The sequence below is a fragment of the Ornithodoros turicata genome, unplaced genomic scaffold, assembly GCF_037126465.1.
Source record: "Ornithodoros turicata isolate Travis unplaced genomic scaffold, ASM3712646v1 Chromosome117, whole genome shotgun sequence".
In the NCBI taxonomy this organism is placed as follows: domain Eukaryota; kingdom Metazoa; phylum Arthropoda; class Arachnida; order Ixodida; family Argasidae; genus Ornithodoros; species Ornithodoros turicata.
The window spans coordinates 37,466-94,665 of NW_026999299.1; the positions used below are offsets into that span (position 1 = coordinate 37,466).

Genomic DNA, 57,200 nt, shown 5'->3' on the forward strand with positions numbered 1-57,200 from the left:
TACTGCAGGTGGAGTAAATTTCGTACTCGTTGGGAGCTGGCTGTGGCGCAGCTGGACAGGATAATCACTACAGTTTGTCTCTTTTGCGTTACAGGGGATAAAGTTTAGAGAAATCACGTGAAAAGGTGTCTCTCAACTCACAAGGCAGCAATAAGGGAGTATTCGGAGACGAGCACTCTACGCGAGTCCGCTGAGGGAAACACGTCTGTCTAACCTTAAAGGAGCTCAGAAAGCACTTCGATCACTACCACTTTTTTTAAACCAGGCGGTTATCCTGCCTATTAAAATGCACCACGCGCAATAATTCAATCAACAGACGCACAAATATCGCAAAATTCGATTTTAAAAATCGCGACCGTGCGCAACGGTGGCAATGACCGGAACGAGCAGACTAGCCGCTTACGTCATTTTGACGTAAGAAAGGTGCAGCCGCTGGTTGGGTTAGAGAAACGTCGTCTGCTATTTTTTCTCTGAACCACGCCGTAAGAAGCAGCGTCTGCAGAAGTGTTCCTTTTCGCTTTTTCTTTGATTTATCAGGTACAGTAAACGAACAAGGGTATTGTTGTTCTTTTGTGTGGCGACAATTAGTACAAAATTGCGCAACACTTCAGCGTACGCTTCAAGAGGAACGCCGCATCACCATAATCACTAACTCGCCCGCTTCGATAAGCAACGTTGTTATAGTTACTCAGTCATTCACCTGGTGGGGTATTCGTAGAGGCACGTTGTCTGACACGATCTACAGTAATCCTGCAACTTACGAATTGTTATCTGTTCACGGCAATCAGTCGCGATGCCGCAGGCGTGCGGTGTTCGCGGGTGCGTAAACAGTGTATGGAATGGTTCGAAATATCGTCGGCACACGGGTACCGCGGAAAGAACCCGCACGAAGTACATGGCTACGCCTGATACAACGTGATGACGTCCCATCGAACGCTGCAATCGTCGTCTGTTTTCTACACTTTCGACCGGACGACTACGAACTCAACGTGTCACTTGTTGAAGGCTCCGGAGTTGGAAAATTCAAACACAGACTGAGACCCGAGGTGACGCCGTCGTTGAACCTACCTAATGCTGCTGCCGCGCGAGAGAACGTGGTACGTATGTCGCCTGCGATGTGCCTGCAACGGTACATACTAGAAATATATGTGTCGTGCACCTGCTTAGCACATTTTATATATTTCAATCATTTTCCTCAGATACAGGCAGAACTATGTGTACCAGAAGGTGACAGCCTAAACGGAGACAGTGCATGTGCCAGCTTAGTCAGTCACGTAAGGATTCTCACTTGGCAGGCATGTACAAGATACTCAAAAATGTATTTAGGAATAAGATAATAAACACTAACGTTAGAATGTAACTAAGATAGAGTATATAAATACTTGAAAATTAATGTAATTACGATAGAGTACAAAATACTTCAAAAAGTATTTGAAATACAATTAAGATGCTATTGATCCTTGAACGCAAAAAAGTCACCGTTCACTGGTCAATGCGGCAAGTCGCCGCTACGTGACATGAATCACCTTAACTCCGCGCACTACGCTAACCTCCGCGGTGTATTAGGAGTCATCTGAACACAAGTCCCCAAAAGATGACAAAGAGATACCACATAACTCCACCAAGTATATGTGACCTGAGATGAGCATATGTGATTGAGAACTAATAGCGAATTCGGATGGTCATTTCGTAGCAACACGGCCGAGCGCTCGGAAATTGCTAGGTCGGACCTACATTCATCCGTAGGGCAGATAACTGTGCACGATGACCCCCTTTTCTATTTGTGTGCGTTGGGTCACGTTGACCAGTCCAGTCATTTGGAAATATCTCGAGCAACTGTCCGGTTCTAGAGGGGAAAACTCCAACCCGAGGGCCTGCTGCTTACGGCCCGTTGGCGGATGAAGACATTCCCGAAGCTGAGCTGCGATCCCTGATGCAGAGGCTCACTGCGACTACCGTACATGATGCTGCGGTTTCTGACTAGGTTGACGTTGATAAGGATGATGACGCGTGTGCAGCTATGACTGATGACGGTGTTATTGCTGCTGTTGCCTTCGATGATGTGCAGCAAGACAGTGCCGATGACGCCAGTGAGAAACAAGGCTCCGACATTGACACTTTGCGTCCGCACTGACATTCTTCGAGCAGCGCAACAGCGTGGCTCAACTCTATGCAATTAGCAAAAGTTTGCAGGAATAGAGTGCCTACACTACTATGTAACAGCTGTCATTGACGAGATTTCTGTGTTTTAATTAAACCTTGCTCTAGGACGTTTCTATTCGGTTGTTTCATTTATCCGGATGCCCCGGTATCCGGACGATTTCACCGGAAACGGCACCGTCCGGATAAACGGGGGTCGACTGTACTTGGATCACGCTAGGGGCGTCGCGGTCGCCCGTCTTCGAGTTCTGTCGTCTGCTAAACCACGTGATTTCAACATGCTGGCCAATGAGGGCACTCGCCACCGTTGCAGTGCGGATGTGACGACACCGGATACAGGTGAGCAATCTGCGGCTCAACCGTTTAGAGACCGGGCAAAAAAAGTGCTAGCGGGCAAATTCTGAGCGCTCGGAAAGCGCCACGCGAACATGCGAGATTTGCTTCATTTTGACCAAGCGAACATGGCTGCTCGAGACCTGGCAAAAAAAGTTGCTACGAAATGACCACCCGAAATCGCCATAAAAGACAGGTCAGGGCCCGCATGCATGAAACCTTCCTAGAACAAGTGTTGCCCTAATGCATTAATGCACTAGGTTTAGGCTTGCAGTTAAGTGGCTTGCACGAACACTTCGACGTACGTCCTAAGTCAAGTGTTCTAAAGTGAATCGTGGCTAATAGCAGTAGCAGTTTTCGGAGGGCTCTCATTGGTAGAAAGAGAACTTCCGGAGGTCATCCCAGGAAGTCGTGCGTTACTACTGGTCACTACATATGTTTGGATTGTGGGACGTCGTCTGCTTCTGCCGTCGCACGTAAACAGTTCCACTTTTTGGCCTACCAGTACTTTTTGGCCTACCTTACTTCATCGTAAGCGCCGTTTTTGTGTACCAATCACTCTCAAAACGCTTGATAACTTCGACCTCGCTTCGGTCAAGAGCATGAGGTGCACGCTTCTGCGATGCCGTTGGAAACGGCATTTACTACTGTTAACTTACTAATCCTAATCATGACCCTACTGGAAGCGGAGTGCTCAAGCTGCCATGCGCGTAGCGATGATGCTTTGAAGTGTTCAGTATCCATCTTCTTGGCTAACGGTAGGGCGTGATGCGCCAGTTTAGGTGTAGCCATGACGAACGAATCCAGGCTTGAAACTGAAACCACTGGAACCACATCCCGTCAATGGGGGATGTCATGTCACCACGTGCAAGGCGGAAACCAGAAACCAAAACCAGAAACTGATGATGCGCGTGGCGATCGCGCTAGGAAAGTTGGAGGGTGCACAGAAAGCTGTCCCGTTGGTTCCGTTTTCGCGGAGGTTCAGAAAATTTTGTTCCGATTAATGCAAGAAAAATTATTATGGAAAGATACAAAACAAACCAAATCAGAGGCCCTGTTCTATTTAAACGGGAATTCCGTTTAAGCGATTTCCGCTTAGCAAGATTCTCCTGCACTTTCAACGACTCTCCACCAGACTTGTACGAATTTGGAGTATTGTATTTAAAATACTGTATTTTAAATACAATTTGTAGTGTTTTGGTACTCTACTCAATACGTTTTGTTTTGTGTATTTGTACTCTATTTAAAATACATTTTATGGTATTTTCTACTCAATACTCTAATTACATATTTTGGATCTCCCTCTCAAACTTTATGTGTCTTGTCTTTCCATTATCTTGCTTGTTCAGTGTAAATTCCCTGAGTCCCTCGGACTTGACCCGGACATTGGCCCTTCTTGGAAGTCTCCATTTAGATATCTTGCCCCGTGTGTACTAATCCTTGGCGAGTGAGGGTTCTAATATATGTGCCCTGACGCGGTGACGCCGAATTCTGACCTCGCCGAGCAGGCACCTGCTAGAAGTTTGCTTTGTTCTGGGTCACATATACTTAGTGGAGTTATGTGGTATCTCTTTGTCATCTTTTGGGGACTTATGTTTAGATGACCCCTATCACACAGCGGTGGCTTGCGTGCGCGGGGTTTAGGTTAATTCATGTCACATAGCGGCGACTAGCCGCATTGACCAGTGACCGGTGACTTTTTGCGTTCAAGGATAAATAGTATCTTAATTGCATTTCAAATACTTTTTGAAGTATTTTGTACTCTACCTTAATTACTTTAATTTTCACGTATTTATACTCTATCTTAATTACATTCTAACGTTAGTATTTATTATCTTATCTTAAATATATTTTTGAGTATCTTGTACATGTCTGCTCTCCACACACGAGGTCCTCGTGCACGTGACGTCATCTGTGAACGCCTCTAGTGAAGCAAAAACCTACAAAGTCAGCATGCACCGGTACTGAATGCCTTGCCCATGTGCCCTGTTCAAGAGAAACAGTTGTGAATAGAAAATTTTGACTCGATGAGAAACTGTAACTATATTTGTGTTTCCTGTCGCGGGTGTAATAAAATATTGGAGATAAATTACGCCTTGTGTTTCACGGTGCCTGACTCATCCTTCTCAATTCCCAAGGGCAGTTACGGAGCCTAGTCAGGTCATGTCAGGTAATTTTTATTTTACTCAAATCAATCATAACCAATTGCAAGAACAGGACTGCGAGGGCAAGCCCTGTAATGCAGTCTCAAAAAACTTAAACTTAAAAAGCCACTACGAGACATGTAAACGAATATAAGTCTTTTAGTTTTTTCCAGGCTTGATGTAGGCGAATCACTGTGCCCACATCACGTTTTCTTCCGGTTCAATGTTGCGAATTTTGGTAAACTTGCCGTATTCTGCTAAGTATTTCATAGCCGTCCCTTTCACTTAGGTTTTTTTTTTTTTTTTCACGTGTTTGCAATACAGCGATCTACCAGCTCACCTCGTTTCATCTTCCTACCTCGAAAAAAAAAGGTCGAAAAAAAAAAAGGTCGAGAAAGATAGGAAAAAAGGTCGAGGTAGGCAGCAAAAAAAGGAATATGTTTTCCGGTTTCGGTATGGGCGAAGCGCGGCGCTGGAAGCAGGGTGTCGGAGCGAACCGAAAACCAGAACCGAAAACCAAAAAAAAAAACGCTATTTTGGTGCGAACCGGAATGGAATCGAAACCGTATTCGTTTTTTTCGCTCAGGAGGGAAACCGAAAAATTTATCTAACTATCTATCCGTAAGGGCAGATACCTATGTGGACAGGATACGAAGAAAAGAAAACGGAGCCGTCAAGCGCGTATGTGAATGAAAGTGTTTCTCGATTTGCGTCGTACTCGTGTGGTGGTGCTTACTGGCTAGGAAGCAGCAACAGACATTTGCATAGGACGCGATCGCACCAACCCAACAAGAAAGTACTTTACGTATCACATCACAACAAGCAAGTCCGTCAGTATCACGCGCTTCAAGAAAAGAGAACGCCCATTTGAACAGGCAGTCACTTACAGGAACGAGGAGCTACCAATTTCACAGCTGCCTAATATTATTAAATACCATCTATGCGGAATAAACGGCTTTACATTTTGCAAGATCGATTTCTTGTCTGGGAACGAATATGCCCACCAGAAGCGGAACCGGTTAAAACCGGTATGAACCGTTATTTTTTTGCTCCTGAGCAGAACCGGTACCGGACCGTTTATGATAGAACCGGAACGAAGACCGGAACGAAAAACGTTTCAGTTCGACACCCTGGCTGGAAGTGAGTGCGCGGCGCGGAAAGAGTGAAAGCGCATCGCAAGCAGCACAATGTACTGAAAGTCGAGTGCAATGGGATTGTACTCGTTACGAGACCTCGAACATAAGCGTAACCCTGAAACCGATTATCTCCCCGTAATGAACACGACAGTCTCCCGCAGGCAGAGGTGGGCGTTTGTCCTCACGAGCCTCGCCCTCACCTCAATTCTTTTTCGAAATTTTCCTCACCTCACCTCAAAAAAATTTTTCAAAATTTTCCTCTCACCTCACCTCAAAGTTTTTTTGAAGATTTTCTTCACTTCACCTCACCTCAAAAATGTTTTTGAAAATTTTCCTCACCTCACCTCAAACATCACAGAAAAATTGGCCCTCACCTCACCCCAAATATCGTGAGGTGAGGGTGAGGAAAGCCTCACCCTCGCACGAACTAGAGGGTGCCCACCTCTGACCGCAGGTGGGTCCATAGCGATATTTTCCACTCAAAGATGGCGTCACGCGCAATGTGTCACGTGCCCATCTTCATCGTCGTTACGGTCGTTATGAGCTAACGAGTGGCGGGAAATTCAAAAAGGCGAGCGGGAAATTCAAAAAGATGCGTTGCACACTCCCGGACACCCAGCGTGCGCATTAGTGCCGTACTCTCTGGGATGTACCACCAGTTGGTTCGTTGAGAGCCCTAGGTTTCGACCTAGGTCCTAAGTCCTGCCTCATCAATACAGTACCTGTGTTGATGTTGCAAACGTTTACGACTCCAGCTTTTGGACGCTGAAATCCAGTTATGCGCCGCCAGCGATTTTTATACAGCTATCAGGGAGCTTGAGTCCGGTCACTCAGTCCGCCGGTGCCGACGAAGCAGACTTGTACGTATTTGGAGTATTGTATTTAAAATACTGTATTTTAAATACAATTTGCGGTATTTTGGTACTATACTCAATACTTTTTGTTTTGTGTATTTGTACTCTATTTAAAATACATTTTATGGTATTTTCTGCTCAATACTCTAATTACCATATTTTGGATCTCCCTCTCAAACTTTCTGTGTGTCGTCTTTTCATTATCTTGCTTGGTCAGTGGAAATTTCCTGAATTCTTCGGACTTGACCCGGACATTGCCCTTTCTTGGAAGTCTCCATTTATAGATTTTAGCCCGTGGGTACTAATCCTTTGCGAGTCAGGGTTCTATTATGTGTGCCCTGACGCGGTAACGCCGAATTCTCACCTCGCCGAGCAGGGACCTGCTAGAAGTTTGCTTTGTTCTGGGTCACATATACTTAGTGGAGTTATGTGGTGTCCCTTTGTCATCTTTTTGGGACTTTGTGTTTAGATGACTCCTATCACACAGGGACGGCTTGCGTAGTACGCGGGGATTTAGGTGATCCATGTCACATAGCGGCGACATGCCGCATTGACCAGTGACTGGTGACATTTTGCGTTCAAGGATAAATAGTATCTTAATTGTATTTCAAATACTTTTTTAAGTATTTCGTACTCTATCTTAATTACTTTAATTTTCGTGTATTTATACTGTATCTTAATTGCATTCGAACCTCAGTATTTATTATCTTATCTTAAATACATTTTTGAGTATCTTGTACATGTCTGCGACGAAGCTGTCTTGGCGTCGGATCTCTGCGGGCAGGCTAGATGCCCGCCGCGCCATTCTTCAGTGGAAGTTGGCCCACGATGTTTTTCCTCTTCGTGAGCGTTTGGGCCGTTTTCACATTTTTCGTTCCGGCGGCTGCCCGCCTTGCGGGATGTGTGAAACGTCCGAGCACTGTTTTAGGCGTTCCTCTTTTGCTGTGGCATAGGTTAACGCAAGTATTTCAGCTCTCGACTGTCTTCTGCACTCTAAGAAAAAAAGGAGTAAAACGGGGAGTAATCGCAGCTTCTACTCCCCTAGTCTGCAATTACTCCCCATTTTAGTCCCCTAACCCGACATTTAGTCCCGATATTTACTCCCCAGCAGGACTGCGAATTGTCACTGAACTTCGCGAATAGTCTCCTGAATGCAACACTCTAAGTAAATATGTGCCCTTGGTCAATTTGAACGGCATAAGGCTGTATAACTCAACCAACGTAGCAATTTTCCAGCCACACAGAGTAAGAAACAGTTATCGCATCTTTCTTCGCAAATTGTGCCCTATGTATGGCGCAAGATTTTATATCACTCGATATATCACGATTGACGGTTTGCTTCAAAGTATTTTCACGCATGCACACGAATTATGTACTTGGGACTCTTACAACAGCGCGTGAAATGCCGTCTCCAATCTGTAACTTTAATTTGCTCCCGTGCATTTACTCCCGAAAGGGACTATTTTTTGTGGCAATGCATTTAGTCCCCAAAAGGAGTAAAAGTACTCGTTTTTTTCTTAGAGTGTGGGCCGCTATGCTATTCCTAGAACCGTTGCCGGTTCCGCGCGTTCAGCGCAAACAATTGGCTTCGTTAATTACGGAGGTAAATTTTCAGATTTGGATCCGTCGTTGTCGTCTGGCTTTCGCTGGCCCAGACTTCGGCAGCGCAGCTATATTCCAGGCTGTCACACTCTAAGAAAAAAAAGGAGTACTTTTACTCCTCTTGGGGAGTAATTGCATTGCCACAAAAAATAGTCCCTTTCGGGAGTAAATGCACGGGAGTAAATGAATGTCACAGAGTGAAGACCGCATTTCACGCGCTGTTGTAAGAGTCCCAGGTACATAATTGGTGCGCATGCATGAAAATACTTTGAAGCAAACCGTCAACCGTGATATACCGAGTGATATAAAATCTTGCGCCATACTAGGGCACAATTTGCGAAGAAAGGTGCGCTAACTGTTTCTTACTCTGTGTGGCTGGAAAATTGCTACTTGGTCTGAATTATACAGCCTTATGTCGTTCAAATTGACCAAGGGCACACATTTACGGAGACTTCTGCATTCAGTAGACCATTCGCGAAGTTTAGTGACAATTTGCAGTCCTGGGGAGTAAATGTCGGGACTAAATGTTGGGTTAGGGGACTAAAATGGGGAGTAATTGCACACTAGGGGAGTAGAAGCTGCAATTACTCCCCGTTTTACTCCTTTTTTTCTTAGGGTGCAGGATAGGTCTTCGTAGCCAAATCGCCCGTGATAAGGCTCTGTACGGCTTCCGGAGTGCTCTCGCCGTTGCCTGACGTCTACTCGAATTTTCTGTCACGTTCAGGGTGAGTGGCAAGTCATGTTGTAGCCAGCTTCCTAGGACTCTACTGTCCTTCGCAGCGACTCTCCCGTGTTTGATAGTTCTCCCGCTTGATGACAATACACTTGCCATCCTGGAGATTGATGCGCCCAATCTTGATGTCAATATATTAATTGCGCACTGTTGGCCATACAATACATTACCTGCCGGGCTCGTCGGCAGTATCGCGTGTAGTGCAGTCTTCTCTTTAGTGGAAATTTTCTCTTAAAAATTCTCTGGAAATTTTCTCTTAAAAATGTGGCTTTGCAGCGCTGTTTCCGGGAAGGTACTTTCCCAAAAATCTCCGAAATTTGTATTGGCAGCAAGCCTCAGGCATCAAATAGGCGCGTCATTATACCAAATCATTCTTATGGGTAATTTATGTTATTGGTGCGTTATCTTTCCAGCAGTTTCAACTGAACATCTTTCAGGCAAAAGGAAGCCTGTCATGCTCGAAAGAATGTTTCACAGAATTGCGCCAGCAACACAACCAGTTAACTCGGGCTTCGTCGTCGTCATTGCGTTCCGCTAGGGGAGCAGCAGTGACGAACATTTTTATTCTAAACGCATCCGCCACACCAGCAAAGTTGGATGACTGGCTCTGACGATAAGTAGCAGTCGCCAGAGCCGACTTTCGCGTTTGCGGTGATCGCCGCGGTAACAGTTAAAGTCGAGTAAGCCTTCAGAACTTGCAATGGCAGAATGGGCAAGCTAACGCTTGTACCATCCTACAGTCGAGGATACAACTTGAAAGAGCTCGTACTCCCCATTTCCTGCAGAGCGCGCCTTGCTGCGTCTTGGTTTCTGAGTAAATATTGGTATTTAGCCAATACAGTGAACCCTCGTTATTATGACCATGGTCGTTCCCAAAAAGTTTGGTCATAATGCGGAATTGTCATATTAACGGAGCGGGTTTGCAGAGGTTTCACTGCATTGTTCCCCAGGAGTATGGTCGTAAAGCGCGTATGTCAGATTATCGGGGGTCATATTAACGAGGGTTCACTGTATCTCCACCCCTCCGCGGACTACCCTTCAGGCCGCTACACGTGCGGCGTTTCAGTTTATCTGGGGCGGTTCTGTAGAATGGGTATCAAGAGGTCGTATGTATAGGCCTCGTGTGGATGGCGGCCTTTTGGTGCCCAATTTCAAAGTGAAGTGCCTTGCCTTAGGTCTGCGCGCGATCTTTCAGGGTCTCCTATAGATCAGCGGCATCCTGCTCAGGGTCTACTAACTTTTCTCTTAGGACCCGACATTCGTTTTTTTTTGTTTTTTTTTTCTGAGCTGACACATACTCGCCCGCGCTCAGAGTGCGTGGCTCCCCACCTGAAGGCATACGTTGTGGCAATGCGCAGCCTGCGAGCTTCTTTCCCTGATGATGACATAACATCATGGCCCGTGCGGCGCCTTTACATGGTACTTCTTGCGCTTAATCGGCAACCCTCGAACACGACGCGTATTCAGCGCCACATAGCGTGGCGTACGACCACTGTGCTGGCTGGCTGGACGCCCGTCGGGCCAGTCTTCAGTGGCGCTTAGCGCATGACGTCTTGCCGCTGCGTGAGCGTTTTTCCCGTTTTGGTATAACGTCACCCGGCTGTCCCTTCTGCGAGTACAGGGAGTCAGCAGAACATGCTTTCAGTTTATGTTTGTTGCCGGGTGCCCTGTGGCATCGTGTGGCAGGCCTCTATAGCCTGACGGATGTTGAGTGGAGCACAGTTCGTGGTCTGTACCCCCTTCCTGTCTCGCAGCGGGATAGGCGGCTACTAAGTGTGGATTTCACGCTGTCGACGAGTGCACGCGCAGCAGAGCCGCAGTGTGCAGGAGGTGATTCGGCTAGTTAACGCCGGGATTCGCAAAGTTCTTTGCAGGGAGCGTGCGGTGCTTGGAGCAGTTGAGTTTCACCGTCGCTGGATGACCTCTGACATCCTCTTCAGGGTGGACAATGGCAAGTTCCATGTTAACCTATGAGGTGACCACATCCTCGTGTTGTTCTCCCACTTGCAGCTTTCCAGTGTCATGGACTGTTGCATGGCGAAACGGACACGTATAGCAATCTCTGAACAGCCTTAGTCGCTGGACGAGAGTTGGTATTCAGAATGTTGTTCGAGTCAGATGCTACAGGAAGCCTGCCCCTGTGGCCGGCCTTCCATTTGATGCCAATACACTCTGCGGTGTTGTTTCAGGGAAGATTTTTCCTAAAAATCGCAACACACAATCGCCATGTCTTCGTACCACCTGTAACTACGCCACCCAGTAAATAAATTTTTCCCAACAGTGGGCTTGTCCCATCGCTTGTCCAATCGCTTGTCCAATCCTGCAGTTCGCAATACGAAACCCAAAGCACTCTATGACAAAAAAACAGGTAATCATCAGACCGCGGATTTGCATGTTTCTTTTCCGAGCATGCAGAGCTTCGAACCCAATATATTTGCATGTTTTGAGGCCATATGAATGCATTAGTGAAGGTTTTAAAATGCATGAAAATGCATGTTTCGGACGTTAGTGCATGTTTGTAAGAATACTGCATGTTTGTGCATAAATATGTTTTTCACATAAACTTAGAAGTTACCGCTCAAAAAGAATTCGTTACACCGTGTACAAAATGTAACTAAGTTAATAACGAAGTTCTTCAGCCTGAAATGTAACTCGCAGTTACTAAGTTACTTAAAAAAAGAACGAGTTACTTCCACACAGTTGCACAGTTACTTCGGACACAAACTAGCATTACGGAGGTGCAGCGCGCGTGAGCAGTTGAGTTAGACCTTGAGTTGCCTTCGGAAGACTGCAACACGCTTCGATCATTTTCGTTTATGTCCAACAATACACCTATCCCTGTTCGTAAACAAATGACATCACAGTGTTCGACAGCGCCAAAAATTTGGTAGAATTGAACTACGCTCGAAGCTAGAGGTGAACAAGGTCGCGCCCGAAAGCCACGGTCTTGAGGGGATTACGATACGGTCCCTTAAAGGGACGCGACCCTCGGTCCCGCTTTTCTTTCAATGGGAGGCAGCGAACAAGTGTCCGTTCGTGGAACCCAACCCTCTCCTTCCGATTTGTTTCGGTTTCAGTCTGTCTACCAAGGTCATGATGACGTTTCTCTGGTAGAAGTCTATTCGAACGCTTTGCATCTTACTCCCTGTGGGCGCACAATGGTTCAGCTTCATTTCAATGGCAGCGGTTCTTACTTCCTGAATAAAATACTGTCATTGATATAATATCACGTTTATGGCAAAAGATGCCACGAAGGAACCGGAGAGAAAGCAAGAAAATATGTGGACGTGAGTGAAAAGCGAGCTAAAAGTAACTTGGAAATTAACTTAAATTACTTTGGCAAAGTTACCTGAAAAAGGAACGAGTTCCTCTGAAAGTTACCACGGCACGAAAGTACCGAGTTAAGTTACAAGTTACCAAAAAAAAAGAAACTTAGTTACAGTAACGAGTTACTTGTAACGAGTTACCTCGAACTCTGGTTTTTCAACGGCGTGCGTCGGGCAGGCGTGAGCTTCTCGGAGGCCGGGCACTGCGAAGACGCGCGGAAGGCTGCGTTCGCTACAGGCGCATGCGAAACCAGCATTGGAGTCGACTCAGACTTGAACGTATCTTGACTACGTACACAAACTACAGTATTTTAAATACTGCTTCCGATATTATGGTACTCTACTCAATACTTTCGCGACAAGTATTTTTAAAGTATTTAAAATACTTTTTTTTGTATTTGCTACTTAGTACTCAAAATACTTTTCTTTCTCGTCAAGCCGTATCCAGCACACTTCCCCGTCGTGTCCAGATTTTCAGCTCAGTGGAACTTAACCACCTTCTTTCTTTCTTTTTTTTTTGAGGGGGGGGGGGGAATACGCGCATCTGGTCGTCTGGCACAATAGGCTGGTCCCACGCTTGGCCTTGCTTGTCAATAGCCCGACCCCATCGTCAGAAAACGATTCCTACTCATATTGCAAGGTGAATCCCCAGGGGACTGGGTATACAAGAGAATCCTAGCATTTGTCGCCTTGGTCACCAAAGCAATATTGTTGAGAGGAGCTTTTCAGCATACGAGCCTGTGCTAACAGAGAGATGTCAAAGTTTCAGCCCCGAAAACTTGGAGTTGTATAGAATAGAAAGAATAAAATGGAAACGCAGGTCGCGTTGGTGCGACCAGATGTTGAGCAGTATATCGTGGTCTACTGTCACCAGAACTACAAGTAGTCATTCGACATTCTAGTCATTGTTGATGTTGTAAATGTAGAGTGTACCCTGATGTTCTGTACAACACACACGAAAATAAACCGTGCGCATAATGCATATTTCTACACTTTTTCCCGCATTTGCTGCTTGTTTAATGCTTGCTTTGCCACTTTAGCTGCATGTTTTATGCGTGTTTCGTCGTTTGTTGCTGCATGTATAGTTACATGCTTTCCCATTTTTTTTACAGCATGATTGCATGCATATCTAGTGGGGTTTTAGTGCATATAATTCCGCGGTCTGGATCATCTACGTCGACGACGATGAAGCTGAGCTGCGGTGAGTGATTCCGTCCTTGTTCTGATTTTCTGTAAATATCTATATATCTGTGTGTGTTTTCCTTTGTGTAATTCTGTTGATGATGAGCTAGTGTTATTCTTTTGGCGTGTGTGCCATGGCCAGCCGTGGAATTCCTTCTCGCTCTGGTGAAGAAGTCTCCTGGTGGTTGTATTCGATCTTTTCAGCACCAGGATGAGTCAGATTTTTGAGCTCAAAGCTATGTCTCTCCAAGGGGCTGCAACCCTGAAAGGTTTGGCCTCCGTAGATGTAAATGGTATTGCCATTCCTTCGGTTTTTTCGGAAACCGACCTCACCGTAGTTAGTAGGTGTCGAAGGCACAGGCTTGTATGGATGACGCGCACATTGTTTCAGTGCTGGGCTAGCATGGCACAGTAAAGGACATTGTCCGCGGGACATACTACCATCTGGACCATCCGGCTGAGGGCATATGGGTTCGCCGTTGCTCGGGTTAGATATGTGGAAACGTCGTATAGAGGCGCTAGAAGCGTTGTCTCTGTCGCTGGCGGCCTCTCGCCGCCCTTTGATGAAACTTGTGGGTTTCGTCAAGGATGTCATCTTTCTCCTGCCTTGTACTCCATCGCCGTCAACACTCTACTCGAGAGACTGTGCTCAATTGCTGTTACATTGGCACTGTCCAATGGATGCTCTGCACCTCTTTTTTGCATATGATGGAATGAGGCACTGTTATTTTGTTTTTTTCATGTTAATACTAAGGTTGACGGGAGCTGTTCGCGACTCCAGCGAACTATAGGTGGCGCACGCCGAACCTGAACTCGAGGGTTGCCACTTCCACCGCTAGGTGGCTACGGCTTCGCTGGAGTCGCGAGTACTTCAAGTCGTTGCAGTCTTCGGTCAACCCTTTCGGCAAAAAAAAAAAAAAAATGTTCTCGAGACTGATGTCACAGCCTTTAATCTCTCATACCATACGCAATTGTCTCTTCGTGATTTCTCCTGAGATGTCATTCAGAAATTGTTACAAATTGTAACGCATTCCACAACAGATGCTCGTAACACAGAAGGTTCACAAAGGGATTCATCTCACAAGTCGTGACGTCTTGTAGAAATATTCTTTTATTTCTTTGGGTTGATTTATTCGTTTATGTCATCAGGCGAGGGGATGCAGGGCGTAATAGAATCATTCATCATAAACAGAGTAAAGGAATAAAGAATGGAACACAGAGGCGAAATGCAAACAATGCAATGCATGTTGTTCATGCAAGTAAACCTTGGTTAACAGTTCAGAGCCACTGTACGGGTGTCCCTTCATTGTTTGTTTGTTTACTTTTCACATGTGTCACCACCCAACCCAGCTCTGTTTACCCTCTACCTGTTCATGCGTGCGAGTTTCAAAAATGTCAGACACTGGTAAAATACGGCGGAATACAGATCGCATCCGTACAGCCTTCCCCTATCTGTGCATTAACATGTGCTTCTTCAGGTGTCTGCATCAAGGACATGCGACAGCCCAGGAGTGGTGCACCTTAACGTGTACGCGGCCTCTAAGCACTTGCATGGTTGCCATCACAAGTGTGTCTTTGCTGCATGTTAAACCACAGGCTTCGTGCTCTGGCTGAACTAGCTGTAGCAGCTTCTTCTTCTCTAACTCTGTGTGTTCGTGCTGTACATGAACTCTGCAGTAGAGAGGTTGCATTTGAATGACTTCACACCCACTGAGGTCTTCTTGTTACGCTGCAGGTTTGTACGCTGCCTCAGGTCTGGAGAACAGAAAATGCTCTTTTATGGCTTCTCACCTCAGGGTGCCTGCTTGTGATATGCTGCACGACAGAGACCGCACTTGTATCACATTGCAAGTTTGGGTCTTGGATGAACACTGCAGGACAGACGTTGCAGTTTTATGGATGCTCACCCGTGTGTGTCCGCTTGTGACGTGACAAGGTTCTGCGCTGTCTGAACTCTGCCTGGCAGATCGCACTTGTATGACGTCTCGCCCGTGTGTGTCCGCTTGTGATGCCATAACTGTCCGCTCAGTCTGAACTTCGTGGGACAGACATTGCCCTTGTATGGCTTCTCACCCGTGTGTGTCCGCTTGTGCTGCTGTAGGGTCCCACTCAGGCTGAACTCTGCACGGCAGACTTCGCACTTGTATGGCTTCTCACCAGTGTGTGTCCGCTTGTGCTGCTGTAGTAGCTCACTTCGGCTAAACTCCGCAGGGCAGACATCGCACTTGTATGGCTTCTCACCTGTGTGTGTCCGCTTGTGCTGCTGTAGGGTCCCACTCAGGCTGAACTCTGCACGGCAGACTTCGCACTTGTATGGCTTCTCACCAGTGTGTGTCCGCTTGTGCTGCTGTAGTAGCTCACTTCGGCTAAACTCCGCAGGGCAGACATTGCCCTTGTATGGCTTCTCACCCGTGTGTGTCCGCTTGTGCTGCTGTAGGGTCCCACTCAGGCTGAACTCTGCACGGCAGACTTCGCACTTGTATGGCTTCTCACCAGTGTGTGTCCGCTTGTGCTGCTGTAGTAGCTCACTTCGGCTAAACTCCGCAGGGCAGACATCGCACTTGTATGGCTTCTCACCTGTGTGTGTCCGCTTGTGACGCTGTAGGGTCCCGCTGTCACTGAAAATCGCGGGGCAGACGTCGCACTTCTATGGCTTCTCGCCCGTGTGTGTTCGCTTGTGCTGCCGTAGGTGCTGAACTTTGCATGGCAGACATCGCACTGAACTGAACTTTGCATGGCAGACATCGCACTTGTATGGCTTCTCACCTGTGTGTGTTCGCTTGTGCTGCTGCAGGTGAGCACTCCGGCTGAACTTCGCAGGGCAGACATGGCACTTGTATAGTTTCTTGCATGAATCTGTCCGCTTGTGCTGCTGTGTGCTCCCGCACAGACATCGCTCTTGTATGCCCTGTTGTCAGTATGCGTCACCACTTGGTCCTCCCTGCTTCTAGACCACGAGAATCCAGAGGGGTAGATGTTACATCCAGAACCCTTCTCTCCCATCTGAACATCTGTTTGAAGAGCAGTGGAACACTTTTCAGACTCATTGTGACAGTGTGCAAACATGTTGCATTCGAGGTTGGCTTTCGACATGCACGCAAGTGCACATGGCCTGCTCTGGTCCCGATGTCGCTCAGCGGGGTGGTCGTTTATAGGCACAGAGAATACTGCAATCCATGCGGCTCTGACGTTCCAAACCGTCACTGGCATAAGGCAGCGGACGTGAAGTCACGTGCTTACGGCTGCCAATGGGAATGGACGCAACTCTGCAATGAGCTTTGTGGAGCCCACACTTTGCTCGCGAGTGCGTTCAGGGGCTTGTATCTTGCTATGTACGACACGTAGAGGAGTAACCTAATCTTCAGTATTCCACCATACGGTACAAGGCTCCCATGACATAACCCGTGAACCAAATCCACGAAGGTGTCCCCACCCCTTTAATTATTCAAATATTGGTTAAATGAATAAATTGTTGCTGGATGGAACATTCTGAAACATCAACAACGCCAAATAAGCACACCCTATTAATGTGCCTATTTCGCTGTTGCATAATGTAAAACCCCCGAGACTAGGGAACACGAAGAGGCATACACAACTCGAAGTCTCAAACGCAGCTGAAAATTTTACTTCACATACAAGAAATATATATATACACAAACAGGAGGAAGAGAAACGACCGGTTGAGGACAAAATAAGAGGACGGTTCTGGAGAACGAGCGGTCTGCTCAAGGCCGGACCGAGGGTTACGGATGTGTTGCTGACACAGTTCTCACAAGAGGTTATGCAAAGGGTCTCTCTCAAAAGCCTTCTGTGATGGTCCACTTCGGAAGCCTCTACAATTACTTCGGAATGCCTTGAGCAGACTGCTCGTTCTCCCGAACTGACCTCCTATTTTGTCCTCAACTGGTTGTTTCTCTTCCTTCTCTTTGTATATATATTTCTCATATGTGAAGTAAAATTCTCAGCTGCGTTTGAGACTTCGTGTTGTGTCTGTCCCTTGGTGTTCCTTAGTCTCGGGGGTTTTACATTATGCATCATCTTCACCAGCAAGCTTGCTTCCTAGACATTTGTTTTTTCATTGTTATTTCACTGTGTCCATTTTATCTGTCGCTTTCCCAGTCATGTATCTGTACAACCGACATGCTGCATGCTTTTTAGATATTAGCCTGTTTTTTAGATTTTTATTGCCCATTTTGGTGTTTTTCAGGGCCTAAATAATAATAATAACGCATTTATTTCCACCAATTATTTGTGGCGGGAACTGTAAAAAAAAAAGGTTTCTGTGGTGACTTGACATGGCCACAGCCTCAAAGACAATTAGCATTGGCAATGAATATAAAGTACGAAACGGAAAGCTATGTACACACATAGCTACATACATAAATCCTTAATGGGTTTTCGTGACACTTGCAGTGGATTAAAAGAACAGTGATTCAGAATACATGGAAGAATGTAACTGATACTTTATTTTGATATAGGTTGTTCGACAACGGTTTGTTTTCCAATGTTGCTGCTTACGACAGTTATTGTAACAAGAATGTTCTCTCAAGTCAAAGACAAAGGACATGCAAAGGATTTCCTATGGGCTCTGTGATAACAACAAAGTAGTTTATGCCGGTATAAATTATGTATTTTTCAAAAGACCATGTTTCTCAAAAAGCCCTACGGTGGCTTTATTATAAGGAAGACAATCAAGAATACGACTAACTTTTTTTTGCAAACAATAATAAACAACTTGTCAAAATTTGAGCGAGCGATAGTGCCCCACACCAAAAAGCAGTAACTGAAATGTCAATCAATCAATGCATAATAAAGGAACATAATAACGGACTTATAGTCACATATGTGTCCTGTATCTGTACAGATAACTAAAAATCCGAGCTGGTGAACATAATGACATACATTGTTCCCAAGTCATGTTTGGGGAAAGGATTACACCATATATCTAACACGGTCAACTAATATGATAACTGTGTGCACACCTGGTCACCTGAATCTGGGAAAAACCACGGGTTGACCCAGAAACGGGTTATTGTTGCTGCCTGGACGATTCCACGGAGAAGAATTCCTCCGAGACAGAGACTCCACCCCGGACAGCGAAATGATCGTCTTGTGCGGAGACACCGACTTGGAAGCGCTTTTGTCGACCGAGTAAGTGTTTTGGGACGGAAACTTTAAGCATAACTCACCAGAATTCATGAATCCCGTTGTACACCCTTCATGTGTCAAACTAGCAAACTATCAACTAGCACCCTTCATTAGAAAACTAGCATACTTATCACTAGTACGTTCAAAACTGGAGTATGCCTCAGCTTTGTGGGACCCTCCTCAACAATACTTGTCCTCCGCTCTTGAAGCCATTCAGAATAGAGCAGCCCGTTTCATCGTTGGTGATTACTCACGTCATTCTTCAGTCTCGGTAATTAAACAACAACTTCAACTCCCTAACCTAGAAAGAGGTCGATACATTGCAAGGTTGTCTCTGTTTCACAAGTTCATTCATACCATTCCGCCTAGCATTTCCCCTATCACTCGTTCTTCCACAATCTTTCCCCGCTTCGACCATTTGTACAAGGTAACTCGTTTCGCCTGCCACACTGATATCTTTGCTAAATCATTTTTTGGAAGACTACTATTAACTGGAATGATCTTCCTTGAATATTGCGGAGCTCACTGATCACACCACGTTTCATAGGAAGATATCATCTACCATTTAACCATTCACTAATAATCAATTGATTCCTTTCTTTTCGCACCGTTATTTGTCAAGTGCATTTATTGTTATACCCAATACCTGTACAACCCCACTCCCCCATGCAATGCTCGCAAGAGCCTTTGGGGTATTGTAAATAAATAATAAATAAATAAATGTGTCGATACGAGGAGAGTGTCGCCCCGTGGTGTTTGCTCTCACCAGGCGACGTGACACAGCCGCCCATGAATAAACCCTTGGTGTAATTCGTGGCACACTCCTACACCGTTTCAGCCACTTGGGAACACTACAAAGCTCAAGTCACTAGATGTTGCACTTCGAAGTTTCAGCTATAAATGCAGCAGTGACAGTGTTCAGCGCTGTACGTGTGAATAAGCCGATGGCTGCACCTTTCAAAATGCGAAGGCGATAAATGAAAAGCGGGACGAGCTTGCTTTTAGAACCGTCTGCAGGACAATGAAGAAGTACGAGAGTGGTTCAGGGTGGTAAGGCACCTGCCCTTCCTCCCCGAACATTTCCGTCTCCCATTCAGCGAGGATTTCATTTCCAATCCACCTCAGCAAGTATCACCTCTTCCGAGCACTCTGCTGCAGCCCTTCACATCCTACTTCCGCAATTTTGGCAACCATAACTTCTCGTCCGTGTGACCACTCTGGCAACTCCGGAGCACGCACCACGAATGTGGTTGAGGGTTGGCACAATGAACTCCATGACCAACTCCCGAACCAACACCCACGTCTCGCGGAACTGCATGCTAGCATTTTTCCAGAAGGTGCAGCACGCCGCAAAGTACCAGCTGCGGCCTCTGCTGTGCGACCCTGCAGCGCTGCCGAAGCCACAAACGCCACGAATCCGTGAGAGGAACGCGCGATATGCCGAAGAGATGGAACTATTACGCAGCTATTTTGTGTGCCCCCGTTCAACATGAAGACGTCGCAACGTACCTGAAGCGCGTGATAGACGTTGGGATTTTGCTATGTACATAATGTTATAGTCCGTGAATGAAGAGCTGTTTGTAACTGATGTACCTACGAAAATGTAGTATGCCGCGTTGCTCGAGAAACCGTGATCTTTTGCTGTTAAAGGTACTGTAAAGCAGTAGACAAGCATGATGTGCCGGTGACGTGACTAGAGACTTTGTTGCTTCTAAATACCATATGCGGTACCATACGGCCGACAACGCGCTATAAATATTTTTATATTTGCCATGAAAGATGCGGTGTAGTTGAGCGGTGCGACGCCTGGTGTCAAACAACCCCCTGTACAGCACACAACAGCAGCAACACTGAAAATTGGTATTACACACAATTACATCGGAACTTGGTTATTTTAGTAACCATATTAGTTTTCCTGTTTACCTATGCATTCTGAAACCCCTGTTAACAGTTTAACCTGTTAACCCCTGTGTTTGCGAAGTAACCCAGCGCTGACCGCTGTTCGATGGAGGCTCTCCCTACTTCTCTGCTGCGCCTGCGCACTCCTTCTGTTCGCGGCCTCTTTCGAACGAACAAACTCCCTCTGTGAACCTCTGTGAACAAACAAGTCGCGACGCTGCCTTGCTTCTTGAACGTCTGACGCATTTTCTTCAACGGCTCAGCATTTAATTTCAGTTCGCTTATCCGTTTATCCTCAGATGTGGATCGTTGTGTGGATTGCAGGGCCGGATTTTATGGTGGATTGTTATGTCTGGCCCAGTGTTATACGCATGCAATGTGGTTGCCGCCGTATGTGTCAGGAGTACGGATTCATTTGGAATATCTAGTACAGTGTTGCCCGTAATCTTTAATTGTAATTTTCTAATTAATTGCACCGTCGATTGGAATGAAACTTGCGCAGCTTTTGCCCTGGTGGCTTCTCTTCTCTCGTGCCCCTTCTCTCCCATCTGAACATCAGTTGGAGGAGCAGTGGGGCACTTTTCAGACTCATTGTGACAGTGTGCAAACATGTGGAATTCCAGGCTGGCTTTCGACACGCGTGCAAGTGCACATGGCTTGCTCTGGTCTCGATGTCGCTCAGCGGGTTGGTCATCCATAGTGACTAGTGCAGTGCTGTCGGGCTGCAGTTCAACTGTTGTTGTGCTGATCTTGAACTGTGCCCTTGAAGAAGTGCAACCCAAATATTCTTGATCACAGGTGCCTCTGGGCTGGTCCTTAATATGGAGCGTACCAGTGCTTTCTCTTGCGTCTGAAATTTCATAAATACGACATTCTGAGGGCATACCAGTCAGGGCGCATCACTGATCCCGGATTTTTGAAAAAAAACAATATGGCACCACGTTCGCAATACCTTGTCACACTGTTCGCGTTCCAACTCCACAAATAATTCCCACTGTGCACGATTGAGGGCACAAGCTTCAAGCCGTTCACACAACCCTCTAGTATTTGCTGAGAGCTAAAGTGTAGGACTTTAAGACGGAAGGCTCTTAGCCCGATTCGGGACAGTCACAGTCAGTTTTTGTTTCTTTTCGTTTCCTGCATGAGTGCGTTCGTTATTTTCTTTGGTTATGTAAATAGGCAATGCTTATTTTTTCTTGACTCCACTGCACTTGGTGTTGCGTAATTTGTGTAAATTTTCAGTAAATCTTCATATTGTTTGAATACCTCGGATACTCGAATACTCTCGGGGAAATTGCCAGTACATAAAGAGATGCTGCTTTCTTCCATCGTTTTTGGTGCCTGAATTTCTCAGCCCTAGATATCACTCTCAAACGGAGAACAATCCAGTAACGTCAAGTTTGTAGAGTAGCAGTTGTTTCCAGTTGTACCGTTCCCGTCAACCTTAAGAATAACTCTGAAAAAAGGCTTATCTCCGAACGTGATAACTGCCACCCTGGGGGCCTCTGGGTAATGCTAAGTGAACAAAATCCTCGCCTTGAACTAACAGAATAATTTTGTTCAATTAATATTTCCTCATGGCCCCAAAGGTTGCCGTGATCACTAGAGACCGGATTGTCATGCAAATGCACATTCTTAGACGTGAGTGCGGGTAAGCAAGTTTGGACCCATACATAGTACCCGCATGTGTGTGACCCGCACCCACACCCACTAGAATTTTATCTGGTCGACCCGCACCTGCAGTGCTGTCTGTTTACCCGCATAGCTGCACTGTGACCCGCACGGGAAGTGTTCCTCGTCCACTTTACCGCTGTTTCTATTTCAAAACAATGAAAATTCTGAATGTTGGCTACGTGTCTCGGACAGCTTCAATCGTATGCCAATAAAACTGCAATTCAACAGAGAGCCTTAATAATAATTCAAAGAGCATTAATAACCGAACTCTCCCGCCAGCACTTGCCTGTTGCAGTCTGGCACATGGATTTATACGGCCAACGACATGGGGCACAGCTGAGCTCACGTGTGACAGAGAGGGATGACTTAGTTGGCCACAGAGTGAGAGTATAATGCAAGTATACCCGCATTGCCCGCGGTCGCATTGCGGGTACACCCGCATTTTACCCGCAGCAGTCGCGAATTCCTAGCCGCAATTCGTGACTATATGCGGATAACCGCCGGTATACCCGCACCCGCGCTCAGCTCTACATATTCTTTCCTGAACATGGTTTACGCTGGTGGTGACATGAAAGCACATTTGAGCCTTGTCCCAAACGATTTGCGGTAAGTTTTAAGTACATGTAAATGCATATTTCATACGTTGCTGCATAATTCCCTGCCCGTCACATACGACGCATCAATCTGAACCATATTTCGCATTGCACTCCGCCGATTAGACACTCGGCATCGGGCCGTCTGCTTGCGATTCCTTGTCTGCGGGTGTCCGCGCCACTCTGGTTGCGCTGCAGGCCGGGATGGGCAGTAATACTCATATTTTGTATTATAATACTACTACATGGTACTTTCTAGAAATCGGTATTATAATACAGATACAAGTACGTTTCAGAAATGAGTATTATAATACATAATACTAATACTTCTGTGTATTACACGAGTAATACTTGTAATACATTGATACTTAACCTGTGGAGAAAGAAAGGAAGAGAACAGAAGAATTACTTAAATATATGCGCATTCCTTATCGAGACGATCATATTCCAATGACGTTGTGTTCACGCTTACATTTTTAGATTAATTAGATTAATTACATTAATTAGAAAATAAATTAGAATTAAAGATTACGGGCAACACTGTACTAGGTATTCCAAATGAATCCGTACTCCTGACACATACGGCGGCAACCAGATTGCATGCGTATAACACTGGGCCAGACATAACAATCCACCATAAAATCCGGCCCTGCAATCCACACAACGAACCACATCTGAGGATAAACGGATAAGCGAACTGAAATTAAATGCAGGGCCGTTGAAGAAAATGTGTTAGACGTTCAAGAAGCCAGGCAGCGTCGGGACTTGTTTGTTCACAGAGGTTAACAGAGGGAGTTTGTTCATTTGAAAGAAGCCGTGAACAGAAGGAGTGCGCATGCGCAGCAGAGAAGTAGGGAGAGCCTCCATCGAACAGCGGTCAGCGCAGGGTTACTTCGCAAACACAGGGGTTAACAGGTTAAACTGTTAACAGGGGTTTCAGAATGCATAGGTAAACAGGAAAACTAATATGGTTACTAAAATAACCAAGTTCCGATGTAATAGTGTGTAATACCAATTTTCAGTGTTGCCCGCTGTACAGGGGGTTGTTTGACACCATGCGTCGCACCGCTCCACTACGCCGCATCTTTCATGGCAAATTAAAAATATTTATAGCGCGTTGTCGGTCGTATGGTACCGCATATGGTATTTAGAAGCAACGAAGTCTCTAGTCACGTCACCGGCATATCATGCTTGTCTACTGCTTTACAGTACCTTTAACAGTTCCAATCATTGAAATGCGCCTCATATTATGAAAGATGAAAGTCACTGAAAAGGTTAGCCAGCTGTAGGGATCGAACCCACATCCTCTGGATTGGTAGAGCCCTGGACCGGAAATCAAGAAGATGTGGGTTCGATCCCTACAGCTGGCTAACCTTTTCAGTGACTTTCATCTTTCATTGTTGATTTCTTAGGCAATTTGAGGCTTTGTTTGTATCTGTCCCTTCTGTGTTGTTCCAGCCTCAGAACATCAGTTTCTCTCTTGCCTCATATTAGTTTTTTCAAATATCCGCTTTGGTTACCTTTCGCTGCAACCCCAACATATCCGGTTAAATAAAAATTTACATCTTCGTATACAGCTCGAGTCTTTACGGCATATATGACACATTTTTACTGCATGTTTTGACTAGGTTAAGTGCAAAGATGCGTGCATGTTTCATTCCTTTCAAGCGCATATGACGGAACGAGACCATTTCTTCATCTCTTCTTAGTAGTTGCAGTCTCCAGTCAACCCTCTCGGTTGAAAAGAGAAAAAGAAAAAACGTTCTCGAGACTGAGGTCACAGCCTTTAATATCTCATATCATGCACGATTGTCTTTCCGGGATTCCTCCTGAGATGTCACTCACAAATTGTTACAAATTGTAACGCATTCCACAACACATGCTTGTAACACAAAATGTAACCGTGGGGATTCTTCTTACAACGCGTTACGTCTTGTAGAAATATTTCTTTTATTTCACTGGGTGGATTTATTCGTTTATGTTTTCAGATGAGAAGATGCAAGTAAATGAAGCATTCATCGTCATAATAAACAGGAATAAATAGAAGGGAATAAAAGGCAAAGAAATAAAGAAAGGAACACAGAGGCAGAAGGGAAACAATACAATGCATGCTGTTCATGGAAGTAAACCTTGGTTGGCAGTTCGGAGCCACTGTATGAGTGTCCCTTCAATGTTTTTTTTTTGTTTGTTTATTTGTTTCATATGTGTCACCACCCAACCCAGCTTTTTTTACCCTCGACCTGTTCAGGAGTAAGAGTTTCAAAATGTCCAACACAAGTAAAATACGGTGGGATACAAATCGCATCGGCACAGCATTCCCCTATCTGTGCATTAGCATGTGCTTCTTCAAGTGTCTGCGTCAAGGACATGCGACAGCCAAGGACCAGGGTTGCCAGATTGGGCTACTTGTAGCCAAATTGGGCTACTTTCGGTTTCGTCTGGCGTCTTAAAAACGGAGTTGGCTACTTGGCTATTTTTTGGCTACTTTTCTGGCTTTCTTTTGGCTAAATCCATTTCTCACAGTCCTCAACATACTGCGTCTCTTTCTATTCCACCAAAAATACCGGCGCCCGCACACCACACCACACCCAGCTGAGTCCCAGTACCTCGTGATGCCATGCCGGCGAAAAAGTCACCGCACGCGTGATGTCTGTTAAGCCACAGGTTTCTTGCTCTGGTTGAACTAGCTCTAGCAGCTTCACCTCTAACTGTGTATGTTCCTGCTCTACACAAACTCTGCAGCACAGAGGCTGCATTTGTATGACTTCACACCGATGTAGGTCTTCTTGTTACACTGCAGCTTTGTGCTGTGCCTCGGGTCAGCAGAAAATAGAATGCTCATTTATGGCTTCTCACCTCATGGTGTCTGCTTGCGATATTCTGCAGAACAGAGACCACACTTGTATCACACTGCAAGATTGGGTTGTGAATCAACATTGCAGGACAGCGGATGCAATTTTATGGCAGCTCACCTGTATGTTTTCGCTTGTGATGTGACAAGGTTGCGCGCTGTTTGAACACTGCAGGACAGAGACAGCACTTGTATGGCTTCTCGTCCGTGTGTGTCCACTTGTGCTGCTCTAGGTTCCCGCCCCTGCTAAACTCCGCAGGGCAGACATCGCATTTGTATGGCTTCTCGCCCGTGTGTGTCCGCCTGTGAACCTGTAGGTGCCCGCTCTGACTGAACTTCGCAGGGCAAACATCGCACTTGAATGGTTCCTCGCCTGTGTGTGTCCGCTTGTGCTGCTGTAGGTACCAATTGCGGCTGAACTTCGCAGGGCAGATATCGCACTTGTATGGCTTCTCGCCTGTGTGCGTCCGCGTGTGCTGCTGTAGGTGCCAACTGCGGCTGAACTTCGCAGGGCAGACATCGCACTTGTATGTCTTCTTGATTGTGTGTGTCCGCTTGTGCTGCTGTAGGTGCCAACTGCGGGTGAACTTCTCAGGGCAGATATCGCACTTGTATGGATTCTTCCATGAATCTATCTGCTCGTGCTGCTGTGTGTTCCCGCTCAGGCTGAACTCTGCAGGGCAGACATTGCCCTTGTATGCCCTGTTGTCAGCATGCGTCGCCACTTGGTCCTCCCCACTTCTAGACCACGAGAATGCAGAGGGGTAGATGTTGCATTCAGAACCCTTCTCTCCCATGTGAAGCATGTGAACATCTGTTGGAAGAGCAGTGGAACACTTTTCAGACTCATTGTGACAGTATGCAAAAATGTGGCATTCGAGGCTGGCTTTCAACATGCATGCAAGTGCAGATTGCTTGCTCTGGTCTCTATGTTGCCCAGCATGTCGATCGTTCATAGTCATTAGTGCAGTGCTGTCGAGCTGCAGTTCAACTGTTGCTGTGCCGATCTTAAACTGTGCACTTGAAGAAGCGCAACCAGAGTATTCTTGATAACAAGTGCCTCTAGGCTGGTCCTTAATATTGATCGTATCAGTGCTGTCTCTTTGGCCTGTAATACCACAAATTGGACATTACGAGGGCATACCAGACAAGGAGTATCTCCGATTCTGGATTTTTGGAAAACTAGGTGGCACCACATTCACAAGGCCTTGTCGTGCAGTTTGCCTTCCAACTGCACAAATAATCGCCGTTATGCACGACTGAGGCCACAAGCTCGAAGCAGCTCGCAACACGCTACGGTATTTGCCAAGAAGTGAAGTGTAGGACTCTCGGATAGAACAGCCTGAGCTCAGTTCGAGACAGTCACAGCATTTTGTTTCTTTTCTTTTTTTTGTATGAGTATTTTTGTTAATTTTTGCTTCAGTGTCATATAAGTAGGTTATGCTTACTTAGGCACGGTTATATCTCCGCCATCATGTGACTGTGAACAGGAAGGGCTTCCGATCCATTATGCTAATTTGGCACAGCTGAGCCATTACAGCCAAAACTAGCCAACGATGTACGAGCTCTGCCCTTTCGAGTCTGGAAAAAAATCGTTCATATTTCTTTACTGGCGTGTATGCGGAACATCAGCTTTCGTTTTTTTCCACCCTCGCCGTAGCTTCGGCTCATACACATATCAAAGTTTGGGTATAGGATATTTTCACGCACGTGCGTGCTTCAGGATCTGTTAGACGCAAAGTATGGCTTGCAGCTAAGATAGTCCTCTCAACCTGCCCTGTGCCTTGTGCCCAAAGTCCCTATTAAAATTTAACCCCTCGAACATTTTGAAAAATACCTAATTTTGTTCACGAAATTGGTATTTTTTTCTTCTTCGCAGTACGTGGCATTCCATAGAGGCTGGCGCAAAAATTCCTGCTCTACGTAAAAAGATGGCGGAGATATTACATTCTGCAGAAAGGTGACAGAGAGAATACACAAATGTAGGAAGCTCAAAGTATTCGGTAAATTCATCAACACCCGAAATATCAAAATGCTTCCCGAATGCCCCGAGAATGAATGGGGACCGACGAGGAGAAGACGGCTGGTCATTTTTTGTTGTCAGAACACCAGTGATGGCTGTTTGCTGAACCAGCCACACTGTCATTGTCCTCTTTCCCAAAGAGCTCACACGCTCCAAATCACCACTTTCGTCTCTCCTTCCCGGGCATATATCGCTGGTGTGAACGCCAGAGTCCTCACAAATTTCGTGGTAACTTTGTTTTTGTGTCATATGCGATGCACGAGAGGTTTAAAAACTGTTTAAAATCCTGCGCTGTCAGCTCACGTTTATAGCTTCAAACGGCGACACGAAGCTCACTCCGAGACATACAGTGCTGCCCCCTACACCCTTGCAGAACCAGAACGTCGTGTGGACGAGTCACAATTTTCCAAAGCAATCAAAAGAAAGCTGTTTTTCTGAAGACAAGCGACGCTCGCCCAAAGCGGTTAGGGGGGTCCAACTTCGAGAACGAGCCAGGGATGTTCGATCATCACCAGTCAGGGACTCGTGTAGAGAGACACCACCTCCTCTACAGACACGAATACACGGTAATCTCGGGCTCCTTCGAGAACCAGGGTGTCTACCAAACTGCAGCCTTCAAATTCCCTGACTTTTCCAGGTTTTCACTGACTATTTCGAGCGAATTCCCTGACAAAAACAAAAGGGAACTTGGTGCCTGCTCATACGTTTTGATAGCAGATCCAACATAAAACGGACAATTTATTAAGTATTAGTGAGGCTACCCTACTTTTCTGTGTCAGAGCTTGTCATACTGGTGAACTGCTACTCGCAGTAACGTGACTGCTGCATCGCCTCTCAACCACCGGTCGGCACTCGCGATTCGCCGCCCACCATCACAGCACTGCGATTTTCCCTGACTTCAGCTGCTTTTTAACCAAATTCCCTGACAATTCCCTGACTTTTCCAGTCACATCAAAATTCCCTGACTATTCCCTGTTTTCCAGGTTTTCCAGGTTGGTAGACACCCTGAGAACGCTAACCGGCCAAAAATGTTCCGAAAACCAACAAAAAAAAAAGTTGGTCCAAAATGTGCTCTGTCCCTAAGCTCTTACCACACCACCCGAGTTGTTCTCATTCGTTGTGTCCTTCAAGAAGAGAGATGGACCCTTGTACTTTGACACTTCCAACACCAGGCAAAGATTCATGCCATGCACGGAAAATGCAGCAATGCCATCCACACGTCACAAGGACGCGCAGAACGAGCAACACTTTTTCACGTTTGAGCCTTAACTGGGTCTTATATTGAAAGATGAAAGTCACTGAAAAGGTTAGCCAGGCTGTAGGAGTCGAACCCACATCTTCTGGATTACCGGTCCAGGGCTCTACCAATTGAGCTAAGCTAACACGCCTTCTAAGCGACTTCCAGGGTGCGTCATCTGAAGGGACAAACCAGTCTCTCTCTCACTCAACCTCCTTTCACTCTTACATTTCTCAGAACATCAGTTCTCTCATGTTCAACGTTTGCCGCTTGCGTCTATCCCTGTCGCATGAATGTGTGTATGAGTGTGCAAAAATGTAAGAGTGAAAGGAGGTTGAGTGAGAGAGAGTGACTGGTTTGTCCCTTCAGATGACGCACCCTTGGAAGTCGCTTATGAAGCGTGTTAGCTTAGCTCAATTGGTAGAGCCCTGGACCGGTAATTCAGAAGATGTGGGTTCGAGTCCTACAGCTGGCTAACCTTTTCAGTGACTTTCATCTTTCATCGTTAATTTCTTAGGCACTTGAGGCGTTATATGTGATTGTCCCTTCTATGTTGTTCCAGCCTCAGAACATCAGTTCTCTCATGGGGCTTATGTCCCACATACACAGCACTAAATTTTATTTTTATTGGTGAGATACTCTACGAACCCTAAAAGGGTCAAAGTAGGAGGGGCACAGAAATTCCAAAATAATCTACAACGAGGCACGTATATCGCATCATGTAACCGCGTTTAGGCCTTTCACTAATGGCGTGAGACAGCGATCTGAGACCTCAGCGGTGTGAGACAGAGAATTCCATTCTTCGATGGTTGGTGGAAATGAACGAGTATTTAAAGCAGTCAGTCCTCCGCTGGAATGCTTTGGGCGCGATGAGCTGACAGCTTAGCCGTGTTGATATGGGTACGTGCGGAGTGACGTCGTCCCGATGATGGATTCGAAATTGACCATTGAGCAACTGAAAAAGGAACTGGAGCCTTTGGGACTTTCTGTGCTCTTTCAGCGGTATTAAAGGGATATTTCGGAACGATCGGTGCAAAAATTGCTACACAATACCTGCCATCAACTTTGTTTGTTTCTCGTGTGACGAATTATGCCTCAAATAACCGAGCTATCAAAAAGGAGTCTAAATAACTTTCCCTTCCGAAGGCCAACACTTTATGTCACCCTGCATGTAGCTTCTGCGTTACATTTCCCGAAAGAAAGAAAAAAATGGACAAAGATTTGGGGATCAGATCGCTCAGACACAGGTGGAAAGAAACAGCGGTCATCTGCTTCCCCGAGAGCGAAGAAACAGAGCAGGGCTGGTACGACTAATGCACGGTGACGTCGGCGGAGCCAAGAAAGGAAGAAGTACTACTAGTTAAACTACTATTTCGAGTAGTTAACTAAAGTAGTTAGGTAACTGCAGGCGCCTACTACTTCTTCCGATTTTGCCGCAAGCTTTACGGCACGATTGTGCTTCCAACTTCTATCTTGAAGTACTTGTTTGATGAGAACGGAGGTGCGGAGAAATTGTGCCGTGCATGTATACTAAATCTCCGCTTTTATCGCTGCTTGTGACTCATATTTAGGTGTCCAAGAGCACTACAGAATGGGAATATTTCATAGTTTGAAACACTCCGGCTTTCAACAAACGGTACAAAATACAGTTAACGTTTCGGGTCCCATTCGAGTCCCATCATCAGAATGACGCTGTCCTGGTCGTCACCAGGTGTTTACGTAGAAGAGGAGCGTAGCATTCTGGGAGGGGGCCTGGTTGTTTGTTGAAAGCCGGTGCGTTTCAAACTATTAAAGGTGTCTACTCCTGGCAATTGGACTATATTCAGAATGGGATTAGTGATGGACAACGTTACGTAGTTATAGATGTAGCCAAAATACATTGCGGTAGTTGAACTACTAGTTAAACTACTCCATCGCGAGGTAGATGTAGTTAAACTACTTTAGAAGCCGTTAGTGGCCATCACTACCGACTCTACGTCTCTGCCCAACGCGCTCGGTGCACTCTGCCCCTCATACTCTGGTGCTTCTACTAAACGGTCTTTGAGAGACTTGATGAGCAATGAGCCCAATGAGCAATATATGCCACGTGGGAAAGGGCGAGTTGAAACTTTTTTTGTGGTAACCATCCTACTTCGGAACGTACGCAATTCCAATGTCCCAGCCCTTGTAAACGTTGCACTGAACCCACTCCTGCTTCGCTTCATACTTCTCATGTCGCACCAGGCAGTAATGGGCCTGTTCGGCTCGGCCAGAAGGTGTTCCTGTTTACCGCTGTTTACCACTTGTGGTGATGGCGCAAAGTTTTCATAACTAGCGCGTTCTAATCACGCACGTGGTATGTGCTAGCTGTGCCATTGCGATCAAGCTCTGTCGCGTTAAATGCCAATTTATTTTTCCCTTATCGTACCTTTGAGGAATGGAAACCGACTCTGTTTGGATAGGCTCGTGGATTGGATAGGCATCTGGATTGGATTCTTGGATAGGCTCTTGACACGAGTAAGACGTCTCGCAGGAGCGGTAGATTTGTTAGCTATGTGTAGAGCCTGAAGTTTTCGGGAAATATTTTTAAAAATAAATTCGGGTTGTGAAAATCAGGTAAATGAACGTGTGCACTAAATTCATGCGAATTCGGGTGAAAAAAACTTCCATTTCGCTAAAATCGGGGGGAAATCAGGCTTGGTTCTTCAAACTAACTGTAGCGGTTTGGTAAAGGACTAACGAAATCCTCCATTTTAACATATTATTTCCATTGCACGTACAGTTCCACATAAAGGACAATGTATACCTGCACTCAGTTTAATGAACTCCTTTCGTTTGACACGTTCTATTTCGTAGGCAGCTGACACCTCTTTACGACATCCCATGTGCCATTCCCATGTGCGGGTAAGAGGGAGCAATCCCGCTTCCCAGGGGACGGAGGGAGAAGTCAGTTTGCCGTAACATTAACGTTGTTATCGGTTATTGGTGTTGCCACATGAAATGATGTAATTGGCTGGAATGGGCATGCATAACCACTGCTGTGAGAGCTACTACGCAGTTGCTCCTTAATTACATTCGTTCTCGATTTTGTTTTCCTGTGGCATTTTGTGATTACTGTAGTCCAAAAAAATCTAGCTTTTTTGAGCCGGTGAGGAATATGCGATAATCGCTGCCGCGTCCGAAAAGAAAAATGAGATTTCCATCCGTAACTTACGAATATACAGTGCTCGCCACTTCTGAATGTACAGTTCACACAAAACTTAACTTTTTTTCTTTTTCCGTGCTCCTCAATGGCAAGTACGGCAATGACGTTTGTACTCGATGAAGATTTCCCGACATTCGAGAGTGAGCATGATGTGAAATGTAACCAAGAATCTCCACATCTATTTTGTCCACCTTGAGAACCTTCCATAGAACAGGGCATGCTCTGGAGAGCTGATACATGTCTGTCTGTCAGAAAACTAGTGCACTGCTGTTGCATCCCACTTTTTGTCCATATCATGCTATTGAGTTTGGTGTTCACTAAATGTTGTCGACCATTTTGTATTTACCTTCTGATGTTGAGTCACAGCTATGTCCCATCTGGTCCTGTTCTGTCAAGAGTGGAACATTGTAAGGCTCTGTTATGACTTCTACGATAGGATGTCCATTTGAAGATTCCTCTCGAGGTTCTTCTTTAACATGACACGTCCCAGCTGTCACTCCTGAATGTAAAACAAAAAGGGGGAGAAGTAAGCCATATTTGCGAGGCTTCGAGTCACATGACAACCACCTCCGTACAGTGTGGGGGATTTGAGGAGACAAAACGGATTTAAATCAAATGCGAATCAGGTCCGGATTTAAATTTATTCGAGTAAATCAAATCACTTTAAATCCAGGTTTATTTTCAGCACCCCAAGTGAAATCCCTTTTTAAATGCGGGATTTTTCAAACACATCACAAAATTCGGAAGAGGAACTAACGCAGCTGAACACCTCTGGAATGGCTTCAGAATCGACCGTAGTCTTCGAAGCTCGGATTTTTACACACAATACTTAATTACTAACAGGAATTCCTACCAATTGCATAACTGGGAAAGAGAGGCGAAACACATGGAAGACGTGTATTACAGTGGAGCCGCATTCGCAGAAAAAATGCAGCTTGGTCATTCTCTATTTGCCTATATTGAGATGCAACGGTGACGTGAAATTTGATAAAGAGTCTCCACGTCTATTTTCCGTAACTTTCAGAACCTTCCATTGAACAGAACATGTGCATCAGTCAGAAATGTGAGAATCATGTCAGAAAACTAAAGTGCATTTCTGTTGCATCCCTCTTTTTGTCACGCTATTGAGATTGGTGTTCACCAAATGTCCCTGACCATTTTGTATTTACCTTCTGATGTTGAATCACACTTGCGTCCCATTTGGTCCTGTCCAGTCAAGATTGCAGCGTCATAAGGCTCCGTTTTGACTTCCGTGATTGCATGTTCCTTCAAAGATTCCTCTCGAGGTTCATCTTTAATCTCACACGTCCCAGCTGTCACTCCTGAAGTAAAACAAAAAAGGAGAGAAGTAAGCCACAGTGTAAATATTCGGGCCACATGACGACCACTTCCGTACTTTTTCTGAACCTAGTTTAATTATACAATGCACCAAGAGGTGTGCGCTGTCACAGTAACGAAAAGTCGGGGGTTCACCACAGCCAATGGTGCACGAATGGAAGCGTGGGAAAGGGTTTCGGAAGGGTGAAGGGAGCATACGCCCCGTACAGCGCCTATAGAGGGCGTCGCAAGTGAATCCCCTAGTGGGAGGAGTGGGCACTTTTCGTGGGCACTTTTCAGTGGGCTCGTAGCACACTCTGCAGTGTTGCCTATATGCAGCCTGCTGCATCATGTCTACCGTAAGCACATCAATCTTCAGAACACAAAAGCAGTAGGCTATGGGCTGTACGTGGAGCAGTGTGCCATCTTCCAGTTTGAAAACGGCTACGGCTGTAGAGCGCAGAGAGGTAGCACGTGTGTAATATTAGAGCACGAGTCATGGCTGTTTTACATGTCCGATGGTGTTATCGTGAAAGACAATGATGTATGACGTCTGCATGTACAGCTGGAGGGTCCATGTTCCCGTGCAAAAATGGACACAGTGGAGCGCAATAGAACGACCTTTTATAGACGGAACATACAAAGTACATTCTTGGACCAGTTGACTTAGCGCCATCAGCAAAATAGTGATTACATATATAACAGTGCCAATTGTCGGACATCCACGGCGATCTATCTTTACTAAAAGGAACGATGAATGAAGTTCGCATAGCTTCCTGACAGTGGTTAACGTCACTGCAAGCGAAAACGTTTCACTGCAATGTTTTACTGCGCGTTCAACTGCGCTTCAGTCTTCTCTCCTTTTCACGAGGCTGCCAAGGAAACAAAGAAAATTTCATTCCAGGCGGAGCACTTCATAGGTAGGGCCTGACTTTTTCGGGTTTTATTTTTGGCCAAATTCGGGGGGTAAATATCGGGTGATATTTTTCATTGAAAAATTCGGGTGTATTCGGGTTAAATCTCGTTACAGCATATTCTGTCGTCAGGAATTCGGGTGTATTCGGGTGATTTTTTTTTGTTTAATAAAAATTTGCCTTAACATGGAACTAATGTTTAGCAATGTTATCAAACTTTATTTTAATGCACGCTTATCAGTATGCCACGCGATCCGGATGTTTTCGGGTAGATTCGGGTTAAACCCGAATTTTACAGATTTCGTTCGGGGGGTAAATATCGGGCGGATACGGGTTTAACCCTAAAAAGTCAGGCCCTATTCATAGGTGAACGCACATTTCACCACGCAACAATTGTTCCCCCATCTTGTTGTGCACCATACAATGTGCAGCAAACCGGTGATTTCTCCAGAAATTCACTGCTGAGGGGGTGCTGAGTTTTCCGGGGGGGGGGGGGGGGGGGGGTGTATGCCTGGTGAAGGTTCTACTTAAGGAATTTTTCTTAGATACGGAAAGGCTTGTTGCACAATGGTGACATATCTGCGCAGCTTTCCTGTTTTATTTGTAATGTTATTACGTTCGAACACAGTACATTAGAATACAGATTTTTTATGAACGGCATTTCAACATTAAAACGCATAATCGCAAGACTGACAAAGAAAAAAGACTAGTCCCTTGTCTCACGAAGCTCAATGGATACCTAGCAACCAACGGTGAAAACCTTAGACGAGAAAAGCAGAATACCTCGCTCGATTTAGGTGGACGCAAATGGTTCTTGATGATCCACATTGAATTTGCGTGCCCGCACGCATTTTTGCTCGTATATGCGCGCAATATATGCACCGAACAGTCACTTTCAAATGATTTTGAGCAAATGCATGGTACGATGATCTGCACGACTGTGGTCCCGCAGCCCAAGTTTGACAGTACGGGATATAATTCCCTGTGCCGTACTCACTACCATACCGTGTTGGTGGCCGAGCCGGTTTTAACGAAAGGGCCAACAATGTCTCCGGAACAGCTACACCCTGCCGGGGCAGGAACAATATGAAACAGGGGCGGGTCCACATTTGAGTCCACTGACCTTCCTGGTGCATTCCCCCTAGCAGTTTTAACGAAATTGGTAACACTGATTCGTGTCTTCTGCAAGGCTGCTGACCCGTCGATCCATGGAAAACACGCAACAAGGGCACAATCCGATCTTGCTAGAACCATGGGTGGAACTAGGATTTTTTCGAGGGGGGGGGTCCGCTTTGGACAAGTGCCAGGTCATTGAACCCTATGTCTAAGTCTGGAATTGAGGGGGGTCTGAACCCCTGGACCCCCCCTCCTAGATCCACGCCTGGCTTGAACACTAGAACTCCTTTGTTGTACGCCATGCCGATCCCGGAGTATGAACCACGGGGTTTATGGCCTTCCCTACGGTCGCACAAATCAGTTGCCTCATATTTCCCGTGGCTTATCTGCGAGTGCGGCTTATCTGCTGGTAAAATTTTCAAAATGTTCCTAAAAATGGGCCCTGCGGCTTATCTGAAGTGCGGCTTACACGCGTAAAATTACGGTACATCTATAGAATATTACTGTGTCATGTTCCCCAAGAGCATTCTGTAAACAGGGTCTTACTTTTTCAAGTTAAACCCGATTAGCCCACAATTATCCCCTGTTGAACCAGATTTCTCCCTGACCCGAATTCCAATCACGCGTCAGATTGGCGAAAAACAATGTGCGTTGCGAAGTGGCCTGGCAGCGTTGTCCGAAGGACAGGACGATAATTGTTGTTAGAAGAAAATTTATGAGAACTGTAGTGGGCTACAGTTGAGTGAATCGCTATTGAAAAATGCAATGTCATGTCGTGCGCATTCAGAACACTACGATCGGACCCTTTCCAAAAGCGCACAGTCACGATAGGGATGAGTGCTCGTCTCCTGCTGTCTCATTGGATGTCGCCCTTTGCGTCCTTTCTGGGGATCCCACTCGTTGCTGACAGAGGGCTCTGTTTTCAGTGTGGTTTTCTTCTAAGTGGTAGCGTTGTGCAAATTAATTCGGTTTGAATTCTTAGGCTAGGTTCCTATTGCAAAGACTGCTAATACCCGTGGTTTTCTAACTACCGTAATTTCACGCGTATAAGCCGCAGGATGCGTCTTTAGCAACGTTTTGAAAATGTTCTGGCAGATAAGCCACGGGTGTTACGACATGGTAATGCTCTATAGATGTACCGTAATTTCACGCGTATAAGCCATGCTTCAGATAAGCCACAGGGCCCATTTTTAGGAACATTTTGAAAATTTTACCAGCAGATAAGCCGCACTCGCAGAGAAGCCACGGGCGTTAAGAGACGACTGAATTGTGCGATGAAGGAGACCAGAGAGAAGGCCATAAACCCTGTGGTCCATACTCTGGGGTCAGCATAGTGTACAACAAAGGAGGTCAGCTCTAGAGTTCTACCAAGATCGGATTGTGCAATTGTTTGGCGTTTTTCATGGCTTGATGGGTCAGTGGTCTTCCAGGAGACGTGAATCACTGTCACCACTTTAGTTAAAGCTGCTTTGGGGAATGCACTAGGAAGATCAATCTGTTCGAATGTGGGCCCGTCCCTGTTACGCACTGTTCGTGCATCAGCCAGGCAGTGCTGTTCCAGAGACACTGTTGGCCCTTTCATTAAAATCTGCGTATGGGGAAGGTACCAGAAAAAAAAAAGTCATCAGGTAAGCCGCAGAGGGCTCGTGGGGAAAAAAAATCGTGAAATTACGGTATAGTTCAAAACCATAGATAGTTCAGGATAAGTGGAATTTGTACTACCAGCCCGATGAGAATAAGAAGGAAAAAAAAGCAAAATCGAGGGATCTCAAGGACTGTGGAAAACTCCACAGTTTTCCAAACTTCGAAAGTTGCATTTTCAAATTCTAGGGTATTCGAGTGTTTCAAAGACTAGTGGGAACCATGATAGCGGACGATTTTTTTCCCTCCCTAATTCGCTTCAAGTATTTAACTAGAAAATGTCACACCCTATCTATAAAACACTCACCACCTCAGTGTAAATTTTACATGGACTTTACAATAAGCATCACCTCCAGACAGATACTCACCGGAGCGCTGTTGATGTACCTGGCCCTGTTGTGGCAGGCATGCAACATCAGGTGGTTCCGATTTCACTCTCACGGGCTGATCGCGGAACTCCAGAGATAACTGCATTTTCTTGGTGTTGTGATTCCAAAGGGCCTGGCACGTGATGACTCGAAGTCACAAGAATCTCTTGCCTCTTCTTTAATGCAGAGTGCTGTCTTCGTCCCACATAAATTAGAAAGTGAAAATTGGGTCCCGATCTCAAACAAATACAGCGACGGTTTTCGTACGCTCACAGAACATGAAATCCCTGAACAGTGTATTCGTGAAAACGCCGACTCACCGTTTGTCAGAGGGTCAGCTACGTTCAGACAGAAGAGGTGCCGGAGAGAAGTTCCTGACGAAAACTTGCGTAGACTTCTTTTTCTTTCTGAAGAAACATGATACATGTATTTAACTACTTTCCAGATTCGAGATGTAACATTTGGAAGGCGGAAAGTGTGATGAACGAGGTTAATAGTTTTCCCCTTTCCAACACTTACACACCAGGAAACCACGGGCAGTTTTGTGCAGTATACAACATCTGCTTAGCCGGCAGGCAATTTTATAACAATGATTATCTAAATAAAATTCTCAATGTGTGTGCATGAAGACTCGCTTAATTAATTTATATATTTACAGTATATGACAAAGTACAACTAAGTAGGAAGACCACATACAGGGTGTACCAGAAAATGTCTCACTGAATTACAATTTTAAAAAACTACGCCACCTAGAAATCACACGGTCAACGGAATTTGTTCTTACTAGCGTTTTGCCGCCTGCTGATGTGATTGTCACCTAAATCAGGTTTTATTATGCAAATTATTACGAACGGAAATAAAAAATTTGCCACGTAAAGGTCTGTCTTTTACCCCACCAACGTGCAACACTTGAAAAATTTACTCAAGTTCCTGATAAATGACGGGGACGTATAGCATCTGCCGGATGGACCCAATTGTTTATGCAGTGAAGTCCGTCGGACTGTCCATGATATGAGGAACGCGGTAGGGCACCTCAAGCCGGCACCGTCCAGAAGGTAACTTGGACTTATCCAACTACAGACCCAGTTACCTAAACTAACTGGACCTAACCCAGAGCTGTACCAATTTACCAACGATGGGAGTCACTGAAAAGGTTAGCCAGCTGTAGGGCTCGAACCCGCAACTTCAGGATTACCGTGGATTCGAGTCCTACAGCAGGCTAACCTTTCCAGTGACTTATCCATCTTTCATCAATAATTTCTTAAGCGCTTGAGGCTTGGTATGTATTTGACCTTTCTATGTTGTTCCTGCCTCAGGACATCAATTGTCTCATGTTGCAAACGAAGCTAACTTGCACTACGCTGACTAGAATAAGCTAAACACTAACGGAACCTAAACCAGCTTAATCTAACAACCACGGCATTGAATGAAAGATGTCGACTTGCGGAATGGTGACGCCAACAAAAGAATGCCCAGCCGACGCATTATGCTTCATCATCATGCATCAAGTTAGGCGCCCATTTGGCAAAAGCGAGCATATAGTTGTCAAGCCACGCACGTGGGTACCGTGATGTTGAAACACCACTCCGGACACTTCCTCCAACATTTCATTACTCATCCAAGATGAATTATGCGGGCTAATGTGGTCGAGATAGAACTTATTATTTTCCGTAGATGAAGCCCTGTTGTTCTCACTTGAGCATGCGGCCTGTGTCTTGCTCCTCCAGGTCCTGTTCTGGGTTCTTCTCAAAATTGTTTTGTTGAACAAGAGATAAACTGATGTTCTGAGGCTGGAACAACATAGAAGGGACAGATACAGGGGCAGATTCATCAAGGGACAGATACAAGGAACAACATACAACAACATACAAGGGACAGATTCATCTTTCATCATTGTTTTGTTGTCCTGTACAATGCTGGTGCACTAAGCGAGCACGGAACAAAGGGTGTTTTCAAAATATTGAAGATCCCAAGTAGCACCTTAATTGACGGAGTACCTCATTTCAAATACCTCGAAGTGAAAAGTAAACACTCGAAGCTATTTTGCCACTTCTAGAACCACGCTGAAGCTTTAAACTTTGTGCCGATCATGTTTGTTTACGAGTTTGATTGCCGCCATGTAGGAAAGGAGGAGGAGGAAAGAATGGTGGCCGATAGCTTTGCGTGGCGCTAACTGTAAGAAAGAATAACGGTATGTCAAAGGATAATAAAATTGCTCTATATGGCAGGTATTTCTGAAGAAATTAGTTCCCCGAATAAGTGAAGTCGTGTAAAGTTTCGTACGAACAACAGAAAAAGCGTGATATATGACGATGGTTGACGTCGTCTGCAACGGCCAAACTGTATACGTCAAAGACACAGCCGCAACGAATTACATATGAGTGGTGCACACAAGAACAAATTAGAGGTCGTTCGAGTTGTCTTTTCACGTTGTGTGTACTGTTTAGGTACAATTAGTTAGCGCAGGTCTCTTCTGGTCGGCGATATATCTCTTGAATTTTTAGGCGGGACACGCGCATTCGTAGTAAATTACCGGCAAAATTAACACGAGTTCCGTGATATCGGGAATTGAATTCTCCAAGATACGTGCCAGAAAACGCGATTGTATAGTTCTTAGACGTATCATCATATTTTATCTCTCTTTACACTTAGCGCTTAGCGCCATGCAAGACATCGACACCATTCTTTCCTCCTTTCTTCCATGGCGGTAAGTAAACATGTTCGCGGCAGAAACTTTGAAACTTTAAAGTTCCTAGCACGCTTCTAGTAATGGCAAAGTAGCTTCGAGTGTTGCTTAGAAGCGGCCTTTACTCTTCATTTCGAGGCGAAGTAAATGTGGTGCTCTGTCAATGGAGACGGCATTGGGGTCGTCGCTACACAAAGAGGCTGTCTGACATTACGCGTAAATCTACTTCCCAGTTATTATTATTACTATGCATAACATCCTTTGTTCCGTGCTATCTTAGTGCTCGAGGATTGTCGGGGACGAACAACAATTGGAGAAGCAACCAGGACAGAACACCAAAGACCGGGAAACACACACAACCCATGCTCGAACGAGTTGAGAAAAACAAGATTCCTCTTCAGAACACAGTGAGTTCTATCTAGTTTCGGGTGTGACATTGGCCTGCAGAATTCACCTTGAGTATAATTAAATGTTGTAACGTGTGCCAACAAAGCGAGGTGGGTTCCTACTTTTCGTTGTTTTTTCAAAAACACGTTGAGGCCCCGAAAAGCGAATTGCAAGGGCTGATTTTCTTCACATAAATGAAAACATGCATTCACATCAAGGCGCGTGCACCACACCGCGTGTAAAAGATGTGTCTCTTGAAACATGTTCATTCGTTCTTCACTTATCCACGGGAATTGTTTTCAACGTTTCATTTTTTTAAACCATTTATTTTGGCAAACACCAACAACTTATCGCGATTAATTGAGCTTAGAGCTTTTTTTTTTTTTTTACTTTTGGTAGTTCTGTTTTCTGGCTGTTTGGCCTTCGTATAGTTTGGCCTTATGATTGTCACCCATTTCATAATGGCTCCACTTCTTTGCAGTTATTTTTTTTAATTCGGTGTAAAAGAGAAACTTTTAGAACTTTGGAAGAACCGAGATTCTCTGAAAAACAATTTGAAGAACAATCCGGCTGCGGCAAAGGAACGTGGTCTTACAGCGGCAACATAACCCTCGTAGAACTTTTCCTGTCTTCAAAAACCTACTTTCGGGTTTTCAAACCACCAATGTGGGACCTGTAGCAGGAGCGCGAGGGGTCAAGCGAAAATGTCAGCGAAAACTATATGATTAGTCCTCATTCGATAACGGGACACTTGAGAGCGCTGTGATCATGGGCGGCGGCTTTTTCCCGGAATTGTCCCGGAGGGGGGGGGGGTGCAGGCTCCCTCCTGGAAGTCTACCGAGCCGACACTTGAGATGAAAGTTTCAAGGGATGTCTTAAGAAATGCGTGTTTCAGTGATCATGATAATCCTGTAAAAATTTGTCTCACAACGTCGCAACTAGGAATTCCGGACACCCTGCCCGACCTCCTGTAAAAATCCTGTAATCGTGTAAGCATCCTGTAATCCTGTAAAAATTTCCTGTAAAAATTTGTCTCACAACGTCGCAACAAGGAATTCTGGACACCCTGCATGACCTCCTGTAAAAATCCTGTAATCCTGTAAAAATTTCTTGTAAAAAAATCCTGTAAAAATCCTTTAATCCTGAAAAAATTTGCCTAGTGACGTCGCAACAAGGAATCACGACACCCTGGCTGACCTCTGTGCATGAAAGGGGAGGGGGATGTTGTGCCCCGGCCCCCTCCGGCAGATTGAAAACTCTCCACCCGTGGGACTGACATTGTTTTTCTGCTCACCTAAAGTTAGTCTTTGTAGCCGGCACAAAAAGGATCCCTAACAGGTACAAAGTTGCAATCAGCAGGTTTCATGTCATTGTATCGCCCACTAAAACTTTCCATTGACATTTTCACTCTATTTCTTACAATTAAAAAACTAATTGTTCTTGCTTCATAAATTAATTACAAAAATGGTTTGAGTATCCTAACACCACTCGTAAGGTAACACTGTACAGTCTGTCTTTTTTTTTGATGCGTGACGAACCATTTTTTGAAACTGGCTAATTTTTCGTGATGCACCCTTAATTGCGTTGAGCCCATAATATTTGGACAAGTAGATTTTTCAATACGTTTTTTTTATCGTATTAGGTGAAACAACCTGTGTGCATTTTTTTTTGTTTATTCTGTTACCCACTTGTCTCTTCTTGTGTCATTTCAGGGACAAGGGGTGTTAACTTCCCATTAAAGATCCAAGTGATACCTGTGCGTTTGAGTTCTTGAGTCCCATCCTTATGGATCCACAGCTGCAAGAAATGTGCCTCTCCCCAAAGTTCAGTGTTCAGCTCTCGAGAGTGAAAGTGGAACCTCCTGACGCTGCATGTCTACACGAACAGGGACAGATAAAGGAACAGTACTGCAGCGAGTCTCCATCAAGAAGCGATAGTTACGGTAAATTATTTTATAGATTACGTAAGGTGGTGAGTATGTTTTACGGAATGCCCCCCAGGGGAAAGTATCGCAGCGAGGTTTCGGTAAGTCATGTCAGATTCACATTCGGACTCCTTTATTTTCAAAACTCATAATTTACGTACAGTAGAAACTGGACTGTGGGGGCAAACTGCCCCTACTCGGACAAGTGAACATTTACTACTATTTCTCGCGCATCCTCGAAAGATTTCTGCAAACTGTGTACCGTAATTTCGCGCGTATTAGTCGCGGCTTACGCGCGATTCTTTTTTTTTTTTTTTTCTCACGGGCGCTCTGCGGCTCGTCCATCGGTGCGGCTTATCCGATGACAATTTCTTTTCCTGCTTCGCCGTGGGCTCGCAATCTGGCGTAGAATGCGTCGACCTACTCACCAGGCTGTTGCCCTTCACGGTGAAACCGTCAGCTCTCGTAGATTACGTTTGCCGGGTGGACGTAGTGACCCTCTAGTTTAGTTATCACTTCGTCACACTTACCGGCCTCGGTGGCTCAGTCGGTAGCGTGTTCGCCTGCTGATCCCGAGATCGCGGGTTCGAACCCGGCCGAGGACGCCAGCAACTTGGTGGCTGGGTACAAGTTGCTTAGACACGCCGTCTTCCGCGAGGGACGTTAAATACGGGGTGCCGTGTGATGAGCTTTCATTGCACGTTAAAGAACCCTCAGGTGGGCAAAAGCAATCCACAGACCGACCGCTGTGGCGTCGCTCATGATCTCAGTTGTCTCGCGACGTAAACCCCCAATTATTATTATTACTTCGTCACACTTGCTGTCTTCGGGTTTCTCGAGGCCCAGAGGAGCGTGCGAGCTTGGGGCCCCATGCCAGTAGAGGGGTCAACGATGAAAGATGAAAGTCACTGAAAAGGTTAGCCAGCTGTAGGGATCGAACCCACATCTTCTGGATTACCGGGTGGGTTCGATCCCTACAGGTGGCTAACCTTTTCAGTGACTTTCATCGTTGATTTCTGAGGCAATTTGAGGCTTTGTTTGTATCTGTCCCTTCTGTGTTGTTCCAGCCTCAGAACATCAGTTTCTCTCTAGTAGAGGAGTGTTCGCATGCGTGTTTCATCTTGAGATAACTGAAGCGAAGGCATAGTCCCCAAAGAACTGCTCGCCGCGACGGCCACTCTGCTGGGTTACAAAGTTCAACTTGGAAGGCGCTGGGAGACCAATGCCACTGACACCGATGAATTGTAGCGAATGAGGCTTCGTAGATGCTGACGCTGCATTGGCCGCGGTTTCTCCACCTAGTGGGGGATCTGGTATGGTGGAATGAAGGGGGGGGGCCGCATCACCCCACTTCTGACACCACGGTGTTGCGCGAATGATGAGCAGCCAGCTCGTGCGAAAGCAACGCAGGAAGAAGACTTTATTTTCGTAAGCCGTCGTCTTTGGTGTGGCGACAACACTGACACCGGGACGAGGACGTAGCGAGTAAGAACAAAGGTACGGCGTAACACATTGAGATTAAGAGATAACAGTCACGCAATATCTCTCGTACGGCCTGTAAACAAGACAGCTACGCAGCTACCAAAAATATATTGAAGTCGCTCAGTCGAGCACGCTTCTTCAAATTAATATATGACGTGTGGGATGTGCTGACGCATTTCTGTTTGTGAAGGCAAAGAAGGCACGAAAATGCTACATTCCCGTCACCTTTTGCCACCTTCACCCTGAACATCTCCTCCAACCCAGGCCATGTTGACGTGCTTATTATCAGTTGCAATCTCGTAGTGCGACGAGTGATCCTCACTGGAGCCCACAAGTGTGGAGGTGGGAAAGAAAATACGGGGACTAAGGTCTCTTCCCGGGATACGCTGCTAGGCTAATGACTTGCATGAGCTGTATGTTTAATGCACTCTGGTCTTGTTGCCCAGGTCAGGTGAACACACTTTACAACAACATGGCGAATCAGCAGAGAGTGACAATACCGTCTCAGGATTCGAATTTAGGCGACGCGTAGTTACTCTAATATATCCATTGGCAGCAGCTGGGAGTTGACACACACACACACACATAAAAGAAGAAATCCAGGGTCTTTCTCCGAAGATGCTTTCATGGTCGGTGGACCGGAAAGCGTTGCAGCATTCGTAGGGTTCTTCGTAATTCGTAGGTTTTTGGGTTAAACCTAATTTCAAACCCTTCCCTGAACAAGTTTTCAAGAATTCGGGTAAAACACGATATCTACCCGAAATCCTTGTGGTCCTTGTGTAATCCTTGCGGAAATGCTCATCGTTCTCTGTAAACCGTCGGAAAAGTGAAGCATAATATTAGCAAAGAGAGCTATTTGTGACAATCTATTTGTCCTCCTTTTAGAATCCCCTCCTGCAGAAGAAAAAAAAGATGAACTTTTGTGGAGCTCGTGCAAGCGTTTGAATACCACGGTCATTCACTGTCCCAGTTCAGAGCGGAAATATAAAGGTTCTCATTTCTTGTTCCAGTGTCACAGCAACTGTTCGTTTCATATGCCTTTCGTTTCACCCGAAAATCCAACCGGTGACATATCAAAGAGAGATCATAGAGCCCGATTTCCACCCTGATTCTCGGGCGTAAATAGCACCCAATTTTTCCCTCCCGAATTTGACAAATCATAAAACCTGAAAACGAAGAACCCTAGGCATTCTCGATGCCGGTCACTTTAGGACTGAACAAGAGTATGACTGTCGACCAGAGGCCCCCAGGTGCTGAACATCCAGGTCAGGTCACCTTGTGTTAGAAGCGTGCAGCATTTCGAGAATTTCCACATAATAATTGACCGTGTTGTCCCTGTTGAAGGCAAGCATGAACGAAGGAAATGAACGAACGAGTTAGCGATTTTTGTAACTGAATACGTTATTAGTTACAATTTTTAGAAAAGTAACTTGGTCGTTACTTTGTTGCCAAAAAAAAAGTAACTGGTTACTGGGTAACGAGTGACGTACAACTCTTGCCCTAACTGCATACTACCCCAACGGGGAATGTTTCATGGAACGTTTCAGAGGAAAATATTATTGAAATTAAAAATAATATTGCTCACCTACATAGTAGACATCATTTAAGAACACAAGATTACAAGCAAGGTTTCGTGGATTGATGTTTCTGTATGTATTATGTACAGGTTGGAGCCAATAGAATGTAATTAGATTCAGAAAAGGGAACTGACTGAAAGTTGAGATGACCGTATGACTTTACTTGAAGCTTTACAATGTGACAACTTTTACTTCTTCCTTGTTTGTTTTTGCTTCAGGGGAGACAGCTGCGATGTACCACATCAAAGAAGAACCTCAAGAGCACTGTTCAAGTGAACATCCCATCGTAGAAGTGAAAACCGAGCCGTACAACACTGCAATCTTGGCGGAACAGGACCAGATGGGACACAGACAAAACTCAATGTCTGGAGGTAAATATAAAGTGCTCAATTGATCCAATCGCAAAAAAAAGAAGAAAAAAAACGAGTGGCAGGGTGTGCATGAAAAAGAGAAAGGAATGCGACAGAAATATTTTTTTACTTTTTGATGAGGCACGTATTAGAACTTTCTAGCACGTGCTCTGTTTTACTGAAGTGTCTCAGGCAGAATCACGCCGAGATATTTCATTACATACATTATCGCATTATCTCGACATTTTCAGCTTTAATTGGAAATATGAACCGCAGCGTAGGTAATGTTTAAAATTGAAAAGACTGGTAGATATGGAGGGGAGAAAGAGCTATTGGGGGAGCAGCCACCTTGAATACATGGTGTTTCACGTACGACCCCTAATTATTTAAAAAAAATGTACTTGAGATAAAAATTGGAAAGCTTCTGCGTGATGCTTGTGAAGGTTTTTGCCGCCCAAACAGGTGGTTTCCATCACTGTACCGCATTAATTTGTCTAATTAGTTTAATTGAATTAAAATAAATTCCCAAGGAAACGTCTCTCTTCTTTGTGCTAATTAGAAAGCCCGTGGCCACAACACCCCATTTCAGTCACGATTACCGGATCTTTCACGATCTTCGGGCAGTTTTGTACTTGTTTTCGGGTGTCGAATTTTTGTGGAAAGATCGTCAAAGATCATGAGAGACCCACGAGACCCCCCTTGACAACGACGTGACGCAACACACTTAATTATTCAATTTCTTATTAAATGAATAGTGCAGACGTAAGAAAATAATTTGAATCGACACAACACAATCAGTAGCTAGCACTACTAGAGAGCTAGACCTGTGTATCCTCCAGTCCGACGAAAGGAGGTTTGAAACCCAGCCCACAGAGTGATGGTAGAAAAAATGTCACTTCCTGAAATTGGGAGAGGGAAGGTATTGTCCCAGCCAAAGCAGGATGAGATAAGCTATGTCTGTGTTATCTCTTCCTATCATGCCGGTGTGAGCTGGGTTTCCAATCTCCTTTCGTCGGACTGACAATGATTTCGCGGAAAAATTCGTCACACACTATCATCTGCGAGCTCCGTAGAGCATTATTTTGGGCTATTTAACTCCCGTCAGTTATCATTAATTTGAGTAAATTTGGCACGCTCTTCCCCCTAGGGCAATGAAGTGACCTTTACTCGGCACATTTCCGAGTTCAGTTCGCAAAAATTTACATAATTAAACTTGGGTTATGTGACATGCACATCAGGAGGTGGCAAGAACTTAGTAAGAACAAATGCCGTTGACCGCATGATTCTGTTTGGCGTAGTTTTCTTAATTAAAATTCAGAGCCACGTTTTCGGGGACGTCCTGTATGTGCCTTTGCTTCTTATACGCCCCCTACAGAGTGATCGAGAGAATAGAGGTGGGGCTCCAATCTTGCGCCAAGATGAAATCGCTGAACTTTTCCTTGCGCCAGTCTCTCACCAATTTGTGCGCAAAGTCTCGTTGGGACATGTATGGTTTGTTATCTTGTTATGTTTAGAATGTCGTTCAAGTAGTTGTGCTGGTCGGGCTTTACTCTGGGATCCACGAATATCGGGGGAGACTGGGTGTCACAGGGTGACCAACGCACAGACCATCGCGTGTCGTGGCCCGGCAGGGAAGCCGTGTGGCCCCGACTTTTCCCGCGCTTTCAATCCGAAATACAACGGAGTCTCACTGAATGGAAATCTCTTAAACGGAATTACTGCTTTGACGGAACAGCAGCCGCAAGGTTGTTTGGATTCCTATTTATCAGAGGTGTGCGAATATTGAAATTTTTGAATACGAATCGAATACGAATATATCTGAAAAATTGTACTTCGAATATCGAATATTGCGTCATAGGTTAAAGGCCCCTAAGAGTTAATTATGTTAATGATTATTTAAGTTAAGAGTTCATTAAGCTAATTAGGCCCCGAAAACAAGCGTCGCCACAGTTGTGACGAAAAATATCCCAAGTGCTAATGCGGAATTTGTATTGGGTTACCATAGGGTATAGATGCTTATATGCATGTGTGCAGTAAAAATATTTTTACAGTGGAACAAGGTGCTGTTCTTATGAAGCAAGCTGAAATCTGTAAAAAAAGAAAGAAAAACTTGCACTTCAAAAACCTTTCATGAACAGTGAACGCCTGTGTTGGCATTGTAAGTGCGATGAAACGGTAACTTCTCATTACGGCCAAAGTCTCATTAGAGCCGAAAGTTTCATTACGGCCAAGATACCATTAAGGCCGAAGGTAGTCTCATTTCGGCCGAAGATGTTTTGTCATGGCCAAAAGGAAAACAGAAGTATCCACCATATTAGCAATCGCTGTGTTATGCTTCCCGAAGTGTGTCCGAGGCGGTGTGCCCCCACAGCTTGTGTCACACACAATGCTTCATGCACACAATACTCCGACAGTGTTTCATGCATCCCTCGAGAGAAATGTTTTTACTCTCATACTGTGTCGTACGATGTTTTTATGTGTTACGCCATTTTCTCTCAGTATTTGAGCAACATCCTACTCATTTGTTCTGTGAGCAAACTGTTTGTGGGTCTTCGTTGATTTCTTAGGCAATTTGAGGCTTTGTTTGTATCTGTCCCCTCTATGTTGTTCCAGCCTCAGAACATCAGTTTATCTCTTGTTTGTGGGTGTTCTGAACAGTTACTCCACAAGGAGCCCACTGGGAGCTCCAGGAGCCACATGAGCTATGGCCATGATCTTTTCCTCCACTAGCTGCCTTCTAAAATTAACGTCCACCTGAAATTAAAAAAAGTACATAAGGTTCTGAACAAAACGACATATGTTTTTGTTTGATGATGATCATAAGATATCTGGTGTCGACTTTTTCATATAATCGAAACATATTCAAGAAATTATGGACAACAATGTCAATTATGTCATGATGCGGCTGCATAGCCAGAAAAATATTTCAGGAGGTGTCTTATGAGGTTTACATGGGATGGGGAAGCCTCCCTTGTCAGTGATTTATCCAGACCCCCCCCCCCCCTTACACCCCCCAAATATTCAGTGACAGCCCCCTAACTCCTGTATACCATCACAATAAGGAACACCATACAAAACACAGACATGGACAGAGCAGCATTCAACTGGCACCTGAAGTTTATTTTCATAATCCACCAACTCCGGAAGGTCGCGGGAGAGAAAAGCAAGTTCGAGTGGGGACAGGTTGACTGATTTTTGGTTAACTTTGTTCGGGGAGCTCAACGAGAACAGCCTCCATAATCTCACGGCCTAACCTTGAACGCTGTCTGAAGACAAATGTTCGTCTATTGTACCCGATAAATCAAAGAAAAAGCGACAAGAAACTTCTTCCTCCGCTGCGGTGTGGTTCCGAGTGAAAAATAGCGGACGGCGTTCCTCTAAATCAACCAGCGGCTCTACTTCCTTGACGTCAAACTGAAGCGGGCGGCTCGTTGGGTCGTTCGGGGCATTGCCACAGTTGCGCACAGTCACGATTTTCGAAATCGGATTCTGCGATCCTTGTGCACCTGTTCGTTGAATTACGTCGCATTGTGCATTTTGATAGATGGGAGAACGGCTTGGTTTAACAAATTAGCAGTGATTTAAGTACATTCCGAGCTCCTTCGAGGCAAGGGGCCGTTCAACGAAATACTAGCGTGTCGTAGTACACACCCACCCGGTGGCCTCTGCCTCTTGTGAAGCCTTTCCTGGCTGTGCTACAACATGTTGCTGACTTCCTCTCAGCAGCTCGAGGATATAGTGTTCCTTGCATGGACGACACACGGAGAGACAGCACAAACACAACAGCGTCAAACATCGACTGACGTTTATTACAGAGACAACACCACTGAGGCTGGCCCCCAAGGTCCATCTGAAGGAAGGTGATCTCATTCTCTCTAGGGATGAGAGTTTTGCTGCTTACATTGCTGACTGTCTTACCTTGCGTTCGGCCAGGTTATGTTCCAGAACAAGCACGCTCTACCAGTCTGTGGTTGTTTCCGTGGCCGTATTGGCCATCGGCGCTCGAATGGCAATCGAGAGATGCGAAGTTCAGGTTCCACCGATGTCGGACTTTTTTGATGACTGTCATATTTCAGTTGTTTTCAAAAGACAGGAATCTTATTCTCGCCACGAATCCGTCTATGCCTGCTTGCATACGGGTGAAACGGGACAAGCAGTGCGCAGACATATTGTCGACGAGTCGAACATCTTCAGGCTTTATTCGGAATTCGCTGTGTTCATCCGTTCGCCTGGCAGCCGCGAGTGGAGCTCGAGAGATATTTGACGTCACTGCTCGTCAGATTTTCCCGCAACGCTTTGCGGCAGCGGATGCGCTCCGTGGGTGATTGTGTCAGGTGGGCGGCCCAGCGCGCTCGTAATCGTCAAAGATATGCCCATCCTTTACAGCGTGCTCGCAAAATACCAGTGGCACCGTAATTCTGCGTAAGATTTACATCTCGTTCTGACCCTTTTTCACAGTGGACAAATTTTGGTTTAAGTGACAGTTCTCATTAGTCACATGTCCCTAACCTGGAGACACGAAGAAGCACGTGCTAATGCGCAGAGTGGAAATGCTGTACAGATGCTGTCTCTATCCCATCACATTGTGTTTCTGTTGGATGTTGTAAAAGCCGCACGCATTAACAGACTGAGGCTCAAAAAGGGTTGCATTGGAGGTTGGTTATGTTGTGATGCATGGGAAATGTAACGACTGTGTGGTGATGTGGTGTAAGAAGTCCGAAGTGATGTCTGGAAAATGTTAGGAGTGGGAGTATTTAATACGTTTTTTAAATAAACGCTCACTCCTTCTCGATGTATGTCGTCAGCGACACTTCATTTCAAAACATGATCAGTTTACAACGGGGAGTGTAATGGAAATAGTTGGTCGGAACTGTAATCGGACTGTGTGCGCCGTTGGCCGTCGACTTCAGATTTGTGAAGGAGGGGAGTAGGTTGTCCTGCGACATTTAAATTGTCTCTGAGGATTTATGTAGTTGTTCTAAACCATCGTGTCGGCCATTTCTTGGAATGTTCTTCACATGAAAGCCGGGTGAGAACGTACGGGAGGTGCCGTGGTCCCCAGTCGTTTCTGAAAGTGGACACGCACAAAAGCGGACGATTTCTGTATCCTGTCACAGGCTTTCCCGCAGGGCAACGTCGCCATTCTCATTGTTGCCAATGCAGATCGTGCCATGCTCTGCAATCTTTATCGCTTTAATTTGGTTATTAATTATTATTATCAATTTATTTGGTTATTAATAGCTGTGACGTGCTTTGTCGGGTAAACTTGCGGTATCCCATTTTGAACAAAGTGCAATCCAATGATACACTTTATCAGAGGGGTAGGGGGTATGAGACCGTCCCTTTATGTATACATTCTGTTGCAACTATCTTGCAAATCACGTTTAAATTGCGCTTCGGCGTCAGTGTTTACGCGAAAAGAATGTGTTGTTGTCGTCGTTACGCCTATAGGAAAGACTGTGACTGTGAGCAAATAGCTAGAAAAAAGCAATTGATGGCCAAAAATTTGCATTTTATAACAGACATTTATTCACGTACACATTCATGCTCGTTCTTGATTCAAGCTTATATTATGTCGTGTACTTAAAATACATATAATAGCAGGATTTCTGTGATACCTGGAGTCTGTTCCTACACTCGGTTTCTGCTTGCAAGCACTCCTGCCGGCTTCTGCTGTTCCGCATCTTCCCGACATGCCGGCCTACATCCAACACGTCGCCGATAATAGGGGACGCAGAATCTGTTATGTTGGCACGTTGTCTGGGCACGTTGGGCACAAGGAGGATTATTTGCTGAGGCGGACGGGCATAGCTTGACCGCAAACGCGATACCATAAGGTTTTTCTAATAGTTGTCCATTAGAGATGCACCCGTGCTGATAAGGCCTCTAAATGTCCCATTTTTGAAATTTCAGGAGCAAGAGAAACCACTGCTTTGCTCCACGTAAAGGACCAGCCCAGAGGCATTTGCGATGAAGAATCTTCAGGTTGCACTTTTTCAGAGACACCGTTCAAGATCAGCGCAATAACCGTTGAACCACAATTTGACAGCACTTCACGAGTCATTACAAACAGTCGAGCCACTGAACGACTTCAAGACCAAAGCGAGCCATGTGCACTTGTGTACAGCCGGAAGCACCACACGTTTGCACAGTGTCAGAATGACTCTGAAATATGTTCTACTGCTTCTCCACTGGGTGTTGAAATGGGAGAGGAGGGTACTGGGTGTGTCATCTGTTCCTCCTCTCTTCCTGCATTCTCGCGGTCGAGGAGTGATGAGAACTGCGTGTCGAGGTGTAGAGACGAGAAGCCATGTATGTCCAACCTCTGTTCTGCGCATCTCTGCAGGAGCACGAGCCTGTTGTGTCACGCACGAGCACACACAGGCAAGAAGCCGCACAGGAGTGACCACCACATTTCAAATTTCAACCAGATTGTGCACCAGTTGCGCCTTCGTAAGCGAGCGTGCACGGATGAGAAGCCATACAAATGCGATGTCTGTCCTGCACAATTCACCCGGAGTGCCCAAATGAACTATCACTGGCGGACACACATGGGCGAGAAGCCATACAAGTGCAATCTCTGTCCTGCAGAGTTCAGTTTGAGCGGCAATCTACAGCGTCACAAGCACACACACACGGGCGAGAAGCCCTACAAGTGTGATGTCTGCCCTGCAGAGTTCAGTCAGAGAGGGAGTCTACAGGGTCACAAGCGCACGCACACAGGAGAGAAGCCATACAAGTGCGATGTCTGCCCTGCGGAGTTCAGTCAGAGAGGGAGTCTACAGGGTCACAAGCGCACGCACACAGGAGAGAAGCCATACAAGTGCGATGTCTGCCCTGCGGAGTTCAGTCAGAGAGGGAGTCTACAGGGTCACAAGCGCACGCACACAGGAGAGAAGCCCTACAAGTGTGATGTCTGCCCTGCAGAGTTCAGTCAGAGAGGGAGTCTACAGGGTCACAAGCGCACGCACACAGGAGAGAAGCCATACAAGTGCGATGTCTGCCCTGCGGAGTTCGCCCGGAGCAACCATCTACAGGATCACATGTGGAGACACACGGGCGAAAAGCCATACAAGTGCGATGTCTGCCCTGCAGAGTTCAGCCGGAGCGGCCATCTACAGCGTCACAAGCAGACACACACGGGCGAAAAGCCCTACAAGTGTGATGTCTGCCCTGCAGAGTTCAGTCAGAGAGGAGGTCTACAGGGTCACAAGCGCACGCACACAGGAGAGAAGCCATACAAGTGTAATGCCTGCCCTGCGCAGTTCAGCTGGAGCGGACACCTACAGCGTCACAAGCAGACACACACGGGCGAAAAGCCCTACAAGTGCGATGTCTGCCCTGCAGAGTTCAGCCGGAGCGGCCATCTACAGTGTCACAAGCAGACACACACGGGCGAAAAGCCCTACAAGTGCGATGTCTGCCCTGCAGAGTTCAGCCGGAGCGGCCATCTACAGCGTCACAAGCAGACACACACGGGGGAGAAGCCATACAAGTGCGATGTCTGCCCTGCGCATTTCAGCCGGAGCGACCGCCTACAGCATCACAAGAAGGCACACACGGGCAACAACCCATAGAAGTGTAATGCCTGCCCTGCAGAGTTCAGCGAGACCATAAATGTACAGCATCACACGCAGACACACACAGGCGAGAAGCCATACAAGTGTGACGACTGCCCTGCGGAGTTCAGCCATAGCACAAACATACATTGTCACAAGGACACGCACACGAGTGAGAAGCCGTACAAATGTCATATCTGCCCTGCAGAGTTCAGCTACAGTGGGAACCTACAGCAGCACTAGCGGACACATACGGGCGAGGAGCCATACAAGTGCAATATCTGCCCTGCGGAGTTCAGCCAAAATGAGGACCTACAGAATCACAAATGGACACGCACGAGTGAAAAGCCATACAAGAGCGGAAACCTTCGGCACAAGCGGAGACGTACGCTCTAGAAGCAGTACAAGTGCGATCTCTGCTCTGCAGAGTTCGGCCATAGCACGAGCCGGTCGTATCCATAGCTCGGCATCTGGATAAATAAAGCATGAGTTGAGCCACAGGCTACGCACTTACGTGAACATGGAAGAAGCGTATAAATGTGTGCGATGATGCCGCATATTAGTGCACTCTCCGGGTAACATAACACTTGAGATTGGAGATAGATCAAAAGCCAGGGGAGACCATGAGGAAAACTTACACACGCTGACTTGACGTAACAATGAAACAAAATGTAATATGACGTTTCAGGTGCCTGTTCGGGCATCATCATCAGAATGAAACAAGAAACAGTTTGTCATTCGAGTTCTACTTATAGCTTAGTCATGACCTTGTAGCAGTCAGGTAGTGGCCCTGCCGTGGTCTTTGCATTGTGAAAGTCAAAAGAATGACCGGGTTGTAGCACGTGCTCGACACTTTCTGTGCGGTGATTCACTGCCGGTGCTTTTGATATCTGTTGCTGATGTTCTTTCAGTTTCGTGGCTTTCTTCCAGTTTCTCCCACGTAGCAGGCACTGCATTGTACAACACCAGATTCTTCGATGTGGGGCGCAGGGTCTTTGGGGTGACATAAAATATTATACAGTGTTTTGTTGGGTTTAAAGGCTGTGTGTATGCCAAGTGGTTTTAAAATTCTTCGCACAGCTTCTGATAGGCCCCCAACATAACGAATGCATACAATGTTTTCAGGAGTGGGGTTCTTCTCATGATCATCAGACGTCCTAGAAATGGTGCTTTTGACGAAGTCGACAGCGTAATGGTTCTTGGTGAGGATGTCACTTGATAGCTTACGTTCGGTTTCTCTTGCTTGGCGAGTGCTTCAAACTGCAGAATTTTAAAACCACTTGGCATACACAGAGCCTTTAAACCCACCAAAACACTGTATAATATTTTATGTCACCCCAAAGACCCAGCGCCCCATATGGAAGAATCTGGTGTTGTATACAGGTTGGAATGTGAACAATGCAGTGCCTGCTACGTGGGAGAATCTGGAAGAAACAAAGTCACGAGACTGAAAGAACATCAGCAACACATATCAAAACCACCGGCAGTGAATCACCGCACAGAACTTGTCGAGCACAATCTAAAAACAGGTCATTCTCTTGACTTTCACAATGCAAAGACCGTGGCACACGAGCATAGATGGGGTGTAAGAAAATTTTTGGAATCTTTGCACATTCACCGTAATGATAATGCATGTAACAGTCACAAAGGGCCACTACCTGATTTCTACAAGGTCATGACTAAGCTATAAGTAGAACTCGGATGGCATACTGTTTCTCGTTTCATTCTGATGATCATACCCGAACAGGCATCCGAAACGTCATACTATAACTGCAACTTAGCTGCTATTTTTGGCACATCAACTGGATTCCGTGCCACTACATCCAACGCACCGTTACGTCCATCATGCTCTTACATCCGAAAACGAGTCGTTACATCCACCCTGCTCTTACACACAAACGACTGTTACATCCAATTAGAGTTTACGTCCATTTCTGGCCGATACATCCATAAGTCAGTGCATACAACGAGCTGTTACATCCAATGAAAAACCATACACAACGAGCTGTTACGTCCATTGGGCCATTACATCCACAGACGTAGGAAAGTGTGGGACAGTGGTTATGGTTCCAATGCCAGCACAAAGAACGCAGGTGTAGCTGAACATAGACGCCTGTGTCAAACCTAGATGTTAACTCGGTACATCATGGATACTTCTTTGAATAGGAAAAAAGCTAACTAAATAAATAAAAAGAAGTGACCTGTAATACGGATTGACATTGATTAGTTCATCGACAGCTGCTACAATGCTTGGTACAACCACAAAACCAAGGTCGTTAGAGTGTGAGGCAGGTTACTGAGTTCTAAGCAATGCGCATTTGTGGCGCAACGTGCATATTAATAAAATGTTAGGTGTACAGCAGATGGCTTTTTGTATTGTCAACGGAGGGCACTTTGAAAATATAGAAAATCGCAATGCTGCGTCTGCATTCCGGGAAGTTATCTTTGTCACTGCTTTGCTGTCACCTTTATCGTTCGCTGTCTTCGCGCCATTCGTTGTCGTAAAGCAGTGTTGGTTGCTTTCTTACTTATGCCCAGTCCGGCCGTGCTGCCAGGAGGTTTTGCCTGGGTTTCCCCCGACAGTTTCCTTGGAAGTCGGCCTAGGACGCGCGCTGCTCCCATTAAATGGCGCATTGCGTTGGTCATGACGAGCGGCCCGCCCTCAGCGAGGCCAACTACGGCAAGCAGAATATGACACCAGCAGCTTTTTTACCTAATGCACAACTACCTATATTATTTCGTGAATATTTTGAGATTTGGGGATTTCAACTTGCGCACCAACCTTGTAATTCAGAACCTCACCTAATTTATTCTCTTACGACAGCAACTCTGTCAGTTACTTGTGAACATACCAAATCATAAAACAGCGCAATTTGACGGACTCTCACGGAAACAAACAAATGAACAAACAAAGAAACAAAAACATTCCAAAGATACGCCACGAAATATCTGTTACGGAGTGGCTGATTCCAAAACTGCATTGATGCCATATTAGTTAGGACACGACATATCCTGAAGCCGCTTATCCAACGAGCAGTTACGTCCAAAGGGCCACCAAGTACACCGTGCGGTTACATCCATACCGTGCCGTTATAGCCAACGAGCCGTTGCATCCAATGCGCCGATACGTCCACAGATGGATGTAACGCCGTGTTGGATGTAACGTCTCGTTGGGCGTAGCGACCCCAGACCCATCAACTGTAACTATAGCCCTGTTACTTTTTGTTTTACGAGTAACTTACCCAAGACTGGTCCAGCTAGTGTTCTCCTTGGAGGTGGCCGGTGAATAAATTGACTCCGTTATTGGGAGGGAGGATCTGTTGGAAATGTAAAGCCAGCATCGTTGAGGAAAAGGAAAAAGCGGTGTAAAATGACGAGCATTCTCTCTCTCTCTCTTTTTGTTGCTATGTATGGGAAGAGCTTCTACGGGCAACACAGGCGATGTGACATCTGGAGAGGAGGCACGAACAGTTTTCGCTGTAAACATGAACGAGATGAATAACTTGTATTTCTTTGTATAACTGCCTGAATAACTTAAATTAACTTGTATTTCTTTTCTTGGCAAAATAGATCTCTGCCTCAGAAACGTCATCATGATGTTGGTAAACAGACTGAAACCAAAACAAATTGGAAGGGGAGGGTTGGGCTCCACGAATGGGCACTTGTTCGCTGCCTCCTATTGAAAGAAAAGTAGGACTGAAGGTCTCGTCCCTTGCAGGGACCATCGTAATCCCATCAAGACCGTTGCTTTCGGGCACGACCTTGTTCACCCCTAGCTTCGAATCTACCATAATTTCACG

The 57,200-nt window shown here is 45.7% G+C and overlaps 3 protein-coding genes across 16 annotated transcripts; 1 reads left to right on the forward strand and 2 right to left on the reverse strand.

Moving 5' to 3' along the window:
• Positions 1–13,582: 13,582 nt before the first annotated feature.
• On the reverse strand, positions 13,583–16,364 carry LOC135371602 (zinc finger protein 501-like). The gene is made up of 4 exons (XM_064605596.1): positions 16,237–16,364; positions 15,378–16,088; positions 14,991–15,141; positions 13,583–13,732 (listed from the first exon to the last, which is right to left on the reverse strand). The coding sequence occupies exons 1-4, from the start codon at positions 16,362–16,364 to the stop codon at positions 13,583–13,585; spliced, it is 1,140 nt and encodes a 379-aa protein (XP_064461666.1).
• Positions 16,365–20,741: 4,377 nt separating this feature from the next.
• LOC135371596 (zinc finger protein 235-like) lies at positions 20,742–39,547 on the reverse strand. Of its 13 annotated transcripts, none has more exons than XM_064605589.1 (9): positions 39,447–39,547; positions 39,305–39,359; positions 39,131–39,225; positions 37,756–37,842; positions 37,436–37,626; positions 33,249–33,401; positions 32,426–32,578; positions 25,757–26,449; positions 24,557–25,664 (listed from the first exon to the last, which is right to left on the reverse strand). In XM_064605589.1, exons 5-9 carry the CDS (start codon positions 37,539–37,541, stop codon positions 25,642–25,644), a joined length of 1,128 nt encoding a protein of 375 aa, XP_064461659.1. In that variant the 5' UTR covers positions 37,542–37,626; positions 37,756–37,842; positions 39,131–39,225; positions 39,305–39,359; positions 39,447–39,547; the 3' UTR covers positions 24,557–25,641. The 13 variants fall into 13 exon arrangements, with proteins under 13 accessions (XP_064461664.1, XP_064461659.1, XP_064461653.1 ...); XM_064605583.1 differs by having other exon boundaries at positions 39,433–39,547; XM_064605590.1 differs by lacking the exon at positions 39,305–39,359.
• A 419-nt stretch (positions 39,548–39,966) lies between these two features.
• LOC135371595 (zinc finger protein 883-like) lies at positions 39,967–53,900 on the forward strand. Of its 2 annotated transcripts, none has more exons than XM_064605581.1 (5): positions 39,967–40,142; positions 40,402–40,528; positions 42,221–42,450; positions 45,710–45,862; positions 51,755–53,900. In XM_064605581.1, exons 3-5 carry the CDS (start codon positions 42,294–42,296, stop codon positions 53,416–53,418), a joined length of 1,974 nt encoding a protein of 657 aa, XP_064461651.1. In that variant the 5' UTR covers positions 39,967–40,142; positions 40,402–40,528; positions 42,221–42,293; the 3' UTR covers positions 53,419–53,900. The 2 variants fall into 2 exon arrangements, with proteins under 2 accessions (XP_064461651.1, XP_064461650.1); XM_064605580.1 differs by lacking the exon at positions 39,967–40,142 and adding an exon at positions 40,156–40,337.
• The last annotated feature ends 3,300 nt before the right edge of the window (positions 53,901–57,200 follow it).

Bases quoted from the DNA above. Each gene is read 5' to 3' on its own strand.
- LOC135371602 (XM_064605596.1), bottom strand. From the start codon at position 16,364: ATGTCTGTGCGGGAGCACACAGCAGCACAAGCGGACAGATTCATGCAA. The intron at 15,142-15,377 runs GTGAGCATCCAT...TCTCTACTGCAG, and splicing joins TCACAAGCGGACACACACGG to AGTTCATGTACAGCACGAAC. The intron at 13,733-14,990 runs GTGCACCACTCC...CAAACCTTTCAG, and splicing joins GAGGCCGCGTACACGTTAAG to GGTTGCAGCCCCTTGGAGAG.
- LOC135371596 (XM_064605592.1), bottom strand. From the start codon at position 37,541: ATGCAGTTATCTCTGGAGTTCCGCGATCAGCCCGTGAGAGTGAAATCG. The intron at 32,579-33,248 runs GTAAATACAAAA...TTTTACATTCAG, and splicing joins GTGTGATTCAACATCAGAAG to GAGTGACAGCTGGGACGTGT. The intron at 25,665-25,756 runs GTGAGCTGCCAT...TCTGTTCTGCAG, and splicing joins TCACAAGCGAAAACATACAG to AATATCGCAAGCAGACACCA.
- LOC135371595 (XM_064605581.1), top strand. From the start codon at position 42,294: ATGGATCCACAGCTGCAAGAAATGTGCCTCTCCCCAAAGTTCAGTGTT. The intron at 42,451-45,709 runs GTAAATTATTTT...TTTTTGCTTCAG, and splicing joins ATCAAGAAGCGATAGTTACG to GGGAGACAGCTGCGATGTAC. The intron at 45,863-51,754 runs GTAAATATAAAG...TTGAAATTTCAG, and splicing joins ACAAAACTCAATGTCTGGAG to GAGCAAGAGAAACCACTGCT.